We start from the raw sequence: 72089 nt of genomic DNA, 5'->3' as shown, positions 1-72089 counted from the left end.
TAGTTACTTTCGTAGAGAACTAAGGGAGCAAAATTCTTTTATGGCCTATATGAATAAAGAGGTTGATGATATGGCCAAAGAGTTCCGTGCATTAAATTCTCAATTTGCTCGTCTTGAAAATATGGTAGGCCAGATTTCTGATAAACAAGCTACCTTAGTCAATAAAATGGCTGCTAAACCTCAAATATGTGATGAGAATCACGAAGATCTCAAAGTGCTTGGTGTGACTCCTATCGAATCCTTGTTTTCTAATGTCAATCCTAATGATGATGGGGCTGGATGTGAATCCACTTTGGTTGAGAAACGCCCCAATGATTCGGAGTCTATTTATCGTGATCCTAAAAATACTATAAGTGGAGTAGAGGATATCAAAACTTTAAGTAGTGCTGAAATTACTACTTTGGATTTCAAGGAATTTAATTATGATAGTTGCTCTTTGATTGAATGTATTTCCTTGATGCAATCCACGCTAAACTCTCCACATGCTTATAGCCAAAATAACGCTTTTACCAATCATATCGTTGATGCTATGATGAAGTCTCTTGAAGAGAAACTTGAGTTGGAAATATCTATTCCTAGCAAACTTCATGATGAGTGGGAACCTACTATACAAATCAAGATCAAAAATTATGAATGCCATGCTTTGTGTGATTTTGGTTCTAGTGTTTCCACAATTCCAAAATCTTTATGTGATGTTCCAGGCTTCAATGAGATTGATGAGTGCTCTCTTAATTTGCATCTTGCGGATTCCACTATTAAGAAACCTATGGGAAGGATCAATGATGTTCTTATTATTGCAAATAGGAACTATGTGCCCGTAGATTTCATTGTGCTTGATATTGATTGCAATCCGACATGTACCGTTATTCTTGGTAGACCTTTGCTTAGGACTATTGGTGTTGTTATTGATATGAAGGAAGGGAATATTCAATTTCAATTTCCATTAAAGAAGGGCATGGAAAACTTTCCTAGAAAGAAAATAAGATTGCCTTATGAATCCATTATGAGAGCTACTTATGGTTTGAGCACTAAAGACGACGATACTTGATTCTATTGCCTTATGCCTAGCTATGGGCATTAAACGATAGCGCTTGTTGGGAGGCAACCCAATGAATAAATTTATTTTTTATTTTTACATTCTATTTTATTGAGTCCACACCATCATGATTCTGTTATTATTGTGTTTTTTATGTTTTAATTAGTATTTGTGCCAAGTAGAACCTTTATGATTAGTTTTGGTGATAGTTGTTTAATCATGCTGAAAAAAGACAGAAACTTTGTGCTCATGAAATTATTTTTAATTCCTATCCAGAAAGAGCTTTTGAGTTGATTCTTTTTGCTACTGATTTATATGCAAACTTCCCTAATTATTCAAAATTTTGGGATATTAGAGGTATACGTAATATACAAATTGCTATAGACTGGTCTGTTTTTGATAGATTCTGTTTTTGTTGTGTTGATTAATTATTTTGATCAAAGTATGGTTAGTATCGGGGGGTACGAGCCATGGAAAATTGAGAATATAGTAATATAACATCAATCTAAATGTAAATCAAGTTTACTACAGTACCTAAAAAGTTGGTGGTTTGTTTTCTTATGCTAATGATATCACGAGTTTCTGTTTAAGTTTTGTGTTGTGAAGTTTTCAAGTTTTGGATGATGTTCTTATGGACAATGGAATAAAGAGTGGAAAGAGCCTAAGCTTGGGGATGCCCAAGTCATCCCAAGCCAAATTCAAGGACACCAAAAAGCCTAAGCTTGGGGATTCCCCGGGAAGGCATCCCCTCTTTCGTCTTCAATCCATCGGTAACGTTACTTGGAGCTATATTTTTATTTACCACATGATATGTGTTTTGCTTGGAGCGTCGTGTATTATAGGATTCTTTGCTTTTTGTTTTATCACAATCATCCTTGATGCACACCTTTTTGAGAGTGACATGCACTCATCGTGAATTTTCTAGAATACTCAGTGAGCTTCACTTATATCTTTTGAGCTAGGCAATTTAGCTCCCATGAGCTTCACTTATATCTTTTGAGCTAGATAATTTTGCTCTAGTGCTTCATTTAAATATTTTTAGAGCACGGCGGTGTCATATTTTGTAGAAATAAAAACTCTCGTTCTTCACTTATATCATTTTGAGAGTGCTCTCTCTAAGTAACTTGGTAATTGCCGTGTGCTATGAAATTAGTCCTAAATATGATAGGAATCCAAAGAGGATATAATAAAAACTTTCATATTCAAGTGCATTGATTAGTAAGAAAAGTTTGATTCCTCACAATTAGTTTTGAGATATGGATATGGTAATATTAGAGTCATGTTAGTAGGTTGTTGTGAATCTAGAAATACTTGTGTTGAGGTTAATGATTCTCGTAGCATGCACGTATGGTGAACCGCTATGTTAGGAAGTCGGAGCATAATTGATTTATTGATTGTCATCCTTTGTGTGGCGGTCGGGATCGAGCGATGGTTAACACCTACCAACCCTTCCCCTAGGAGTATGTGTTTAGCACTCTGTTTAAATTACAAATAAAACTTTCGCAATAAGTATATGAGGTCTTCATGACTAATGTGAGCCCATGGTATAGATGCACTCTCACCTTCCACCATTGCTAGCCTCTCTAGTGCCGCGCAAATTTCGCAGGTGCACAAACCCACCGTATACCTTTGTCCCACCCAAGATGCGACCCTATCCTCAATTTGGCACGAGGGCCTCGTCAGGGATAGAAGCGCATCTCGTCGTGTCGCAAGAATGGATATAGTTACAAGTACATGTACTGAAAAGAAGAGATATACATATATATAGAATTGGCTTACACTCGCCACAAGCTTCATCAGAGTCACATCAGTACATTACATAATCATCAAGAGTAAGAGCAGGGTCCGACTACGGACGAAAACAAACAACAAAAGAAGAACGACGTCCATCCTTGCTATCCCAGGCTGTCGGCCTAGAACCCATCCTAGATCGATGAAGAAGAAGAAGAAGAAGAAGAAGAAGAAGAAGAAGAAGAAGAAGAAGAAGAAGAAGAAGAAGAAGAAGAAGAAGAAGTAACTCCAAATGAACAATCAACGCGCTCGCGTCAAGTAACCTTTACCAGTACCTGCAACTGGTGTTGTAGTAATCTATGAGACACAGGGGACTCAGCAATCTCATTTCCAAAGGTATCAAGACTAGCAAAGCTTATGAGGTGAGGCAAGGTTAAGTGGTGAGGGTGCAGCAGCGACTAAGCGTATATTTGGTGGCTAAACTTACGAGTACAAGAAATAAGAGGGGGGTGATCTACGCATAACGAACATAAACTACTGATGATCAAATGAATGATCCTGAACACCTACCTACGTCAGACATAACCCCACCGTGTCCTCGAACGGAGAAGAAACTCACGAAAGAGACAGTCACGGTTACGCACACAGTTGGCTTATTTTAATTAAGTTAACTTCAAGTTATCTAGAACCAGTGTTAAACAAAATTTCCACGTTGCCACATAACCGCGAGCACGGCTTTCCAAAAGATTTAACCCTACAGGGGTGCTCCAACTAGTCCATCACAAATTACCACAAGCCGCATAGAAATCCTCAATCACGACACTCGCGATCCCGTCGGATTCCTTAGTGGAAAACCTCAACTCTGAGATTACCCAAAGCATCACCGGAATCCCGATGCACAAGATATCTCGTCAAAGATAAAACTAATCCAGCAAGGCCGCCTGACATGTCCACGATCCCGATAGGAGCCGCGTATATCGTTCTCAGGACACGACAGATGAGCGATGGTTACCACGCCAAATGCCGAGTTGCCCCGGGTAGCGTTAGTAAGCTGCTCTATTTTGGACCAGCACAATCAGCACTGGCCCTCCCAGTATTATGTAGAATTACGCCTCGGGTAGCGCTAACTCCCTATGCTTTTCAGTTTATCAAATTATTACATTGGGCAAATAGTACCAATGTTGGGCCTTGCCAGACCAGCTTTAATCTAAAATGAATTATGAAGGGGGTCCCCATAACAACCCCGATCGTGTTAGGAGCGCTCAATTATGGAACATAACACCGGTAGCCGAAACTAAGGGGGCAAAGGTGGAACAAAACACCAGGCTAGAAAGGCCTAGCCTTCCACCTTTTACCAAGTATATAGGTGCATTAAATTAAATAGCATTAATATGGTGATATGACAAGGAACCCATGTTTTCACATGGAAGCAACTGCACCTGCAACTAGCAACGCTAACACAGGGTTAAGCAAGCGGTAACATAGCCAATCAGTGGTTTGCTAGGTTGAACAGGTTGAAGATTTCATGGCATTGTTGAGAGGCTGATATTTAACATGTGGTAGGCAACGAGACATAATCGGTAGAAACGGTAAACTAGCATGGCAATGATAGTAATGGTATCTGGGGAAATGGTCATCTTGCCTGAGCCCCGCTTGGAAGAAGAACAACTCCGAGAAGTTGACGAACCATCGTAGTCGAACGGGTCCTCACATTCCGACACGCTTGCGGAACTCTATCGAGATGGAGAAAACCGAAAACAAACATCAACACAGATATTCACCACACGATGCAAGACACATATGATGCATGAACGGTCTAATGCAAGGCATGGCAATCACAACAATAAAACACTACACATTAAGTGAAGCTCGATATGCAACGAGTTGCATACCGACGAAACTCCACGTTTAATTATTTCGTTCACTCCCGTTCAGCTACACGGCTATATTAACTGTTGTTAAACATGGCACGAGGGTGAATCACAAATTAATCTACCTAGCTAGGCATTTTTAATGAGACCGGAAACGACATAGATAATCTCCGAAATGACCCCACACGTTAAATTCTAATTCTGTCCAGATTTGTCCTAATCACATTTTATGTTTGTTAAACGGCGAAACAAAGTGGTTCACGTGATTCTACTCGTCATTCTGGACCATTTACATTTATGGCACATCTCCAACGGAGCTACGGACAAATAGTTACGACCTAAACCGTTTCAAAACGTCGACACGCAAACCGATGCAAACAACACACTAAACAGTTCTAATTATGCATCAGAGTTGGAAAATATTACTCTACGCAAAATTCTAGCCAAGTTACATATTTAAATCTCTCCGATCCGGTGCACGGTTAAGAAACTACGAGCGTTTGAAAAACAATGCATTTTCTGAAATTAAAGAAAAATTACACGTGCTAAAAAAACCACTACTCGGCCGAATCTATGCAAAAGGCTGCAGCCAGCGGAAGCTTTCGGCCCATGTGCTTGGGTGTGTGGCTCTGCAAAACAATATAGAACATAGCAAAAAAATTAGGGGCTTGGCTAGGATGAGAGGGAGAACGGGCACCCGGTAACATATTTTAGTACACCGATAAAACGTCCGACGATAGACCGGAGATGCTGCCGCTACGGACGACCGTTCGGGTACCAGACAGACTCCGATTGCGACGAAACTTGACAGGCGGCCTACCTATATTAAAATACGACCGCACGTCAAATCTCAACCCAATCAGAGAAGGTTTTACACACACTTTTAAAACAGGGTTTTAACGATGTCGCGGGCGCGTGCGTGTGCGATCAGGCTCATAACGGACAACGACGCGAACCGGCAACTAACAATGGGTCCAAGTTTTTCAAAACTGGCGGGAACGGAGTGCCGATGCAATGCAGATGATGTACATGATGCGATGATGATGCGACAAAAGAAAATAGACACACGACGAAAACGGAATAGAAGGGGAATCTTCTGGAACGTCGGCATCGGGCTATCACAACTCTCCTACACTACAAGTGGATCTCGCCCCGAGATCCAAGAATGAAAGGGGGGAGAGGACGAGAAAGAACAAGAGGTAAAAAATTTAGTCGCTTCTTTGAAAAACGAGTGAAACCAACGATCCTTGAAGGTTGCAAACCGATGACGAATGATATGAGAAACAAGCAAGAATGCACGGAAAATTTCGGCAGCACTTCGGTAGGAAAATGGGACAAAAACATCGATAAGATGGGAGAATTAGACAATATTCATAACAAATAACTAAATAGAACAAGGGAACACCATGATCTTGATAGAACAAGATGATAGACCCAAAAGAGAAACATCACAATGTCTCCGAAACAATAGAATAGGAACTAGCTCAAACGGAGTAAAAGAATGAAGAAACGAATGAAAACTACTATCTCAAATGAACTTGGCAAGCATCCTTGCACGAAGAATTGAACGGAGTTGTTGGAAAACAACAACGAAAAGAACAAGATAGTAGTGGGCTTATGGAAACCTTTTCAAACTAATGAAGTGACAACCAGCCACTAACAGAAACAAGGATTGATTGGGAGAAACAAGATATGAACAATTTGTTACACCAAGAGGAAACATTGAAAACTTGGATTAATGACAAGCACCATGATAGCAACAACCCATAGGAAAAGCTTTAGGTGAAATCCAAAGCACATAGCTCAATTAAGAAATCATGGGTTGAAAATATTTCATGACCATAGAATTGGTGGTTTTAATTGTCTCATTCTTGAAAGGAAAACTCTTCGAGGCTCCTACACTGACAAGAATGCTATAATACCACCTCAAAGGATGAAGAAAGAACAAAAGCACTGGAGAAGCAAGAGAAAGAATACTTGAGGTATTCCAACAGGAATCTTGAAGATCACTTTGAGAAAAGAAAATCACATACTTGAAGAACCACCAAGATGAGCCTCCGTATACAAATGAATGAAGCAAGGATATGAAGGTCGAAAAGAATAAGATTATGACCTTGACAAGATTTAGATGAAGCTTCACAAAGATATACTTGAGAAAACATGGAACTCCGGAAAAGAAAGATAAGCACTTGAGAAAAGAATTGATATTATGAGCCACTCCGGAAGAAGAATTCAGATCACTTGAACAAGAATAAGAATTATGTTATGCCTATCCTTCATCAAGTTTAATTGATGACCAACAACGGATCTAGCATACCACTTATTCCTCTTGAAAGAATCGAGATACAGAGATAAGCACACTTGAGGCAAAATTGAAGGAAGCACCGGTAAGAATTCACAATTGAATGGGAACACCACGAATTAATGGAGATACATGAGAATGAAGAGATCATGAGCCACCTGAGAGAAAACTAGAACAAGGCACCAGAATAATTGAGAGACGAACGAAGAGACAACCATTGAGAAGAATTGAGGATGAAAGCTGAAAGCTGAGAACGAAGAATCTTCTAAAATGATGGCCTTCGGAGGAGCGAGAAATAAAAACAACTCAGCACTGCACCGGATAGCAAGAAATGAATCACTCACGATCGACAACAATTAAGATGATGGCACAAAGCTGAAATGACGAATCTCCAAGAGAATGGACCAAGATTCGAGAGAAACACTCCTTCGGATTGCCAGCTGAGAATGAAGAGGAGAACACCACCAAGAATACTGAGACACTCCGGAATAAAGAAGAATAAAAGGTTGAGCCAAAAACGAGAAATAACTCCAATAGATCTTGAAGAAGTAATATGACTGATGGGAATCATACTTACGTCATAGTTGAAAAGATTTAGAGATCTCCGGAAAAGATTAAAAGAGCGAGGAAAGATCATGGGAAAGAACCTGTGGGTTATGGGCCCACTCAAAGAAACCACCGTTAGAAAAGATTGCTTAGAAGAGAGATATTGCAACGGTACAAAAAAACTAGATGAGGTTAGCACCACAAAATAATTAAAATAGTTGAAAACATGAAACTACTGAAATATCTTCAACACACCAGATAAAAAGGAGATGAATGAATAACAGGATAGGCTGATAAGAATCTCCAACATAGGAAGAATTACAAGGATGAATAGGATATGAAGACACGGATAATTAAATTAAATTCACCGGAATATAACAAGACTGAATAAGGATGACCATGATGCTCCTAAGAATCTTCACAACGAATCACCGGCTACGAAAGGAAGACGAGATAGCTGAAGCATCACTGGAATGAAATGCATTTGGATGAAATCCAATCACTGAAGAAAAAGGGCGGGAGGGCGGGGAAAAACAAAGACAACTTGGGACATATGAGATGACTCCAGAATAAAATGAGAGAATGATCTTGCAAAAATTGGAGAGGATTGAATCCACTTGGAGAGAAACACACCGGTTGGAAAAGAATTAACATGACGACTCCGGTTGACAAGAATGATAAGACAATTGATTTGAGCAAAGAGAATTAGCATTCTCACATAAAAAATATGAGAACAACTCTTGGAAAGATCTGAAATCACTACTTGACATCGAAGCAACTTGAATTACCAAATTCCAACAAAACAAAGGATGCGGCTTGCAATTAGCCAGAACAAACTCATGAGAAAGATTTCGTCCGATACTTTCGTGGACAGGATCGCACGGGCTCGAACCTTACAGTAGCCATCAAGTGCAAGGCAGTGCACCCGACATACGAAGCGTCCCCGAGTCGTAGCAAGCTACAAGGAGTCTTTAAGACCCAACGAGAACCGTTGTAAGTTGATCGTGAACAAACGAATCCACTAGATGTCAAACCCCAACCTAACATCATGCATCTGTTGGAAGATTGTCCTATAAGCAACTACTTGAATTCCCACCTAAGAATTTCCGAAATTATCTGGTCATGCAATCTCGTACATGGATACAAGGAGTAATAATCACACAATTCCTATACTAACCCGTCACCTGTATCACATCCGTCAACACACAACCAGAATCTCAGACCGTCATCTACAACAGACCCTCGTGATCACAGCGATACAAAGTATGATAGTACTCCCGAACAATCTGCACCAGTACTCGGGACATCGGGGTTATCTCGCCACTACTAGTATTGAAGCAATTACGAACATCCTTCGTCCTGAGATACTAAGAAATCTGAATGATAACGATGTGCTCGAGAATTCCCTGGAGCTCAACTCCCCGGAAGAAAATCAAGTCAGACAGGAGGCACCAAGACAGAACTCCACCACACCGGCATCATATAGATTCCAAAATATTCGCGTGATCCTAAAAAAAAATTGAGTGAGAAGAGGAGTACAATAAATTATTACGTCAAGATTCCTCACCAGAGCATAGAAGAGGAGAAAAAAGATTCCTACTCTCCGATATAGAACTAGACTCAAAGCAATTTTTCACTAGACTCGACTCGGCCAAGTTCGATCAATCAAGGGGGCTCCTAGGTCGGTACTCCTCTGATACCAACTTGTCACGCCCAAGATGCGACCCTATCCTCAATTTGGCACAAGGGCCTCGTCAGGGATAGAACCGCATCTCGTCGTGTCGCAAGAATGGATATCGTTACAAGTACATGTACTGAAAAGAAGACATATATATATATAATTGGCTTACACTCGCCACAAGCTACATCAGAGTCACATCAATCATTAGATAATCATCAAGAGTAAGAGCAGGGTCTGACTACGGACGAAAACAAACGACCAAAGAAGAACGACGTCCATCCTTGTTATCCCAGGCTACTGGCCTGGAACCCATCCTAGATCGATGAAGAAGAAGAAGAAGTAACTCCAAATGAACAATCAACGCGCTCGCGTCAAGTAACCTTTACTTGTACCTGCAACTGGTGTTGTAGTAATCTTTGAGCCACAGGGGACTCAGCAATCACATTTCCAAAGGTATCATGACTAGCAAAGCTTGTGAGGTGAGGCAAGGTTAAGCAGTGAGGCTGCAGCAGCGACTAAGCGTATATTTGATGGCTAAACTTACGAGTACAAGAAATAAGAGGGGGATGATCTACGCATAACGGACGTGAACTACTGATGATCAAATGAATGATCCTGAACACCTACCTACGTTAGACATAGCCCCACCGTCCTCGATCGGAGAAGGAACTCACGAAAGAGACAGTCAAGGTTACGCACACAGTTGGCATATTTTAATTAAGTTAACTTCAAGTTATCTAGAAACAATGTTAAACAAAGTTTCCATGTTGCCACATAACCGCGGGCACGGCTTTTCTAAAGATTTAACCCTGCAGGGGTACTCCAACTAGTCCATCACAAATTACCACAAGCCGCATAGAAATCCTCAATCACGACACTCGCCATCTTGTCGCATTCCTTAGTGGAAATCCTCAACTTTCAGATTACTCAAAGCATCACCGGAATCCCGACGCACAAGATATCTCGTCAAAGGTAAAACTAATCCAGCAAGGCCACCCGACGTGACGACGATCCCGATAGGAGCCGCGTATCTCGTTCTCAGGACACGACGGATGAGCGATGGTTACGACGCCAAACGCCGAGTTGCCCCGGGTAGCGTTAGTAAGCTGCTCTGTTTTGGACCAGCACCATCAGCACTGGCCCTCCCTGTATTATGTAGAATTACTCCTCGGGTAGCGCCAAGTCCCTATGCATTTCAGTTTATCAAATTATTATGTTGGGCAAATAGTACCAATGTTGGGCCTTGCCAGACGAGCTTTAATCTAAAAAGAATTATCAAGGGGGTCCCCATAACAACCCCGATCGTGTTAGGAGCGCTCAGTTATGGAACATAACACCGGTAGCCGAAACTAAGGGGGCAAAGGTGGAACAAAACACCAGGCTAGAAAGTCCGAGCCTTCCACCTTTTACCAAGTATATAGGTGCATTAAATTAAAGAACATTAATATGGTGATATGACAAGGAACCCATGTTTTCACATGGAAGCAGCTGCACCTGCAACTAGCAACGCTAACACAGGGTTAAGCAAGCGGTAACATAGCCAATCAGTGGTATGCTAGGTTGAACAGGTTGAAGGTTTCATGGCATTGTTGAGAGGCTGATATTTAACATGTGGTAGGCAACGAGACATAATTGGTAGAAACGGTAAACTAGCATGGCAATGATAGTAATGGTATCTGGGGAAATGGTCATCTTGCCTGTGACCCCGCTTGGAAGAAGAACAACTCCGAGAAGTTGACGAACCATCGTAGTCGAACGGGTCCTCACATTCCGACACGCTTGCGGAACTCTATCGAGACGGAGCAAACCGAAAAAAACATCAACACAAATATTCACCACATGATGCAAGACACATATGATGCATGAACGGTCTAATGCAAGGCATGGCAATCACAACAATCAAACACTACACATTAAGTGAAGCTCGATATGCAACGAGTTGCATATCGACGAAACTCCACGTTTAATTATTTAGTTCACTCCCGTACAGGTACACAGCTATATTAAATGTTGTTAAACATGGCACGAGGGTGAAGTAGAAATTAATCTACCTAGCTAGGCATTTTAAATGAGACCGGAAACGACATATAGCATCTCCGAAATGATCCCACGCATTAAATTCTAATTCTGTCCAGATTTGTCCTAATCACATTTTATGTTTGTTAAACAGCGAAAGAAAGTTGTTCACATGATTGTACTCGTCATTCTGGACCATTTACATATATGGCACATCTCCAACGGAGCTACGGACAAATAGTTACGACCTAAACTGTTTCAACACGTCGACACGCAAACCGATGCAAACAACACACTAAACAGTTCTAATTATGCATGACAGTTCGAAAATACTACTCTACGCAAAATTCTAGCCAAGTTACATATTTAAATCACTCCGATCTGGTGCACGGTTAAGAAACTACGAGCGTTTGAAAAACAATGCATTTTCTGAAATTAAAGAAAAATTACACGTGCTAAAAAACCACTAGTGGGCAGAATCTATGCAAAAGGCTGCAGCCAGCGGAAGCTTTCGGCCCATGTGCTTGGATGTGTGGCTGTGCAAAACAATACAGAACATAGCAAAAAAATTAGGGGCTTGGCTGGGATGAGAGTGAGAACGGGCACCCGGCAACATATTTTAGTACACCGATAAAACATCCGACGATAGACCGGAGACGGTGCCGCTACGGACGACCGTTCGGGTACCAGACGGACTCTGATTGCGATAAAACTTGACAGGCGGCCTACCTATATTAAAGTACAACCGCACGTCAAATCTCAACCCAATCAGAGAAGGTTTTACACACACTTTTAAAACAGGGTTTTGACGATGTCGTGGGTGCGTGCGTGTGCGGTCGGGCTCAGAACGGACAACGACGCGAACCGGCAACTAACAACGGATACAAGTTTTTGAAAACTGGTGGCAACGGAGTGCCGATGCAATGCAGATGATGCGCATGATGCGATGATGATGCGACAAAAGAAAATAGACACACGACGACAACGGAATAGAAGGGAAATCTTCTGGAACGTCGGCATCGGGCTGTCACAACCTTCCTCAAAACAGCCACCATACCTGCCTATTATGGCATTTTCATAGCCATTCCAAGATATATTGCCATGCAACTTCCACCGTTCCTTCTCATGACATGTGCTTTCATTTTCATTTTTCCATTGCATGATCGTAAGAAGCTAGCGAGATGTTTCAACATCATACGCTAAGCTAGATTGTTGCACATCCTGGTACACTGTCGGAGGCATTTCATATAGAATCATTATTGTTCTAAGTATTGAGTTGTAAGTAAATAAAAGTGTGATGATCATCATTATTAGAGCATTGTCCCGTGTGAGGAAATAAAAAAATAGAGGCCAAAGATTCCCACCAAAAAAATGAAATGAAAAAAAGAGAGGCCAAAGAACCCAAACAAAACAAATGATGAGAGAAAAAGAGAGAAGGGACAATGCTACTATCTTTTTCCACACTTGTGCTTCAAAATAGCACCATGTTCTTCATAATAGAGAGTCTCTTGTTTTGTTACTTTCATATACTAGTGGGAATTTTCATTATATAACTTGGCTTGTATATTCCAATGATGGGCTTCCTCAAAATTGCCCTAGGTCTTCGTGAGCAAGCAAGTTGGGTGCACACCCACTAGTTTTCTTTTGAGCTTTCATACACTTATAGCTCTAGTGCATCTGTTGCATGGAAATCCCTACTCATTCTCATTGATATCTACTGATGGGCATCTCCATAGCCCGTTGATACGCCGAGTTGATGTGACCATCTCCTCCTTTTTGCCTCACAACCTCCACCACACTCTATTCCACCTATAGTGTTATATCCATGGCTCACGCTCATGTATTGCGTGAGAGTTGAAAAAAGTTTGAGAAAGTAAGAGTGTGAAAACAATTACTTGGCCAATACCGGGGTTGTGCATGATTTAAATTTGTTGTGTGGGGATGTTGGAGCATAGCCAGACTAGATGATTTTGTAGGGATAACTTCTTTGGCCATGTTATTTCAAAAGTTCATGATTACTTTGCTAGTATGCTTGAAGTATTATTCTTTTCATGTCAACATTAAACTATTGTTTTGAATATTACGGATCTGAACATTCATGCACAAGAAAGAAGTTACAAAGAACAAATATGTTAGGTAGCATTCCACATCAAAAATTCGGTCTTTATCACTTCCCTACTCAAGGACGAGTAGGAATTAAGCTTGGGGGTGCTTGTTACGTCTCCAACATATCTATAATTTTTGATTGTTCCATGCTATTATATTATCAACTTGGGATGCCTTATATGCATTTATATGCCATTTTATATCATTTTTTGGACTAACCTATTAACTCAGTGCCTGGTGCCAGTTTCTGTTTTTCCGTGTTTTTGACCTTTTTCAAAAAAGAATATTAAACGGAGTCCAAACGGAATAACACCTGCGGGGTGATTTTTTCCATAACAGAAGATACGCAGAAGACTTGAGAACCAAGGTCGGAGGTCTTGTGGGAGATCACGAGCCCCCTAGGCGCGCCCTAGGGGGTGGCACGCCTAGTAGGCTCGTGGGGCCCCCTTGCCTCCTCTGCCCTACCTCTTTCGCCTATAAATTCCCAAAAACCCCAAAACCAACAGAGGGAGCCACGAAAATAATTTTCCGTCGCCGTAAGCTTCTGTCTCCGCAAGATCCCATCTGGGGACCGTTCTGGTGCCCTGCCGGAGGGGGATTCGGACACGGAGGGCTTCTTCATCAACACCATTGCCTCTCCAATGATGCGTGAGTAGTTCACCACAGACCTTCGAGTCCATAGCTAGTAGCTAGATGGCTTCTTCTCTCTCTTGGATCTTCAATACAAAGTTCTCCATGATCTTCATGGAGATCTATCCGATGTAACTTTCTTTTGCGGTGTGTTTGTCGAGATACGATGAATTGTGGATTTATGATCAGATTATCTATGAATATTATTTGAGTCTCCTCTGATTTCTTATATGCATGATTTCGTATCCTTGTAATTCTCTTCGAGTTATGGGTTTCGTTTGGCCAACTTGATCTATAATTATTGCAATAGGAGAAGTGCTTGGTTTTAGGTTCATACCGTGCGGTGTCCTCACCTAGTGACAGAAGGGGTAGCGAGGCACGCATCGTGTTGTTTCCATCAAGGGTAAAAAGATGTGGTTTATATCATATTGCATGAATTTATCCCTCTACATGATGTCATCTTGCTTAAGGCATTACTCTGTTTGTTATGAACTTAATACACTAGATGCATGCTGGATAGCGGTCGATGTGTGGAGTAATAGTAGTAGCTGCAGATCGTATAGGTCTACTTGTCTCGGACGTGATGCCTATATGTATGATCATTGCCTTAGATATCATCATGACTTTGTGTGATTCTATCAATTGCTCGACTGTAATTCGTTCACCCACCGTAATACTTGCTATCATGAGAGAAGCCTCTAGTGAACACTATGGCCCCCGGGTCTATTTTACACATCATATATTCAGGTCTACATACAAAAACACCAAAAATACCTTGTTGCCCTTTTATTTATATTTACCTTTTATCACTATCAGATCTCACCTTGCATGTAATCGTGAAGGGATGGACAACCCCTTTATCGCGTTGGGTGCAAGTTTGTTTGTTTTTGCGCAGTTTCATTGGTGCCTCATCTTGATACTCCTACTAGATTGATACCTTGGTTCTCAAACTAAGGGAAATACTTATCTCTACTTTGCTGCATCACCCTTTCCTGTTCAAGGAAAAAACCAACGCAAGCTCAAGAAGTAGCACAGAGGTGGCCGTTGGTAGGCATGGGAGTCTTGGCGCCTTTGCATTCATGCATGTCGAATTTCCTCAGAACATCCTTGAGGCATTTCTCGTGTGATATGAAGATGCCATTGTGTTGTTGATGAATTTGAAGCCTAAGAAGAATTTCATCTCCCCCATCATAGACATCTGATATTCTTCACTCATCATGTAAGCAAATTCATCACTATAACGTTTGTCAGTACAGCCAAATATGATATCATCGACATATATTTGGCACACAAATAGTTCATTGTTATAGGATTTTGCGAAAAGAGTTGGATCGAATGAACCAGGTTTGAAGCCTTTCTTCATGAGGAATTCCTTCAATGTATCATACCACTCCCGAGGGGCTTGCTTGAGGCCATATAGTGCCTTTTTGAGTGTGAAGACTTTGTCCGAATTCTTCGGATCCTCAAAACCTGGGGGCTGAGCAACATATACTTCTTCCTCAAGCTTACCATTGAGGAATGCACTTTTCACATCCATTTGATATAAGGTAATGTTATGATGATTAGCATAAGCAAGTAGTATTCGAATAGCTTCAAGTCTAGCAACAGGTGCAAAAGTTTCATCGAAATCAATTCCTTCAACCTGTGTGTAGCCTTGGGCTACAAGTCGTGCCTTATTCCTCACCACTTGACCATCCTCATCTTGCTTGTTTCGGAAAATCCACTTGGTGCCGATGATATTGTGCTTGTGAGGATCTGGTCGTTTGAGGAGCTCCCACACATCATTTAGCTTGAATTGAAGAAGTTCATCTTGCATGGCTTGAATCCACTCAGGTTCCATGAAAGCCTCATCAACTTTTGAAGGTTCTGTGATAGACACAAAAGAGGAATGCCCATAAAAGTTAACTAAGTTTGAAGCTTTCGAGCGAGTGAGAGGACCTGGCGCGTTGATGCCATCAAGGATTTTGTGAAGTTACTTCATTTGCAATCCTAGGATGAGCTGGTTGAGGATTTTGTTTGGGCTGACGAATTTGTTCTGGAGCAATTTCCTGAGGAGTATCTTCTTGATTTTCATTAGTGCTGGGAGTGATTTCTTCAGCAATTTCCTTAGTAGGAATAATGTCTTCAGTAGATTTGAGCTTGATTGCTTCCTCAAGAGACAATTTATCTGGATCAGGAGGCAATTTCTCTCTTTGTGAGCCATTAGTTTCAGTGAACCGCACATATACAGTTTCAACAACCTTGTTGTGATAGGTGTTGAAGACTCTGTAGGTCTTCAAGTCCTTTCCGTAACCAAGCATAAAACCCTCATGTGCTTTAGGTGCAAACTTTGAGCTATGGTGAGGATCTCTAATCCAGCATTTTGCACCAAATACTTTGAAATAACTTACATTGGGTTTCTTGTGAGTGACGACTTCATATGAGGTTTTCTTGAGGAATTTGTGAAGATATACCCTGTTGATGATATGGCAAGCAATGTTGATTGCTTCAGGCCAGAAATGACGAGGAGTCTAATATTCTTCAAGCATGGTCCGTGCAATTTCAACCAGAGTCCTACTCTTTCTTTCGGCGACGCCATTCTGTTGAGTATAAGGAGTAGACAATTCGTGAGTAATACCAAGTTCATCAAGATAAGCATCAAGACCAGTGTTTTTGAATTTTATCTCATTATCACTCCTAATGTGTTTGATCTTGACGCCGAAGTTCGTCGAGGCCCTTGAGGAAAATCGTTGAAGACTTACCTTCTTGAAGATTTACCAAACTGGCCACGTCTTGTAAACATCTAGAATTTCCTCACGAGCATTGCAAGCTCCTGTCCAAGTTCTTCAGGATCACCAATGCTGCAATCCGAGTCTTCTTCTTCAGATGAGGAAATTGCTTTGGCCTTCAGTGCACGAGGTCTATAATAGCTTGGTCCATATAGATCTCTCTTTTCTTCTTGTTGGAATTCATGAGTATTGAGTCTTTCGAGTATATCAGCAGGATCGAGCATCTTGTAGTCTGGTCTTTCTTGAATCATCAGAACCAAAGTATCAAATGATGAATCCAAAGATCTTAGCAATTTCTTCACATCAGCGGCAGAGACAGTAGCAGTGATGAGGGGAACACCATGTTCCACAATATACCAGAGATCATCGTCAATAGCTTGTTGATGCATCTGCATCTTGGTCTTCGAGAAGGGAAAGTCCTTTCCTTTGAAAGTAGGACATCCTACAGTAAGCTTGATCATGCCTGCAGTCGACATAACTAAAACTCCAGGTGGTTAAACCAAAATCACAAAGAACAAGGGAGTACCTTGCTATGATACCAATTGAAAGTGCGTTATATCGACTACAGGGGGGTGAATAGGAGATTTTTAGAATTTCATCACTCAGGAAATTCCTTACGAGGAAATTCCTCACTGATGAATAACTTGTAGCAGAAATAGCAAAGCATCAGGGGTGCAAAGTATCACTACAACAGTTTTCTAGATGAGGAACATGGGAAACAGATTGCACAGTATGCAGGCACGGATTAAACAGGTGAGGATTAACTAGCGTGAAGAATTTGAGGTTGAGGAAATTCAGAGAAAGTCTTCAGCAAATTCTTCAAACAGAGACAATGAAAATCTTCAACATACAATATTGAGGAATTGAATGAGTTGAAGAAATAGAACCCGTATCACAGTGAAGACAGTGGTTGATGACCCATTTCCAACTGTTGTGACAGTCGTATGTCTGGTTTGGAGCGGCTTGGTATTGAAACCAAAAGACACACAGTCCCGGGACACACAGTCCCTACAGTATTCTCCTTGAGCTAAGAACACACAGTCCTCGCCCAACACTCGTGGTAAGTCTTCAGAGCAGACTTCCAAACCCTCACAAACTTGGTCACCCGGCGATCCACAATTGACTGCTGGACTGCTCTAGACCATGATGCCTAACCGTCTAGAGGATGCACAGTCCTCAAAGGTAAAAGGCTTCAGTTCCACACAGGAACAAATTCTTCAGTGATGCTCAATCACTTGGTTTTTGGTTTGTGGTTTGGTGTTTGGGGTATTTCCTCACTGATGATTTACTCTCGATCTCTCTGAGGAATTTGGGTTGCTCTAAATAACAAGTGTCAGTTTCTCGCGGAGCAACCAACCAACTAATGGTTGTGGGGGCGGCTATTTATAGCCTGGGAGCATCCTGACATGATTTGACATTAATGCCCTTATATATTATGACCGTTGGTGTGGATAAGATCGGTTATGTGGCATGAATTGCGGCAACGATCGGGATCCTCAACTGTGAGAGTCCTCATGTCTCTCATATTCCTCACTAGAGGCTTTTGGTAGGATTAGGCTTAGGTTGAGCATCATGAGGAAATTCATTCCGAAGTGTTAGCTCGACCCCCTTTAATAGTACGGTATTCCTATAACTCAAGAGTGAAGAAAATGAAACAGAAAGAATAAATCTTCATGCTTCAAAGTCTTCGGATCATTTTTCTTCAGGACACACCGAATTCCTCATCTTCAATATCTTCATGAGTAATATCAATTTGATCGCAATTTCTCCGCGATCAAAGTCTTCAGCAAAAGACTAATTTCTTCAGCCGAAGATATACATTTTTGGGGGTCGATATTCCTCGTATATTTCAAACTCCTCATCGACTTGTAGATCCTGTGTACACTCATGAACACATTAGATACTTAACCTATAAGTCTTCAAACCACCAAAATCACTAAGGGGCAGTAGATGCACTTACACTAGACAAAGAGGTCCACTTGATTGGTACCCAGCCCACATGTTGTACGTCTTACGAGCATCGACTCTGGATAGTATCAACCATGCGGAGACCAACGGTGTGCCTGGAACATGTAAAAACAGCATAGTCGCCCTACCTAGCACGACCACATCACGAGAGTGACCACACATCACTCCCGCCACTAGTAATGTGACCCTTTGCTAGCACCGACCAGAGTAATCAACAAAGCCCCGTCCCATAAAGCGGTAACGTGGTCGTACATGTAAGGTTGGGACGGTCGACACATCGTAAATCTAATCCCATTTTCAAAACCATACACACTCAAAATACCCGGTGCACCACTTCTCCGAAAGTGGCCACCTAACTCATCATCACCCTCGGGCATTAGTGGCACCCGACGAGGTTTTCATAAACCTTTGATTTATACCAATATCATGCTCATGATACTACTATTCTAGCTTTACTTGTCAACATGATATTAGCGTGATCCTCATACGTGGTAGGATCAAATTCAATGCAAGTGCTCCGGAGGAGCCTTCGGTAACATCACTTCAATGATTTACCGACACTTATGATCACATGCAACGAGAATATTTTCTACTCTAGCATGCAATATAACATATGCTCAAACATGGTGAAAGGGCTAATTGCATTGGTCAGCTAGGTATCCGGGGTTTTGAGGTCTTCAAGTCCAACTCCTTCGTCACACGAGTTTTCTATCATCGTAATAAATAAAAAGCAATAAGTGGCTCACTCCAAAACAGATCACAAAGTCACTTTAAAAATGTTGTTTAATTCTGGTAAATCCATATTGTTATTTTAAAAATATTTGTCTCTGGTTTTAGCGAAAGAATGTTTCTAAAATCAATATAACACAAGCAAAACTATTCCAAATTAACCCTTTTTATTATTACAAAACAGAATAGTTGTTGCAAAAAATCATCCAAGGGTTTTGTTAGATACTAGAAATTTTTAGAAAAATAACAGTGGAAGAATCATAATTTTTCACTCGTTAAATCTTTTAACAAAAATCATTTAAAATCAAGTTTTGAATAAAAAGAAAAAGGGCTACAGCCCCGGCCTGGCTTGGACTCGGACTGGGCCGGCCCAGTGGCTAGCCAAGCAGCCTCCCCAGGTGCGTGCGCCGTCAGGTTTGAACCTGACGCGCGGGCCCGTGTGGTAAGTGGTTGTGGGAAGCGAGGGAGAGAGAGATGGGCCACCGACAGGTGGGGCACACCTGTCGGGGTCGTCTCCTACCTCTGGCCAGAGAGGAGGAGGAGCATGCCAGCGTAGCTACCAGCGTCCTCCGGCCCTAACGACGACAGGAATGGGTCCGGCTCATCGTCGCCTACCTGCTAGTGGTCGAGTCGAAGACGGAGGGGCTCTGGTTCACCGGCAACGAGGTTGCCGTGGTGGAGGGTTTTCGGGTGAAGGTGGAGGTGGCAGCTATGGGCACGGATTCGCTCGGGGAAGACAGGGGAAAGCTTCCTAGGGTCACAGGGAGTGTTTTGGTGGGCAGAGAGACGCGAGAGCCAACGTGTAGCCGGAGATCGGCCGGAGCTCCAAGGCGGAGGGGCCTCGGTCGATCTCAAGCACCGGGGCTCTACTTGCTCAATGGGGTGGCTAGGGAGGTGATTGATGTCTCGGTGAGGTGGAGTGAGGGGTTCTGGAGCAAGGGAAGGGGCTATTTATAGGCCCGTGATGGTAAGCCGACTCAGGAGCATCGGTGATCCACCATGGCATGCATGGGGCTGCAGAGAGAGGCTGGGGTCGAAACCACGGTCTCAGGACATGGTTTTGGACATCCATGACTCATTTCGAGAGAGAGGGAGAGAGGAGAGGCGAGCTATCGCGGCCGCGCACCTCTAGTGCTTCTGGTGCGTGCGGGCACGAGTCGCACCAGCTCTTAGCTTGGGAGAGGAGGGGCCCTGAGGGCTGCCTGATGCAGAGAAGCTGTCGGGGGAGAGGAGAGATACCGCGAGGAGGCTGGAACTGGCCTAGGGAGTCGCCCCACCTCGGTTGCTCTCTGTAGCACGCCCAGAGAGCAGCTTTGGCATGCCACGGCATGCTGGCGCGCTCTCGGGTGCCTTGGACGTGTCTAGCGCGTCCAGGGCACTCGCTTGGAGATGCCTAGCCGTTGGAGTCTCGTGGGACCCTCGGTTGGTCAAAGGAAGACAGGGAAACACGTGTTGTCAGCCTTGGGCTGAAGCTCGAATTGAGGATTTTGGTTTATCTACTTTGAACCAGAGAGGGGCCACTTGACTGGAGTTAGGCACTGATGTCAGCCACCTAATCTATGAGTTTGAGAGAAAGGGATTGGGTTTAGCTGGGGTTTGAAGGGGTTTTAGCCAACTGTAAGAAGGTGCTCGACAGTGGTTTGGGATGGTTGCACCCCACCACTGGCTATGCAACTTAAACAGGACTGGGTTTGGTGCTAAAACAAGGGGCTACACCAAGTTTGAGCTCCATTGGACAAATTTAGCTTTGTAAACTTGAAAACATCCCTAAATGACCAGATCTGCTCCTTCCAAAGGGAGTGTAGGCAAATCAAGTCCCACAAATCCCTTTTTTGGCATGGAGTCCTCATTTGAGGTCTTAGGCACTCCTGCAAAGTTTCATCTCCATTGGATAAAGTTTGCTACGTAGAGTTGCTCTAACTTCATATTGGACAAAAGGGGTTTTGGAATTATTTGGTGACCTTAACCACCTTGGATCAAGGTGAAACTTTATATGGGCACCAAATATGGCTTAGGGAATCTACTGGAATTTTCTAGGAATTTATTGAGAATATTTCCTTTGGAAATATTTCAAAAGGTCAAAACAGACAGAAAAGGTTTTCACGGTTTTACTCAAATATTTATAATATAAATAGGGGTTAAAAACCTTATGTATGGAAAATATATGTCCTTCTGAGTATCTCCAAATTTTCTCATATTTTTCTAAGGCAGAAAGTACTTCTCCATATAGGAATATCATTTCTGGCCTCAGAAATGGACATGCAAATAAAATAGGAAAATAATTCATAAAATAATTATTTTATGGTTTTGGTGAGCTATAATGATTTTAGAACCAAATCACCAACTTCGGGTAAGAGCACTTGTTTCCATCAAGGACTTGTAGTGCAACCCAAAGCAGGGTTTTGCATTAACCAGAAATAAGAAAAAGGTTTTGAAAATAAATAGGTTAGGAGAAATATGGTTTTTGATATCACACAATCAAGCATACAATCATACAATAACAATCATGGCACTCACAACATTAGTTTTGAAAAAGTGTTAATAAACTCAGATTTTTGAATTACATAAGAAGTGATAGTGAAAACAGGGTGTGACATCCTCGACTTTTGCTACAGTAGTGATTGTAATTAAGCTACAGTGATCAACCGCTAATGATGCCACGTCACCGAATTTCCATCTCAGACCCGCGTTGATTCAAGCCTATCCGGGTTCAAAATTTGAGGACAAAAGGAAAGTATATCATAAATTCATGTTAAATATCAAAAGATTATATATGTAAAAAAAGGGGAAAGTATTAAAAATAATAATAATGATAAAAGATAGAAAAGAAAATTGAAAGAAAGAAATAATAAAAAAGGGAAAAGGTAAAACAAAACAAAACAAATCAAAAAAAAAGAGAAAAGCAACCCCACCCCTTGGCCCAGCTGGGCCAAAAAGGGCCCAACCGGCCAAACCCTAGCTCCCTGGCGAGGGAGCCGCCACCCCCCCCCCCCAGCCAGCTCCCTCCCCCCCCCCCCCCCCCCGTGTGCGCCGCCGCCAGCCACCCCCCTCGTGGGGGGGCCCCACCCCCCACCGACACTCCCTCCTCTCATCCCGTGACTCTCCCTCCCCACGATCCCTCCACTCCCTCTCTCTCTCGGCCCCCCACCAACCGAGAGCCCCCCCATCCCCACGACGCCAGGCCCCTCCCTCCTCTCCCGTCGCCCCTCCACCTCGCCCCAGATCCCACCTCGGCCGGCGGCCTCCCCTGCCTCCCGCCGGCGAGCTCCCCCGCCGGCCCCCTCCCTCCATCCTCTCCACCGCCTCCTTCTACCCCGGCGCCCCCCCCCATCGGTCCCCTCATCCTCCTCCCCGGCGGCCCCTCATCCTCCCGGCCGGCGAGCCGCCCGCCCCTCGGCCTCCACCCCGCCGGCAGGGGGCCCCGGCTGCCTCGGCCTCCACCTCGGCGGGCCACCCCCCCGGCCCACCATCGGCCGGCCCCTCTTCACCAACTCCGGCAACCACCACCACCACGGTCACGGCGTCCCGGCCACCTCGGGCTCCTCCTTGCCGCAACCGCGTCGTCACCGTCACCGTCACCCGCCTCGTCCGCCTCCACGCCGTCTCCTCCGCCCCGTCCCGCGAACTCCGGCTTCACCGGGCCGTCTCGTCACCGTCGGTGAGCCCCTCCTCGGGCTCCTCCCACCTTGTCGTTCTCCTCGACGTCACGGTTCCGTTCCGGCAAACGGGGCCTCGATCCGTCGACGGTGGACTCCGGTAGGAGGATTTGAAGTTTGTGTTCTTCTAGGTGGAGTTAGAGAGAGTTCTGTGTCTGTGTTAACACAGAGATGAGTGTTGAGAGTTTTGAGAGAAAAAAAAAACAAATGTGGTATTAGATGCGTATGTATGTATGTATGTATGTATGAGATGTGATGTATGTATTTGCGTATATGGATATTTAGAGGAATACGGTATTTGCACGGTTAGGTATCTAATAAAAATAAATGGGAAAATAGCCTTAGGCCACTTATCGGTGGGGCCAATGCACCCGCTGTCTATGACAGGGAGGCCCCACGCGTTAGTTGAAATAAAAATAAAAATAACGTTTGATTAAATAAATAAATAAATAGATATATTAGTTAAAATAATTAATTAACATAATTAGAGTATGACACACGGGTCCCCCACTAAATTAATCTGATTAAATAATATTTAATCTTAATAAAAACTTGTGCCTATGACGTTCGGGACCCGCTGGTCAGTTGACCGGTCAAAGGTTGATGTTAGCCTGACATCGCGATGATGTCATAATAGGATTTTATTAAATCTTTTAAATCTGTTTTTAATTCCTAAATAATTAATAAAACTTTGAAAATTAATATTAAACAATCCGTAAGTCAGATCGAAATATTTTCAACATGAAAGTTGATCAGCAGAACGAGACGAACCCGGATACACGGCCCGTTCGTCTGTCACGCGTCTCTAGCATAGCAAACATGGAACTTTTCCATCGTTTCCAGTATAACCGGTAGTAGCCCGAGACCCGGAAAATATCGTCAGATATTCTTCCGACCCGTCTATGACGGATGTTGCTGCGTTAGCTCATGTCTAGCCTGCATCTTACCATGTCATGCTTCGTGTTGCATCGGTGCTATTATTTATTGTTTCTTCCCCCTCTTCTTACCGGTAGACCCCGAGACTGACGCTGCTGCCGGGTACATCTACGACCCTGCCGATCAGTCCTTTGCCGCAGAGCAGCAAGGCAAGCAAACTCCCCTTGATCATTCCTATATCGCCTATGTCTTTCTTCCTACTGCTTGCATTAGTATTTTGCTACTGTTGTAGTTAGCTCCTATATCTGATGCATGGCCTGTTTTTGATGAACTGCTACTTTCAGTCCTGTACTTTAAATATGCTTAGTATAGGTGGAGCAGTCATCCCCTCTGACCCCGTATATCAGTTGCCCCGCTTGTTTTCAAATCTCGATCTCTGATCGACGAGCCAGACCCGACACAGCACATTCACCCCCTTTGTTGTACGAGCTACAGAGATACTATCGGGTACCGAGGGTGACACCTCACTAAGTACTCCTGATGATATCTCTGTAGTATAGCTAGTCGGTCGTGGTTATCGAGGGTGATTCCTCTTTCACCATTCCCGATGACGTCTCTGTCGTGCCACCCCGCGAGTGTGGGACCACCTAGGGTGATTCCTCTAAGCCCACCTTGACGGGTACATCGTTCGGAATCCAACGAGGGTGATACCTCGGATTCCCCCGATGTTACAACCACACAGTTACTCGACCATGTTACTGGGATCATTGGTGATTAGTTGTAAGACGGGTGGATTCCCGTGAGACTGTGTTGCTGGCCTAATTAAAATGCTAATGGATTTGGGTATTTGATCTGGGTTGGTCGGAGACCTTTTCGCACTAACCGGCTACGCGGGAAGAATTATGGGTACTCGGTGTCGCGGTATCAGCCGAAGCTTTTCAGATGCCAGCAGTGTAGCGGCGCGCGCCCGAGTGGTCCCGAGATGCATCGCGCTTGTGATTAAGGGATGCTAGGACTGACGTCGGCCACCCACGCCACGTGCAAGAGCGTGAAGGGGAACTGGGCCCATGAACCCTTTGTGCTTAGGATTTAGACCGGCGGGCTGGCCTCTCTGATTAGTCTTAGGTGGGGCTGCGACGTGTCGATATTCCGAGGCCGGGCAGGACCCAGAAAAGTATGTCCGGCCAGAGTGTTATCGAGCGTGACGGGACATGTGGTGCACCCCTGCAGGGATGAAAATTAACTATTCGGATAGCCGTGTCCACGGTTACAGGACGACTTGGAGTTGTGCCCCGATCTTTTACAACTACAATTGTTACTTAACTGGAATTAGTTTGCCTCGGGATTGCTTCCTCGCAGGGAGTCGAGGGAGGATCTTTAGGCGTGACCTCACTTTAATATTGCTGCAACAATATGACTATTAATGTGTTACCCCCTGTTCTACTCTCGTCTATTGCTGCAAGACCCTGAAGATGCTAGTCTTCGATAGGACTAGGCCTTCTCTCTCTCTATTCTCGTATTGCTGCAGTCAGTCCACATTTACCCCCCCTTCTTTGATACTGATGCATAATTAGAATAGTTCTGATGTAAGACTTGCGAGTACTTTGGATGAGTACTCACCGCTGCTTTGCTCCCCCCCTTGTTCCCTTGATCCGTTTGCTGCGACCAGATGATGAAGCCCAGGAGATGGAGGTCCCCGCCACCGACGACTGCTACCCCGACGGTGCCTACTACTACGTGGAGGCCGCTGATGATCAGGAGTAGTTAGGAGGTTCCCAGGCAGGAGGCCTCGCCTCGTTCGATCGTTGTATCTTTTGTGCTAGCCTTCTCTAAGGCACCCCATGTTGTTTTATGTCTGTACTCAGATATTTGTTGCTTCCGCTGACTCGTGTGTTTATCGAGCTTTCGTATTCTAGCCCTCGAGGCCCCTGGCTTGTAATATGAAGCTGATGTTATTTTTATTTGTGTCTAGAGTTGTGTTGTGATATCTTCCCATGAGTCCTTGGGTTTGATCGTACGCATTTGCGTGTATGATTAGCGTACGATTAAGCCGAGGGCGTCACAAGTTGGTATCAGAGCCAACTGCCTGTAGGTAGCCCCCTTTCCAACTCCTTGGCCGAAGTTGAGTCTAGTGTTTTAAAAACTTTACTAACACTGATGTTGTGGCTTACGGGCCCACATCTCAATTGGGTGGTATTAGTATCTTTTACTCCTTTCCTATACTCTGGGCTCTACTTTCTCTTCCCTTTCGGGTCAAAGATTTTACTAACTCTAACATTAGGTTCTCGAATCACATCGATCCGGAGCGCTGGACTATCTACTCTTTTTCTCCTGAATATGTATTACACACACTGTCATTGACATCCGTCAATCTTATTTTCAGATGCGTCCCGCAAGACAGCACGTGCGCCTGACACAGGCCACTGAGACGACTGGGTTCTCGGCCATTTTGGTCGATCTCCTGACCAGGCTGGGATATCGCTGGTACCCCGAGTACACTGTGTTCGAGGATTTCCGCGAGTACAACCAGTACCAGTACCAGGCTGAGGTTCGCATCTTCGACCAGAGGGGCGGTGAGACCCTCGAGCGCCACGTGTTCTGTGGTATTGGAGTGTCGGTCGAGATGGCCGTCCATGATGCGGCCTACATCGCCATCACCCGTCTCCGTGGAGCGTACCCTCACCTGGAGGAGAGCCCTTTCAGATACATCCCGCATGCTCCTGCTGGGGATGAGACTGTGTCTGATCTCACTGCCTACGCTTCTGACGTTCGGGAGCGCAGCGACCGTTCCTACGTCGCTGTCTGCGCCCCCTACGTGACGCGTCGCTACGACGCGCGGATTCTGGTGCAGTACACTGAGGCAATGGATCGTGCTTTCCGAGCTCTGACTGTGGAGTTGTATGCTACGCGCGCTCGTCTTTACGACGCGTTGACAGAGCTGCAGCCATCACACTGTCCGAGGGTTCCACCTATGCGCATCCGCGAGCCGAGCAGGACAGAGCTACCATCAGCTCTCGAGTGGACTGATGTTGGGGGTAGAACCCCTGCACTTGGACCTCAGCTGCTCGACTGGATGCGGTACCCTCACCAGAGTCACAACGGGACACAGGGTCCTGTCCCTACCTTCTATCACCGCCAGCTACCAGGATTCGATCGTCCTCTCCGACGTTGATATAGCCTTATCGCTACATCTCGTTGTGGTACTCTTCCACCGCGTGCCTGCGCGCCGCCTAGTGAGTCCAGGGTATCGTCAAATGCGTCCGGGCTATCGCCAAATTTCGAGTTTTTAATCGTTAGTCTGTAATCGAACTTATGTATGGGTCTGTATGTCGAACTCAACTACTATGGAGTATCTATCGCATTTCCCTTTAATTATGCTTGATTACTTCATGAATGCGTGCGATGCCTTTCAATTACTTTAAGCTAAACTACCCCTGCTAAATATTTAACAGGATGGTTAGACCAGTTGGCCGCCCGCGTGGCCCTGCCAACGATGCACCACCCCCGCCTCCTGAGTATATGGCGGGGATGATCCAACAGTTTGAGCTGAACCGCCAGTTTATGCAAGGGCTCATGGATCAGTTCCAAAGGCCGAACATGAACCAACCACAAGGCGTGACACTGCAAGATTTCTGCCGTCTCAACCCTGCGATCTACCACAGCTCAACTCAGCATCTTGATGCTGAGGACTGGCTCCGTGACATTTCTTATGAGCTGGAGTCTGCCAATGTGCCCCTGGCGAGCTATGTCAACTTTGCCGCCTACTTTCTGAAGGGTCCCGCTGCTCAATGGTGGGACAGCCACAGGCGCTCTCAGCCCGATGGAACAATCATCACTTGGGCAGAGTTCAAGGCTGCTTTCCGTGCTCGATACATTCCCCAGGGAATCATGGACCGGAAGAAGCGTGAGTTCCGCAACTTGGTCCAGGGCAACAAGACTGTGGATGCTTATCTGCGGGAATTTCTGGAATTATCTCGCTATGCTGAAGAAGACATTGCGACTGATGCACGCAGGCAGGAGAAGTTCCGTGAAGGCCTCCACCCTGATATCAAGCTGACACTCCTCGTTCAGGACTATGCTGACTTCGCCACCCTGGTGAACAAGGCTATTCAGGTTGAGACTGGTCTGCAGGAATACAAAGATAGCAGCAAGCGCAACCGTGACATGGTCTCATGTTCGGGCTCATCTGCACAGAAGCGGAAGATCTGGATCCCCAACAACATGTACCATGCACCTGCTCCTGCTCCGAGGCCGTCTTATGCTGCACCTCGCCTGCCTCCTCCACCACCTAGGCAGCCGAGGCTTCCAGCTCCACCGCCTCAAGTTCCTCCTTCCCGTCCTGAGGACGGGCTGTGCTTCAAGTGTGGCTGTCCAGGTCACCGTGCTAGAGACTGCAGGCAGAATCAGAATCAGCTGGCACTTCCCGCAACTGGCCGTGGCAACAACCAAAACCGCAACTTCAACGCTAAGCCTGCTTATGTTCGTGGTCAGGCCAACAACATTGATATGGGTCAAGCTCAAGACCAGCCTGCTACCGTGATGGGTACACTTCTCGTTAACTCAGTACCTGCTTCTGTATTGTTTGATACAGGAGCATCGCATTCCTTTATGTCGGAAAATTTTGCATACATGCATGACATTAGGAGCGAAGAGATGAACATCCCGATAGTGGTAAACACCCCTGGGGGCGAATGCCGAACCTCTGTGGTTTGCCCCCATGTTCCAGTTGAAATTGAAGGATTAGAATTCCTTGCCAACCCCATCCTACTAAAGTCATCCAACATTGATCTCATATTGGGGATGGACTGGTTGAAAGCTCATACGGCATCGATCGTTTGTGCCACCAAGACCGTCCACCTCCTACACCCTTCAGATGAACTAGTAAGCTACCATGCTCATCTCGTCCGTAATGCTGAGGCACGGCTGTATGCTTTGAATGCATTAAATGCGTCGCCTCTTGAAGGGATTGAAAACATTCCAGTGGTCCGAGAGTTCCAAGATGTCTTTCCAGAAGAACTTCCGGGGATTCCCCCTGCTCGAGCTGTCGAGTTTGTCATTGACTTGGTACCCGGTACCACTCCTATTGCCAAGCGTCCTTATAAAATGCCACCACATGAACTCCTTGAACTTAAGCAAGAAATTGACAACTCGCTCCATCTGGGTTTCATCCATCCGAGTTCCTCTGCTTGGGGAGCACCTTCTCTCTTTGTTAAGAAGAAGGATGGGACAAATCGATTGGTTCAAGACTATCGTCCTATCAACCAGGCCACTATTCAAAACAAATATCCTCTCCCTCGGATAAATGATTTGTATGATCAACTTGCTGGTTCCACCGTTTTCTCTAAGCTCGACTTGAGATTGGGATACCACCAGATCCGTGTTCGCAAGGAGGATATTCCAAAGACTGCCTTTGTTACTCGATATGGATCATACGAGTACACCGTCATGTCCTTCGGCTTAACCAATGCACCGGCAACCTTCTCTCGATTGATGAATTATATATTCATGGACTACCTCGACAAATTTGTCGTGGTATATCTGGATGATATTCTGGTGTTTTCGAAGAACAAAGAAGAGCATGCTGAACATCTTCGTCTTGTACTGGATAAGCTTCGGGAGCATAAACTCTATGCGAAGTATTCCAAATGTGAGTTCTGGCTAGACGAAGTGACTTACCTTGGTCATGTGATTTCCAAGGATGGTATTGCGGTCAACCCCGAACGAATTCAAGCTATTCTTGACTAGACTCCCCCGAAGAATGTCAAGCAAGTCATAAGTTTTCTCGGACTCGCCAGCTATTGCCATCGATTCGTCGAGAACTTCTCCAAGATTGCGAAGCCTTTAACCAACCTGCTTCACAAAGGTGTTAAGTATGAATGGACTGATAAATGTCAGGAAAGTTTCCAGGCACTCAAGGACAAACTGACGTCCGCTCCAGTACTTGCTCCTCCAGATACGAAAAGGGATTTCGTCATATACTGTGATGCTTCTCGTCAAGGAATAGGTTGTGTCCTAATGCAGGATCGCAAGGTGATCGCTTATGCTTCACGTCAACTGCGTGCTCATGAAGAGAACTACCCAGTTCATGATCTCGAGCTTGCCGCAGTCATTCATGCATTGAAGGAATGGCGACAATACCTTGTCGGTAATCGCTGTGAAATCTACACCGACCATCAAAGTCTGAAGTACTTGTTCACTCAACCGGAGCTGAACCTGCGTCAACAAAGATGGATGGAGCGTATAGCAGATTTTGACTGTAGTATATCATATACCCCTGGCAAGGCTAACGTAATGGCTGATGCCTTAAGTCGCAAGTCATACTGCAACCACCTCCAGGTTCATCAGGTGCACGATCGTCTGCAAGAGGAATTCCGTAAGCTGAACCTCCACATTGTTCCTCAGGGTTACCTTGTTCCCCCTCCTGAAGAGTATCAAAAGATGAACCTTCGTGTTGTTAATCAGGGTTCCCTCAGTAACCTAGTGGTTGAACCAGATCTTGTGAGCTCCATAAAGAATATACAAAACTTTGACGATGATGTCGACAGGATTAAGAGCTATATTGCAAAGGGTAAACCCTCCTTTTTCACTGTTGATGAAGGTGGCGCCTTGTATTTCAAGGGTCGCCTATTCGTCCCAAATAAGAAGGAAAATCTCAGGATGACTGGGAAGGTGATGGAAGAAGCTCATGACACACCATTGTCTATTCACCCGGGTAGTACCAAGATGTACCAAGACATCCGGCAAAGATTCTGGTGGCCCAATATGAAACAAGACATTGCACGCTATGTGGCAGAATGTGATATATGCCGGCGTATCAAAGCAGAACACCAAAAGCCTGCGGGAACTCTGCAACCTATCTCTATTCCCGAGTGGAAATGGGACCATGTTGAAATGGACTTTGTCACTGGTTTTCCCAGATCTCAGAAAGGTAATGATGCTATCCTTGTCGTCATTGATCGACTGTCCAAAGTTGCACATTTCCTAGCCGTCAAAGAAACGATTAATGCTAGTCAACTGGCAGATCTTTATATGTCAAGAGTTGTTTCACTTCACGGTATTCCGTTGGTAATCAGTTCGGATCGTGGCAGCTTGTTTACTTCAAAATTTTGGGAAAGTTTTCAGAAGGCTATGGGGACTCATCTGTCCTTCAGCACTGCATTTCATCCTCAATCCCAGGGACAAGTTGAACGAGTCAACCAAATTCTCGAGCACATGCTTCGAGCTTGTGTGATTTCTTTCGGTAAGAAATGGGAGGAATCTCTCCCGTATGCCGAGTTCTCTTACAACAATAGCTATCAAGCTAGTCTGAAGATGGCCCCTTTCGAAGTATTGTATGGGCGAAGGTGTCGGACTCCTCTGAATTGGTCAGAAACTGGGGAACGATCACTCTTCGGTCCGGATATTATTCAACATGCCGAAGATCAAGTCCGCATTATTCATGAGAATCTGAAAGCTGCTCAGTCTCGTCAGAAGAGTCAGTATGACCGTCATCATCAAGATATGGTCTATCAACCTGGCGAAAAGGCTTATCTTCGTGTCACACCAATGAGAGATGCACACAATTTCGGAATCAAGGGCAAGTTAGCTCCTCGTTATATTGGTCCTTTCACTATTCTCGAAAGGCGTGGAAGAGTGGCTTATCAATTGGAACTGCCGGCGAACCTTTCTCAGGTTCACGATGTCTTCCATGCTTCTCAGCTCCGTCGCTGCTTCAAGGACCCTATTCGAGCAGTGGATCACGATATGCTTGAGCTACAACAAGACCTCTCTTATAAAGAGCATCCGGTCCGCATTCTCGACCAACATGAACGTAAGACTCGTCGCAAGGTCACCAAGTTCCTTAAGGTGCAGTGGTCAAATCACTCTGAAGATGAAGCCACTTGGGAACGCGAGGATCATCTTCGTGATGAATACCCCGGGCTCTTTCCCTCTACCTCTTAATTCTCGGGACGAGAATTCTTGTTAGTAGGGGAGAATTGTGACATCCACGACTTTTGCTACAGTAGTGATTGTAATTAAGCTACAGTGATCAACCGCTAATGATGCCACGTCACCAAATTTCCATCTCAGACCCGCGTTGATTCAAGCCTATCCGGGTTCAAAATTTGAGGACAAAAGGAAAGTATATCATAAATTCATGTTAAATATCAAAAGATTATATATGTAAAAAAAGGGGAAAGTATTAAAAATAATAATAATGATAAAAGATAGAAAATAAAATTGAAAGAAAGAAATAATAAAAAAGGGAAAAGGTAAAACAAAACAAAACAAATCAAAAAAAAGAGAAAAGCAACCCCACCCCTTGGCCCAGCTGGGCCAAAAAGGGCCCAACCGGCCAAACCCTAGCTCCCTGGCGAGGGAGCCGCCACCCCCCCCCCCCCCCCACGCCAGCTCCCTCCCGCCCCCCCTTGTGCGCCGCCGCCAGCCACCCCCCTCGTGGGGGGGCCCCACCCCCCACCGACACTCCCTCCTCTCATCCCGTGACTCTCCCTCCCCACGATCCCTCCACTCCCTCTCTCTCTCGGCCCCCCACCAACCGAGAGCCCCCCCATCCCCACGACGCCAGGCCCCTCCCTCCTCTCCCGTCGCCCCTCCACCTCGCCCCAGATCCCACCTTGGCCGGCGGCCTCCCCTGCCTCCCGCCGGCGAGCTCCCCCGCCGGCCCCATCCCTCCATCCTCTCCACCGCTTCCTTCTACCCCGACGCCCCCCCCATCGGTCGCCTCATCCTCCTCCCCGACGGCCCCTCATCCTCCCGGCCGGCGAGCCGCCCGCCCCTCGGCCTCCACCTCGCCGGCAGGGGGCCCCGGCTGCCTCGGCCTCCACCTCGGCCGGCCACCCCCCCCCCCCCCCGGCCCACCATCGGCCGGCCCCTCTTCACCAACTCCGGTAACCACCACCACCACGGTCACGATGTCCCGGCCACCTCGGGCTCCTCCTTGCCGGAACCGCGCCGTCACCGTCACCGTCACCGCCTCGTCCGCCTCCACGCTGTCTCCTCCGCCCCGTCCCGCGAACTCCGGCTTCACCGGGTCGTCTCGTCACCGTCGGTGAGCCCCTCCTCGGGCTCCTCCCACCTTGTCGTTCTCCTCGACGTCACGGTTCCGTTCCGGCAAACGGGGCCTCGATCCGTCGACGGTGGACTCCGGTAGGAGGATTTGAAGTTTGTGTTCTTCTAGGTGGAGTTAGAGAGAGTTCTTTGTCTCCGTTAACACAGAGATGAGTGTTGAGAGTTTTGAGAGAAAAAAAATAAAAACAAATGTGGTATTAGATGCGTATGTATGTATGTATGTATGAGATGTGATGTATGTATTTGCGTATATGGATATTTAGAGGAATACGGTATTTGCACGGCTAGGTATCTAATAAAAATAAATGGGAAAATAGCCTTAGGCCACTTACCGGTGGGGCCAATGCACCCGCTGTCTATGACAGGGAGGCCCCATGCGTTAGTTGAAATAAAAATAAAAATAACGTTTTATTAAATAAATAAATAAATAAATAGATATATTAGTTAAAATAATTAATTAACATAATTAGAGTATGACACGCGGGTCCCCCACTAAATTAATCTGATTAAATAATATTTAATCTTAATAAAAACTTGTGCCTATGACGTTCGGGACCCGCTGGTCAGTTGACCGGTCAAAGGTTGATGTCAGCCTGACATTGCGATGATGTCATAATAGGATTTTATTAAATCTTTTAAATCTGTTTTTAATTCCTAAATAATTAATAAAACTTTGAAAATTAATATTAAATAATCCGTAAGTCAGATCGAAATATTTTCAACATGAAAGTTGATCAGCAGAACGAGGCGAACCCGGATACACGGCCCGTTCGTCTGTCACGCGTCTCTAGCATAGCAAACATGGAACTTTTCCATCGTTTCCAGTATAACCGGTAGTAGCCCGAGACCCGGAAAATATCGTCAGATATTCTTCCGACCCGTCTATGACGGATGTTGCTGCGTTAGCTCATGTCTAGCCTGCATCTTACCATGTCATGCTTCGTGTTGCATCGGTGCTATTATTTATTGTTTCTTCCCCCTCTTCTTACCGGTAGACCTCGAGACTGACGCTGCTGCCGGGAACATCTACGACCCTGCCGATCAGTCCTTTGCCGCAGAGCAGCAAGGCAAGCAAACTCCCCTTGATCATTCCTATATCGCCTATGTCTTTCTTCCTACTGCTTGCATTAGTATTTTGCTATTGTTGTAGTTAGCTCCTATATCTGATGCATGGCCTGTTTTTGATGAACTGCTACTTTCAGTCTTGTACTTTAAATATGCTTAGTATAGGTGGAGCTGTCATCCCCTCTGACCCCGTATATCAGTTGCCCCGCTTGTTTTCAAATCTCGATCTCTGATCGACGAGCCAGACCCGACACAGCACATTCACCCCCTTTCTTGTACGACGCTACAGAGATACTATCGGGTACCGAGGGTGACACCTCACTAAGTACTCCTGATGATATCTCTGTAGTATAGCTAGTCGGTCGTGGTTATCGAGGGTGATTCCTCTTTCACCATTCCCGATGACGTCTCTGATGTGCCACCCCGCGAGTGTGGGAGCCCCGAGGGTGATTCCTCTAAGCCCACCTTGACGGGTACATCGTTCGGAATCCAACGAGGGTGATACCTCGGATTCCCCCGATGTTACAACCACACAGTTACTCGACCATGTTACTGGGATCATTGGTGATTAGTTGTAAGACGGGTGGATTCCCGTGAGACTGTGTTGCTGGCCTAATTAAAATGCTAATGGATTTGGGTATTTGATCTGGGTTGGTCGGAGACCTTTTCGCACTAACCGGCTACGCGGGAAGAATTATGGGTACTCGGCGTCGCGGTATCAGCCAAAGCTTTTCAGATGCCAGCAGTGTAGCGGCGCGCGCCCGAGTGGTCCCGAGATGCATCGCGCTTGTGATTAAGGGATGCTAGGACTTTAATATTGCTGCAACAATATGACTATTAATGTGTTACCCCCTGTTCTACTCTCGTCTATTGCTGCAAGACCCTGAAGATGCTAGTCTTCGATAGGACTAGGCCTTCTCTCTCTCTATTCTCGCATTGCTGCAGTCAGTCCACATTTACCCCCCCTTCTTTGATACTGATGCATAATTAGAATAGTTCTGATGTAAGACTTGCGAGTACTTTGGATGAGTACTCACCGCTGCTTTGCTCCCCCCTTGTTCCCTTGATCCGTTTGCTGCGACCAGATGATGAAGCCCAGGAGATGGAGGTCCCCGCCACCGACGACTGCTACCCCGACGGTGCCTACTACTACGTGGAGGCCGCTGATGATCAGGAGTAGTTAGGAGGTTCCCAGGCGGGAGGCCTCGCCTCGTTCGATCGTTGTATCTTTTGTGCTAGCCTTCTCTAAGGCACCCCATGTTGTTTTATGTCTGTACTCAGATATTTGTTGCTTCCGCTGACTCGTGTGTTTATCGAGCTTTCGTATTCTAGCCCTCGAGGCCCCTGGCTTGTAATATGAAGCTGATGTTATTTTTATTTGTGTCTAGAGTTGTGTTGTGATATCTTCCCGTGAGTCCTTGGGTTTGATCGTACGCATTTGCGTGTATGATTAGCGTACGATTAAGCCGAGGGCGTCACACAGGGTGTGACATAACGCTCCTATAATTCTCACCTTTTCTAAGGACTATCAAAGCTGATGTAAATGTGTTTAAGGGGAATGTTAGATTTGACTTACCAGCTAAACATCATTTTTTGAGACATTTCCCCAGAAAAAGGAGGATGAAGACCTACTTAGGAGATGGCGTCACTCTGAATGCCAGATGCTACGGTCTTGGTGTCCTAGCACCACCTTGATCACCACTACAGTCGAGCTATCCGATCGAAAACAAGCGCTTCGTGGGAGGCAACCCATGTAAAGAAAGTAAGTTTTTCGGTTTGTATAAAAGAATGATTTGAGTTCGAGATACAAAAGTTGAGTTTGGAAGAGTTGTTATAATGAAGGCTTTGCTTTGTGCAAATTAAATTTTGGGCTGAATTGAGATTTTAATTCTTGAAAATATGCCTATGTATTGTGTTGTAACTAACCTCATAGGAGGAGAAAGAAAAGTGAAGTTTCGAAAGAAACAGATCAAAAGATGGTCATTTGGACGAACATGACGGTCATCTGAGCGGTCGTATGACCTCCTAAAGGTTCCTGCACAAAATAGCTAGAGGAAACAGGTTGAAAGATGGCGTATCATGCGGGGTTCATGCTCATTTTGGCGGTCATTTTGTACTTGCACAGAAACGGAGAAGCAGACCAGAGCATTTGACGGCATTCCATACAGATATGCCCGCTTGTTTGAGTGGTTGTTTCAGGTAAGTGCAGGCATAGGTAAGACATCAACATGGACGATGGCATTTCATACGAGCTCTCGTGCTTGTATGGGCGGTCATTTGGCTCACTCTAGCCACAAAGAGCCCGAGGAAAGAGCTAATTTGACCCAATCTATTTATATTCTTCTTCTTCTCCCTGCAAGCCTCTCCAAACCCTAGCAAAACTACGCTCGATCTCCCTACTCGCTTGTTTTCAGTTCAAATCCTTCCATGTGATTGATCTATGGTACGTTTCTCCTCTGAAGCCCAACTTATTTTCTGTGAATCCATTTTCTACATGCCTAGCATTGTCATGACTAGGAAATGCGTATTTTTATCCAATTTTGAATTTTTCTTTCATTCGTTGATTTTTTCAGATTGTTTAATTATATTGAACTGGAAAATTATTTTGTAGATTTTTACAATGAGGTCCACGTGTGTACATTGTGCTTCAAGTTCGCCCACCGCACAACCCCAACAAATTCTTACTCAGGGGATCATCTTCACCGGGTGTGAACCAAAGAAGAAGTTCCGAATACTTAGTGGAAGGAAGATCAAAGCAACCAAGTGGGCTTGTGAGTCAACACTCGCCAAGCTAGGTACTACTAATTATTTAAATTTTCTTTGTGATAATGTTGGGTTGCATCATTTTCTTTATCAGGGATGTGAGACCTATGAACACATGACGCTTGAGTTTCTTAGCACTCTCTTTCATAATGTTGGGCTTACACCACATGCCTATGAGAAGGAGCGGATCACTTTCTGTCTCTTGGACCAAGACATCAACATCACTTTCGATGAGTGGTGTAACCACTTTGTTTTCCCCAAAAATAATGATGATGATCTTCGATATGTTTATGATTTCACTAAACCACACCCGAGGAAATACTTGTACTAGATGAGTATCCATGGCTCTAAGCAAAGGGCCAGTTGCATCAAAAGTCCGGCTATATGCTATTTTTGTTATGTTATCACTAACTCATTGTAGGCACGAGGATAAGTTTTTAAGGTGAACGATGACAATATGCTAATTATCGGGAAATAAACAAACCTTAACGTCATTTATTCTCCCAACTTAGGGGAAATACTTTAGCTATACCTCGTGCATCAAGCAAATCATGCACAAAGAGATATCATGTGTGCTGAAGTGATCACCATTGGTGCCAACTCCCTTGGTCTCAACTACAATCATCTTCGCCCCATTGTTGGTAATAACCTTGTTAACATTCACATTCTTACTAGGTGTTGGTATGGTAATAGTTAGCCATGGTCGTCATTGAATTAAAATCCCTGGAGTGGCACATTTGTTGCCCACTCCCATGCCTAATCGTTTCTCTAGAGAACATGGAAAATTGCTTTATATGGCATGGGATGGAGATGCAGCTTTTTATCAAAAAGGACCAGCACCTAAACAGATAGATGAAGAAGAACTTTGTCACGCCCAGATGCGACCCTATCCTCAATTTGGCACGGGGGCCTCGTCAGGGACAGAAGCGCATCTCGTCGTGTCGCAAGAATGGATATCGTTACAAGTACATGTACTGAAAAGGAGAGATATATAAAGAGTTGGCTTACACTCGCCACAAGCTACATCAGAGTCACATCAGTACATTACATAATCATCAAGAGCAAGAGCAGGGTCCGACTACGGACGAAAACAAACGACAAAAGAAGAACGACGTCCATCCTTGCTATCCCAGGCTGCCGGCCTGGAACCCATCCTAGATCGATGAAGAAGAAGAAGAAGAAGCAACTCCAAATGAACAATCAACGCGCTCGCGTCAGGAAATCTTAACTTGTACCTGCAACTGGTGTTGTAGTAATCTGTGAGCCACAGGGGACTCAACAATCTCATTCCCAAAGGTATCAAGACTAGCAAAGCTTTATGGGTGAGGTAAGGTTAAGTGGTGAGGTTGCAGCAGCGGCTAAGCACGTATATGGTGGCTAACTCACGAATACCAGAAATAAGAGGGGGAAAATCTACGCATAATGGGCGTGAACTACCGATGATCAAATGAATGATCCTGAACACCTACCTATGTCAGACATGACCCCACCGTGTCCTCGATCGGAGAAAGAACTCACGAAAGAGACAATCACGGTTACGCACACAGTTGGCATGTTTTAATTAAGTTAACTTCAAGTTATCTAGAACCAGTGTTAAACAAAGTTTCCATGTTGCCACATAACCGCGGGCACGGCTTTCCGAAAAGATTTAACCCTGCAGGGGTGCTCCAACTAGTCCATCACAAATTACCACAAGCCGCATAGAAATCCTCAATCACGAACCTCGCGATCTCGTCGGATTTCCTAGTGGAAAACCTCAACTCTGAGATTACCCAAAGCATCACCGGAATCCCGATGCACAAGATATCTCGTCAAAGGTAAAACTAATCCAGCAAGGCCGCCCGACGTGTCGACGTACCCGATAGGAGCCGCATATCTCATTCTCAGGACACGACGGATGGAACTAGCTACAGGTGCCAAACCTCGAGTTTCCTCGCGGTGGCCCCGCAGGCAGACCGTTTGGGACCAACACCATCAGCACTGGCCCCCCCTGTTTATGTAAAATTACTCCTCGGGTAGCGCTAACTCCCTATGCATTTCAATTAACAAGTTTTTATGTTGGGAAAATGTAGAACCAAAGTTGGGCCTTGCCAGACCAGCTTTAATCTAAAACGAATTATCAAGGGGGTCCCCATAACAACCCCGATCGTGTTAGGAGCGCTCGTATATGGAACATAACACCGGTAGCCGAAAACTAAGGGGGCAAAGGTGGAACAAAACACCAGGCTAGAAAGGCCGAGCCTTCCACCTTTTACCAAGTATATAGGAGCATTAAATTAAATATCATTTAATATGGTGATATAACAAGGAACCCATGTTTTCACATGGAAGCAACTGCACCTGCAACTAGCAACGCTACACAGGGTTAAGCACGCAGTAACATAGCCAATCAGTGGTTTGCTAGGTTGAACAGGTTAAAGGTTTCATGGCATTGGTGAGAGGCTGATATTTAACATGTGGTAGGCAACGAGACATATCCGATAGAAACGGTAAACTAGCATGGCAATGATAGTAATGGTATCTGGGGAAATGATCATCTTGCCTGAGATCCCGCTTGGAAGAAGAATGCCTCCGAGAAGCAGACGAACCGACGTAGTCGAACGGGTCCTCACAATCCGGCACGCTTGCGGAACTCTATCGAGACGGGGAAACCGGAAACAAGCATCAACACACGATATTCACCACACGATGCACAACACATATGATGCATGAGCTACGGAATACATGCAAGTCACGACATGACAAATCACACAATCAAACACTACACCTTAAGTGAAGTTCAATATGCACGAGTTGCATATTGACGAAACTCCACGGTAATTATTTAGTTCACTCCCGGTTATTTGCGCGGCAATATTAAATGTGGTTAAACATGCAAGAGGTGAAGCGGAAATTAAACTACCTATCTAGGCATTTTAAATGAGGTCGGAAATGACATATAGCATCTCCGAGACAACCTCACATGTTAATTGCAATTCTGTCCAGATCTGAACTAATACCTTTAATTGGTTGTTAAACGGCAAAACAAATAGGTTCACGTGATTCTACGCGTCAAGGCAAGCATCCTACACGTAAAGAACATCTCCAACGGAGCTACGGATCAAAAGATACAAGCACCGCAAGATATGATGCCATGAATGCAAAATGTGTGCAACGGCGGCTACGAGCACTTCAACACATTCAAACAGCAAGAGAAAATGAAACTACACGAGATTCTAAGCAAGTTTCATGTAGGACACGATCAAAACGGAGCTACGGTTCGAAAACTACGAGCAAAACAAGAAAACACTACAAACTACCAAAAACAGCCACATAGCAACTTCTACGCCTCACAACTTCGTCTACACAACTCCGATGAGCTCAAGCAAGGAATGGCACGGAAGAGGGAAAGAAGCACTACAACAAACAACTAACAACATCTAGCATGGCAGCACGGAGCACTAGGAAAAGAAGACGCTGAATGACATCTCACACACTATTTCAGACTTAGTGAAAATAACACCTCCTGAAAGTGCAGTTTTCAGCCTGAAGCTATATTGACAGCAGCAAAAACCTAATCTACAGGTCTCCAAAAGACATGAAACTTAACAGCATGCTAGAGGAACACAAGGGGAACAACTAACTCCATTGGACCAACCTCAAAATAGCTACAGATCACAAGATGCAAGCAAGACAAGACAGCAACAAAATATATCAGATTCCAGACTTAGAAATATTTCAGCTCCTCTAAAACAGCACTATTTCTAGCAACTTTATAGAAAGCAAACAACACCTATACATGCATTTCTATTGCAACTAAAAATACCAGAGGCTAAACAAAACATCCAAGATCAAATCACTAGTTGACAACTAATTCAAACGAGGCACGGAATAAAACCTACGGATTAAACAAAAGGGCTTCACGACAAAATATCTCGTGAACTAACTTCCTCAAAAGCTAAAACTAATTGCACAGAAAAATCCATGGGATTTTTCTACCCCGAGAACATATAAAATAAGTGGGGTTTGCAACTCAAAATAAAGCCACACATTAATACGAGATAAAACCTCTAAACGGGAAAATAAACTACCGGTAAAACCCTACACGGAAAAATACGAGTGACCGCTCTAAAATACGTAGAAATATGGTCCCTAAAACATGGACATTAAATCTATGGCATACGGGCAATCCGGATACACACGAAAATTAACTACGGAATGGACCCTAGTTAAACAGCACGTAAAACGAGGCATTAGGCACTCTAAACAGCGTTAAACAAATATGCATGTTGGATAATCGTGTTCTACTCGCGAAGCTACCCCAAAACGATATATAACACGCTGCGATCCGACTAACGGAACTAAAGATACGGGCGTTTAAAATACGTCTACTTCTGGAATTAATTAAATCCTAAAACCTAAATGGGCCAAAAGGGCAGCGACAAACAACAAAAAAAAACAAAAGGCGGGGAATAGATCACCGAGTGGGCTCGGCCCAGGCAGGCTGGGGCGGAGGCAGCCTGGGGACGAAGGCCGGTCGGGCCTCGGGGCGATGAGGCGGCAGCGAGGCCCAGGGGGCGCTGTGGGCCGCGGGAGAGGGGAGGCGGCTGCGCTGGTGGGCCGCCTGGCCAGGCCGGCCCACGGGGCGAGGGCAGGCGCTGCGCTCGGGAACTGCCCCGTCTCGATCCCGTCAGGGACCGACAGAACCGCGCCGGCGGCGACAGGTCTTTGGGCTCTGGCGAGCGAGCCCAAGGAAGCACGGCGGCGAGAGCTGGAACGGGTCCTCCGGTCCGGGCCTAGCCGGACCCGGCTGGACCTGGACGGCAGCGGCGAACGGCGACCGGAGATAAGGGGGGGCGGCGCGAATCGGGGTGGCAAGGCCGGAGCAGGGGCTGGCGGCGGAGCAAGCTCCGGCAGCAGAGGTGCTGCGGCTCCGGCGCGGCAGCGAGGGGCGGAGGCGAATCGGGACGAAGGTAACCGGCGGCGGCACAACTCGGCGGCGGGGCGAGGCCGCGGACTCCGCAGCGGTTTGCTGTCTCCGGGCGAGCTCGGGAGGAGCGGCGGCGCGATCCGGGCCGGGCGGGCCCCAGATGGGCTTCGCGGGCCCGGCGGCTGGAGAGGGAGAGAGAGTGGCTGGCTAGGGTTTGGTAGGTGGGGCGCGGAAAACGAGGCAGGGAAGAGGGGTTGTCTAATTAATGGCATGGGGGTATTTATAAAGAAAAAGGGGGCTCGGTTAACCGGAATCGCGATCCGGATCCAACCGCGGGGTCGGATTCGGGCGATTCCGAACGCGGGTAAGGGTACGTGGCCGTGTAGAGGGGTTTACCGGAGACGAGAGGGAGAGCGGGCAGCGCGGCACGAATTTATAAACACCGACAGACGTCCGACGGTAGACCGAATACGGTGCCGCTACGGGCGACCGTTCGGGTACCAGACGGTCTCTGATCGCGACGAAATTCGACAGGCGGCCTAGCTACATCTAATCGCGACCGCGTGCCAAGTTTCACCTAGATCAGAGAAAGTTTTAAACGCATTTTTAAAACAGGGTTTCGACGGTGCCGCGGGCGCGTGCGTGTGCGGTCAGGCTCGGAACGACCGACGACGATAACCGGCAACTAACAACGGGTGCAAGTTGAAAACGGGCGGCAACGAAGATGCCGATGCAATGCAGATGATGCACATGATGCGATGATGATGCGACAAATAAAATAAATGACATGACGAAAACGGAAAGAGAGGGGAATCTTCTGGAACGTCGGCACCGGGCTGTCACAAACTTGCCACCGGCAAAGAGGAGGAGAAGCCCCAAGAACAGCCCAAGCAGCAAGACTACACCACCTAAGCGGACCTCTACACTCTCCAGGTGTAATGCCCCAAGAGTGTAACTTTCCCTTTTTGGAACCTTCTCTATGTGGGTCCAACTTGTCATTGACATGAGGTTGTGGATGTGCTATTTCATGTGATGCTCCCCTTGTTTTATTCTCATTTGCATGCATGCATCCATGCCATCCCATTCATTCCATGTCTTGTGATTGTTGTCCTTGTGTTCCATGTTGTGATATGCCATGTGGTCATTTGATGTGTTAGCATTTGTGATGGTGTGGAGTAATGCAAGTGTTAGTAGTAAGCTCTATATGGTTTCACTAGGTTTATAAAACTCCCCCCTCTCTTCTATCCTAAGACAAATAATCTTTGCTTCTTCTCTGTTTTAAAAAAAGTCCAAGGTTTAGCATATTGTTTTGGTGGATTTGTAGAGGTGAAGTTGCTGCTTTATTCCATATTTGAAAGGTGCAAATATTTCCAAAACAGACAATATAAATGTTGTTTTGAAAATATTTAATTGCCCCAAATAATCCTTTTCTATTTTATTCAAATGGGTCATAATTCATTTATGACCAGGGGGTATTTTGTTTTATTTAAAACCCCATCAGTTTTGCCTTGGATTTAAATCCTTCTCTGGTTTATTTAAAATAGAAAACCCCTCATGGTGTCTTTCTCTCTTTCTGGTGCCACGGGTGGGCTCTCTCCCCCCTGCGTGGCCCATTCCCTTCCCTGTTGCGTGCGGTAGCCCAACTAGCGCGACGCCCCTTCTTCTTCACACGGCGATCACCTCCCCGCGCTGCTTTCCGTTAGGGTCCCGAGAGGAGAGCACGAGAGATGACGTCGTCCATCCCATCAGAGGCCCTCTTACATTCTTGGCGTCCATGCCCTCCTTTCCCTAGGGTTCCGCGTCCCCTCCTTGCGCCTCCTTGCGCCGCCGCCACCATCTCCCTCCATATTCTTCCTCCCCTGGTAAGCCTCTGTAGCTAGGTTGTAGAGAGGAGAGAAGAGCCCCGCCGTCGTCTACCCCGCTCCCATCGTCTCCGGCGCCGGCTGCCATGTCCAAGGGCTCGGGGCTGCACCCCGTGTTCCATTCCCGTCCTCGGTGAGGCCGGGGAGCGACCTCACCGACGGGCAGATCCCCGTCAACCGCGTGCACCTGGTATCTTCTTCCCCTGCTTTGGTCTGCAATAGGACTTCGTCAGATCGTTGTCGATCCTCTCCAAGCTTCTCCTCCAAGCGGATCAGTGCCTCTCCTTCCTTCCCTAGGTGACAGCAAGCCTCCTTCCTCCCTTCCCCGTGGTAGATGCGTAGCAGGGCTCGTCGTCGTGCCTCTGTACGGAGAGGAGATCGGCAGTTAGATGCATGTGTGATCTGTCCACGTGGTGTGTTTTTGCTTGTGCAGGTAGAGGTAGAGTAGTAGTAGCCGTAGATGCTCGCCTCTCTGGCGTGGCGCAGCAGCAGCAGCAGCAGAGCATGCTCCGGCGGCCTCTCTGCTGTCGGCGCCTCTCTGTGCAGGCAGAGCGATCTAGATGCTTGTGTAGGTTACCTTGAGGATTGCCTCCTCTCTCTCAAGTCCCCGATGCGTATCCAAGTGGTTTGCAGTGCGTGCGTGTTGTATGTGCTAGTTGCGGGTGCAGGGTTCGAGTCCCAGAGAGAGCACCCCCTTTTTTTGATTTTGTTTCAACAGTAGCTTAGCAGCAGCAGAGAAGTTATCCTGCTGTCTTCCTCTGTCCTGTCGAGAGACTGGTCTATAGCATAGTGGTGCTAGTTGTGTGGCTTCTGTGGTGGATCCAGGGGGTGCAAGGTTCGATCCCTCTCCCCCTCCTTTTATTTTTTTTGTTGTGTATTTATTTTTCTTTTGCTTTTACTTGTTGTATTTTTCTTTTGTTTGCTAGGTGTGTTGCTATGGTGTGATTTCCACCATGTAGTATTAATTCCGCTCACAACAACATGCTGTGTCTTTTATTTGTGCTAGCATGTGAAGTTATTTTAGGTGTAGGTATTTGTAATGTTTTGTAGTGTATGTGTGGGTCTTCTACCCTATATGCATGTTTGTGAGTGTGCTTAACTTGTGGGTTTTGTACTAGCCTAGTTTTGGTACTTGTGTTTGAGCTGATCATCCTCATGGTGATGATGATGCACTAGTGCATGCAAGTGTGGTGTGTGTGTGTGTGGTTTCCCCCACATACCTTGTGGATGTGATGTGTAGGTGCTCTTCTTTTGTGTGTCTTGTGTGTGTGTGTCCCACACATGCTCAAGGCATGTGGTGCCTTGATGAGCTCATGTGCATGTGAGTGTAGGTAGTGTGTGTGTTCTAACTAGCATGAGTAGGAATGCATGTTTTGTAGTGTATGTATGTGGGTAGTGGTGCTTGTTGGCTGTGAGTGGGTGGTGGTGTGCTAAGGCACAAGAGCATGAGGTCTACCCCTCATGTGCACCAATGTAGTGTTGATAGAGTGCATATGCTTGTGTAGGTGTTGTTCTAGTGAATAGCACATGTGATGATGCACTATTCACTACATATGATTCCATGTAGATTTTCTTTTCTAGTTTGTGCCCATTTGTTCCATGCAAGTGCATATGTTTTATATATGTTCTTGGAGTAGAATCATCCCAGGAATCCATTGGTGAAGTCAGTTTTTCCTTTGGAACAATTTCTGGAGATGACATATTTCAGATTTGTTCTATGTTTGGAGCTTGGTTCCATAAGATGTGGTGAGCCCAAGAGGTTGAATCCTTGTTGTGGCATTAGAGGGTGACCCCCTCTATGGCATGTTGGTTTTGTTTCATGCTTAGGAACTCATATGTGCAAGTGGTGCTTAGTCAAAGTAGGCATGTGGCTGAAATTCCAGATTAGTGAAAATCTGTGATTTTCACTGTGTGAGAATCTGCTTATATTTTCTTCTCGTGTTGTTGTGCTTGTAGAGATCCATGTGTTGTGAATCAGCCTTTGCTATCAACTGGAAAGTTGTAGCTTTTGTTTTTGTCTAGCTCTTTGCAAATTTTCATTCCATTTGGAGTCCTGTAGATATTGTTTTGGGTGCTGTAAAAATGCTTCAGAGCATAAACAACTAGTGAGAATCTGGAATTTTCACTAAGTCCCTGAAAACTGATATTTTTGGCCAAGTTAGGAGCTGTGTAACTTTCTGTGTGAAACTCCTTTGCATTATGTTTTTGCTTGTGCTTGTAGTAATCTTGGATAGCTTCTGCCACATATCTTATTTGGCATGTTTGGGTGGCTGTAGGTGCTTTGCATGTAGCTCCCAAAAGGCTATGATGCTGTTTATGGCAGATTGCATAGTTTTGATGTTTTGATGCTTGTGAGTGCATAGTTGATGGTGTGGTGATATTCTTTGCACCACCCCATCCATGTTGGTTTGTTTTATGTCTTGAAAACCTGGAAACACCAGAGTTATGCCAATGGAGTGACTTGTGATGTATTTGACACGTAGCACTTCATTTCTTGTTTCGTTGTTTCCCGTTGATCCGTAACTCCGTTTGTAATGTTCTTTATATGCTTTTGCATCGTTTTCACGTGACGCATCTGCTCATGTCATCCTCGTGCATGTGAAGATAGCTTAGAGTGCATTTCTGTCCAGGAACTTGTATTTTCTCCTCATGCTTGTGCTAGTGAGTAGAATAGAGATGCATGCTCATATTCATCTCATGCATCATTGGATGTTATTTTTGTATTGGGTAGCACCGGGTTCGGAGAACGAGTACATGGATCCGGGAGGGTTCGGGCAGGACGAACAATAGCAGCTCCAAGCTGAGGACATCACAGGCAAGATGATATGACCTTGATTCCATCTCTAGACTTGTTACGCTAGATAACATTTCTTCCGTCATATGCTCACTGCCTACCACTGAAATAATTTCTTCCTGATATATCCATGAAACCCAAACACCTAACCCTTCCTAGAAAATCTTGAATGGCTAAGTAGGCTTTGCTAAGCTTCTATGTTAGCGTTGCTAGTTGCAGGTGCCTTGTCTCATGTGATAACGTGAGTTGATATCATTATGTTAAATATGTTATTTAACTAATGCACCTATATACTTGGTAAATAACGGAAGGCCTAGCCTTTTGCCGGGTGTTTTGTTCCGCTATTGCCGCCATAGTTACCGGCTACCGTTGTTTGATTCCATAACTGATCGCTCCTAATACGTTCGGGGTTTTTATAGGGACCCCCTTGATAAATCGTGTATTGTTAAGACTTGTCCGGCAGGATCCAACATAGGTGTTAATTTGATAATCACTTAATAATAATCCGCATAGGGAAAGATCACCCCGAGGATCTTTAATCAACAACCCGGGCCAGTGCTCCTCATGAGTGTTGGTCCAACCTGGTCTGCTTGCGGGGCCACCACAAGGAAACTTGAGGTTTGGTTTTCGTAGCTAGTTCAATCCGTCGTGTCCTGAGACTGAGATACGCAGCTCTTATCGGGGTCGTCGACACGACTGGATTTCCTGCTAGTCTTGTCTTACCTTAGCGATATATCCTGCGTATAGGAATCCCGGTGAAGCTTTGGTTCTCCCCATAGTTGAGGTTTTCCTCTAAGGAATCCGACGAGATCACGAGATTTGTGATAGAGGATTACTTTGCGGCCCGTAATCGTTTGTGATGGACTAGTTGGAGCACCCCGGCAGGGTTTAATCTTTCGGAAATCCGTGTACGCGGTTATGTGGCAACTTGGAATATTTGTTAACATCCGGCTATAAATAACTTAAACATAACTCTAATAAAATTGCCAACTGTGTGCGTAACCGTGACTGTCGCCTTCGAAGATCTCTCTTCGATCGGGAACATGGTGGGGTTATGATTGACGTAAGTAGGTGCTCAGGATCACTTAGTGATCAGTTAATCATCGACCGCTAGTATAGACCACCTTCATACTTGTTCTATGTAAGTTAGCCACCATATAAAGCTTAGGATGCTGCAACCCAAAATACTCCACCTTCCTTACCTAATAACTTGACTAGTTCTGGCACTGAGGTCATAGATTGCTGAGTCCCCGTGGCTCTCCTTCACAACCCCAACAGGTTCAGGTACCCCCGATACAGGTGATCCCGACGGCACGCAGCTGGTGTGGCAGTACGATGAGGAGAACGACCGCATGTACGTGAACTATCCAGAGGACTGAGGCGTGGTTGTGATCATGGGCAAGCATGCAGGATAGCATAGTCATTTCTCATATTTTGTAGTCCATAGCGGAACTACCTTGTTTGGATGCGTGATGTAACTCTGATATATATTTATGAGATGGCAGTTGAATCCCTTATTGTCATTCTTCTATTATTATGTATGTGCTATATTACCGTGCTTGCAAAACGCTTAGATGCGCTTCTTTCCAATTCGGGTCCTCGTTTCCCAAATCTGAAAGGACCGCATCTTAGTTGTTACAAGTTGGTTATCAGAGTCTTATGACCATAGGAGCCTTTGTGTGATCGTACTTGGCCGTGTCGAGTCTAGTAAAATGTTTTGAGTCTTAGTTATATCGGAGAGTAGGATTCTTTTTTCTCCTCTTCCATGCTCTGGTGAGGTTACCGCCTTAGGAAATCTTAATTCTACTTCTCTTCTCGCTCAAAAAAATTAGGATCAAGCGGGTATTTTTGAAATCTATATGACTACAACAGGATAGAGCTTTGGTAACACGGTGTTATGTTACTACAGACCCAAAACAATGTTACTAAATCATGTAGTAACACATTTTGAAATGTGTTCCGTTAGGTCGTGTTACTACGTGGTGTCAACTGTCACATATAATAAGTGTTACCATATGTTAAAAGTTGTATTATAGTTACATTATAGTAACATGCATATTATGTGTTAGTGAATGCACTGGTAACACATTTTTATAAATATAGTAACACTCATAGTAACATACGTTAGTCTGACATAGAACACTGTGGTAACATGTTTTTATACCTATAGAAACACAACTTGTAACATAATATCCAAATATCCAAATACTATAATTTATAATTATCAACTACCTAGTATCACATTTTGTAACTACGGTAACAACATGAGTAACACTACTATATTAGTCTAGCAACATATTTTACATATTTTGTTTTAATTATTAACCACAAAATTAGGTACCAATTTTATGAAATATACATTTATTTAATAAAATTGCTACAATTTCTCAAATAGTCAATTATTTATTTTAATGCTTGGCACCAATAAAATGATAGAGAAACTGAAGCACGACACGTACACAAATTGAAAATATCAAGATAATTAGTATGAATATACAAGAGTGCAGGATACATATGCATTACAATAAACAAATAACAACCTTGTTTGTGCAATAATATATCATTTATATTAATTTGACTACATAGAACATATGTATGGAGAATATTACACCATAGCATTTGCATTAATTCAAACAAAGAAAATGATCTTGTGCATGATATTACATTTTTTTTAATCTATCAATGTAAACTACGGTTATTGCTAAGTAAAACTCTCTAATTTTATTTGCTTCTTGGTCCAATCGGAGAATTCAGCTGCAACTCAATTATCCTTCACCAAGCTGACGCAAATATGTTGAAGTCTTGGAAACTGTACTTCGGAAGCAACCTATATTGTGATCAATATTAGCATTCGATAAGAATGATAATAGAATTTGCATGACTAATATGTCGATGGATACACGTACATGGTCATAGTTCAGGAAGATTTTCATGACCATTCACCTTGTTAGTGATGCACATTCAGGATACAAGTGGGACTAATAGCAGGATGCCCACATCTGCACAATTTGTTATCCGGGTTGTTCATGGGCAGCTTGCCATCAAGCATGCTGCATCTGCCTCCCACATCATCCCATTTAATCCCACATAGTAGTAAATTGTTGCGCTATTGCATTAAAAGTTCTGACAATCACCACGTGGCAGATGTGTCATGTGTGGTAAGTAACCACCAAAAAAGAGTTCAGACAATTCTACTTAGCTCATGTACAAATCAAGACTAACCTATTGTATACGACTATTAATTAGGTCACTACATGTGCAAACACATGCAAAGCGCCCCCCGGAGCAAAAAAATCAGTGGTAGAGCAGATAAAAGCAAATCATTAGCATACTACTGACAAATCAGGATCAGAGCATCTATGTTGTGTTGTTCGTGCATGCTCGTTTCTGTGTCAGGCATGTGTGTGTGTGTGCGCGCACGCGTGCATGCTTGCTAGTACCTAACAAAAGTACTCAGAAGAAGTCTTCTAACAGTACATACTAGGACATAAAGGGGCGCCTTGCCATGCCCGTCGATGTTTTAGAAAATTATGGCGATGGTTTTCAGGAAAATTCGACTAGTTAACACATTTAACAAAATGAATGGTTCATATTACAGTGGCTTCATATAGTTGGTGGATCATATTTATTGAAAAATAGTATTGCTCCACCTACATAGTTATTTCTTGAATTATATTTCTCCATGCATGATTCATGAGAAGAGAAGATGCAAACATGGATATGACACCTTCACCTGGCTCCATAGCTTTGCAGACCCCATGGGCATGTCCATCTCTACTACTCTTTGGTGCATACTGCACCTTCCATAAGTTGAATCAACGCTCCAAACACAATAGCCTCACTGCACACGGAAAACAAAATTACTTCCCAAGAAAGAAATTCATTACACAACTTGTTTGGAGCATACTGTCCACTATATATTTCCAGGAGATTTATTTAACTGTGGTATGGAGATACTACAAAGTGTAGTCAACAGAATATGATATACAGTATATGATTACATATAATTCAAATGCATACATTTTCATGAGTACATCTTGAAGATTAATAAGGTAAGATGTCAAATGGAGAGCATATACTGCCGGTGTCTCCATGAGGAATATTTACAATAACTTGCCTATATAAAGTAAATAATAACTAAAGTCTATCAAAAACCAACAAAAATACTACAATACGTTGAGTGTTCTAAATACTGAAGTATGCTGAGTATGTACCTCTCCTAGTGTTTTGGCAGCTTGCACAAGACATGATAATGCTTTGTAAGTCGTGAGCACAACCCAGTAAAGAACACTAAAACATCGCATTGATCTAAAAGATATGTGTTAGGCTACGTTAAATATGTGATACTTACATTCCTAAAAGATATGTGCTAGGCTACGCTGAATCTGTGATACTTACTTTCCTAAAATATATGTCCTAGGCTAGACCGAACCTGTCCTAGATTATTATCACTAGACAAACTAGAAAGACACATACAATGATGATTTGCACTAAATCAATTGCATGCCCAATTAATTTAATCCTGAAATTACTAATTGACTGGGAACAGCCAGCAACCAAGCAGCAATTCTTCATGGGTATTGGGTAGAAAGTAGCAGCAACACAAACATTCATGGATATTGTGTAGAGAACTTGCATGATCTGTGTGTTGCTCAGCACACAAAGCTGGTGGCTCTTGGCTTGTTTTAAAAAAATTGCAAGAGATGGTGAACAAGCAGGAGGTGGAACTGGAGATGGGCGAATTTCGTTCATAGGCACTCCCTTTTTAGTTGCCAAAGTCTGCAAAAGAATTGGGGTACACCCATTGGTTAGTTCCAAAGGCTCGCAAGTACGTTGATAAGCTCAAACTACATAACAACACCTCAAGAACCTTTTTCGTGCAAGATCCTCAATTAGATGACAGTATCCATCAACCATCAGACCCTGACCACCGGTAAGAACATGTTACTGCAGATAAAGAAGGCAATTCGATGATAAATAAAGAGTGAAAAGCTAATGGTTTCCTTTTTGCACACAAACCAAAAACGTAATCATCATAGTATACAACTAGAGATCGATGTATGTCACATTGACATAATGGTAGATCCATAGATACTAGATGGACATGGAGCTCAGTTTCCCAACATATTCTTCAGTACAAAGTTTAATTTCCTACATTTTGTTGAAACTGAGGGACCGAGCGACAATGGTGCATACTTACATGGCAATAAGATCAAAGGGGAATGCCTAGTTTGTAGAGAAACCTCCTGATACGACAATGTTCTTAATATCACAACTCCGCTAACTGCATTAATGAGATGACACTATCTGATATATAGACTGAAAGTGGCACATTTATAACAAGATAAGGTTAATCTACTTGCAGTGTGTTAACAGATACATTCACAATCATGTGAAATTCAACAACTCTTACTCTTTTTTACCGATTAGAAAGTACTCAAACTAATAATAGCTACTTGATAGTTCAAAAGTAATGTCACGTGATTATCCCAAAGTAGTCTATTGATCTCGTGACTATGCAGATTTATAATGAAAGAAACATATCTCTCTACAGTGAGCAGGCATTGACAATAATGTAATATGGTAAATTATTGATGGAAGCATGAGTTCTGGCACACAAGTAAAAGCGTGAGAGAGACAAGGGGAGCCTGTTGGAGAGAAGGAGGGGGTACGATGTGTGTATATCCAATGGTCGTCCAACTACCAGCCGGAGCAAGGTCACCATGGGTCACGCGTCGTCGTCATCCTTGCTGGCATGGCCATGGTCAGCGCGGCCATCACGGTAGTGCGATGGTGATGCAGGGGACACGGCAGGACGGAGTGGAGACGTGCTACGGTGGGACAAGACAGTCCGACAAGGGACACGGCGAGGAGGCTTCGATGCGGACAACGGTGGGGAACGGCAGGACGATGGTGAGCGCATCTGGATCTTGGATAGGAGAAGCTGACAGAGAGAGGGGGGATTTAGGCTTCTGGAGGCGGAGGGATTTGACTATTTGAGTGAGGTATGGAGACCTAATAACTGACCAAAATATTACCACATAATCGCGCTTTCTCGCTGTTTACGTGTCATTTTTCACTGGGCAGTGGGCCTAACTATCCGAAAAGGAGAAAAAGGAAGACCCTAGCCATCAAAATAAGTAGCGCCAAGTCCACCAATATTTTTTGTCTAAAAAAAATCAACGAGAGTTTTCTTTTAAATGATTTAGATCTATTATTAAAGTTTACCGAAAGTATAAAGTATCTTAAATATAATAAAAAAATGCATCAAGATTTCGAGACCACCGATTCAACCATTACCATAGTAGAAACGAGTCACTAAAGTGTTGTTGTCACCACTCTTTTATCGAAGTCGGCTTGACGTTGTTGATGGATGCAAGGAAGTATTCATGCCCTTGCCCCTAAGAACCAACACCCTCGAGGTGTGTCGGTGTCGTTGAACTCTTAAACGGGTCTGAATCACCTGACACTAACATCTCACCACATGGCGAAAAACTCTAACATCATCATCCCAAGGAGACGACACAAATATATATTGGAACTCCGTCGACTACGTGCAGACAGACGAACTCGAGGAGCATCAAAGCATGGAAGACAATCTCAAAGAAGAAGCCCCGCCACCCGCGTGATCGTCGATCCTATGAGGACTTAAAAGCCCTAGCCTATACCGGAGTAGAGGCATCAAGAATCTCCTTCCCACCATTGGTACCACAGACACGGCGGCGAAGCTTAGAGGGGAGAGTTTACCCTAGCCGTTAAGGGGTAGGGAAAGAGAAACCCTAGATTGGTTCTCAACTTGATAGAATCATCTCTCTAGCTTTGATGAGTAGTAGCTAGTGATAATCATTTGAGAGGATACCAATGACAAGATGACGATGTTGTTTCTTTTTAGAACTTAATGGTGATGTTTGTTCTTTAGACATCATGGTGTCCGACCATAAACTTGCTTAGGAGTTGGAAGCAAACTCATGCCATGCACTTTTCCAATATTTTATTCCCCTAACACACTTCCTGCAGGGTCTTTCCATGCGACTCTTCCATTGAAATTTGTATGTCAACTCTGGTCGTTGAGTTATTAGACCCTCCAATCGAGCCCAAAGAATAATGCATATAGTGCTTGTAAGGGTGCACCAGTTGGACGCTTCCATAGTAATCATTGCATTCGTGTGATAACCATCCTATCACGTCCATGTAAGTAAAAAACATCAAGTTGTGAGGGTTGTAAAAAAATAAACATGTTTCAGTCTTTCAGAGAGAACATGAGGCACATGACGTCATGTCGGTAGAGAAAGACGTTGGTGACGTCGTGGCGCGGACAGGAGGGTGCGGGTGATGCCTTGGAAGGAAGGGGAGGCAGCGGGGATGGGCTTCATCATGGCGTGCAGGAGAGATGGCAGGGATATGAGGGTGTGGGCCACACCATGAATGGAAGGGAAGGCGACATGGTCATGTTTTATCATTCCATGAAAGGAGAGAGGGATCAGGTGATGCCATGGAGTAGTGGAGGAGATTCATCCAAAAATGTTGGATGGGCCGGTGGGGCCTAGCTAAAGAAAATTATTGCTAGGCTATTATTTCATAGCTCAACAGTAGGTGTACATTATAGAAATTTGCCCGACCATGGCGGGTCCCGGCACAGGGTTGCCCAGCCATAGCTCCGCCACTATCATGAAGGGGAAGGAAGGCGTCATGTATAGAAAATGTGATGTGCAGGGGCGGGGATGGTCTAGAGAAATTGACCAATTTAGCTGAAGAAAGATCGATCTTAAACGTAATCCGACACTAGGTTAACTGACGGACTACTAACATCGGTCTTGGTTAAATGTTCCAAACCATCAGCACTAATAAATCATGAAAAAACTTAGTTTTAAAAAGCGGACAGACCAGTGGGTAGATTGAAAAAAGCCAAACCAATGACCTTAGCGGTCGGTTAAGTTCTATGGACCGTTTATGCCATCAAACCATAAAAAATCAGTCGAACCGACAGATTTTAAAGAAAACGGGTGCGCGGGATGAGCGGTTCAATGTCGATTCCCAAAACACAGTAAACTATTTATTTTTGGTGGAAAAAATCCCTCTCGTTCACCCTAATTAGTCATGTTCATAACCTTATCCCTTATTCCGCCGCTGTCCTTCGCGGGTTCCCCGGTGGCGGCTGGCCGCACCACACCACCCCCGGCCGACCGTCCGTCAGCCTTGCTCTATTCTTGGTCGTCCAGGTAGACAGGAAGAAGCAAAGGAGGGACATATCCGACTGCGCCATCCAGTAGAGGTGGACCACGAGCGATGCATCTCGTCGGCGACCACGGGACTACAAGGTTGTGATTCAGAGAGGATGACGGGCTGCCGCCGGCGCCGCTTGAGTACAGATCCCACACCGCCTATACTCGGCGCTCAGTTTCACGCCCACCGGCAACCGTTGGGGAAACGGGCAGATGGCGGGAGTTTAGGACACCATTGCCGCCGCGGCCATAACCTTGGGCTTCTACGTGATCCAATTCCAATATCTACCCCCCAATACCTAGGCAAGTATGTCACTAACCATTGATTCCATTAATCCATTATGCTCTGTTCCAATTTTTTAACTCGGATTTAGATTAGGTGATGTGGTGTTGTGATCACGAGTCCTCTGATTACTGTGATTATGTGACAATTTCGGTTCAACATACGAGAACTGCTCTTGACACTCCATGAAATACAACAGCATTGAGAGCAAATCAATATACATTATACACTCCAATTCTGCAATGATGTTAAAATCAAGGGTAATGCATGATGATTTTCAGAATTTCACCCGTGGAGGTTGACTTTGTTGTTAGTTTGTCACAATAGGACACCAACAATACCCATGCATTTCTATTTGTAGTAATAATAGTACAATTTCCATTTTTAATCTGAACCTGGAGGAAGAATGATACCCCAACACCAGGTTCTGGTCAGAGCTCCAGTATTTGGTCAGGGTCTAATAACAAGGGTTATTTGTAAATGTAGCGTCGTTAACCTGTAGTACTTCATATTCAAACTATGAATTGTTGTATCTGACTGCTTACTATTTAGTGTTTTGGGAGAACAAAACACCATACCATTTTATCTACAATCAATGATCTGCTATAGCTTGCATTTCCATAGCCAGTGTATTGACCTCATTCCCTAGGAAAGAGTTGATGGCGTAAAATACCAAAAGATATTATGAAGTACAGATGGATAGATACAATATATTATTGAAATAGACAACTCGCACAAAATCCATTTCCCAAAAAGCAGTGTAACATGCATTTTCCGCAAGTGGCTAGGCACCATCCTAAAACTTGAGTAAGGAAGTTCTTAAATTTAACACGGGAGGTAACCCAAAATTTCAGTTGGAAATTAAGGAAGAATATCTAACATAAACTCATTAAAATAGTTCGTGAATTTACCAAAGGTGCAGTACAAAATTTCAGTGGAAACATAAGGTAAAGAATCTTGCAACTTGAATGCGACAGTTTTCTTTGTTCTATTATGCTATCCCTTGATAATAAACCTGACCTGTTTTTTGGATCAAATAAAAAAATGGTAAAAAATCTAACATGTCATGAGAAGTGACACATAGGAAAAACAACACCTATTCATAGGAGGTTTATGGGAGCTATTGGTTTGATTCTGTTATTAGCATATTAGTTAATCATCTCCTTATCTTACAACATGTCTCTTTCACAAGTTTCGGAACTTCTTTATCATCCCACTACAGAAGAGAACCTCATTGCTAAGTGCCAACTGGTTAGTAGTAAATTCTCCTCTAACACCCAATAGAATTGGTCGTTGGCTATATATTTTTTTGTTTCACCAATGAGCTGTTTTAAAAACAAGCAAATATCAGTGATAAAATGAATGCGAGATATGTCCTTAGACCAATGCGGCATGCATGTAACATAATTAACTGCTCGGCAAGAATTGGTCCAATAAATTTTCTTCAACGAACCAAGCTAAGGCCTTATGCCAATTGCCATGTAGCATGACCCACCAATTGCATGACATCGGCAACATAAGAGATGGCATGAAAGCAGGCCTGTGGAGTAGCGGCCCATCAAAAAATTTGGTGATCAAAGCGGCCCGGTTCACTTGAAAGCTCCCACGTCAGTCTTTGGAGTAGTAGCCCAAGAGAACTTGGCCGAATGGAACACGTAGACTCGCACGGTAAAAAATATTACAGCGACCCTCCATGGGATGATTAAATTAAGATCTCGGAGGTATAACACAACAATCGAACGTCTATAGACAGTAAAGCGGCATGGTCGCCCAGTCATACTATTTTTGCTGGTCCTTTTCTGTTTCTATATATAGTTTGTACAGTTAATCATATTTGTGTTGGATCATGCATGTTATCTCTACCAAAAAGCACTAAGTTTTCATTATAACCATAATCCATATATATATTGAGTTTAACTTGACTCTTCTAATTTGTAATGGACTTCACTGAATCTTAATTTTTAGGAAATTCTACAAGTGGATCTTAGAAGGTTTGTTCTAAAGTGGAGAACAAGCTATGCGCCTTTTAGCGAGCTTTTATATGTTTGCATACTTTTGCTCTTCGAACATGAGCCTTCGAAAATTTCAGAAAATTGTTACTAAGTTACGCTTCATGTATGACAGATTGTCGTTGGGAATAGATACACTTATCTCAAAGAAGTATTATGTTAGGTTTACCATTTTGTATGAATAGATATACCTATTTAAGGAAATGTTTACTAAGTTAAGCTTCATGTATGACAGATTTATGTGGGATGTATGTTTGGTGTAAAAACAAGGACGTCCGATTTAACGTTTTAACGTTTTTTTGTGAACTAGTTTATGCATGTGTGACTTGTGGCTTGCACTTGCAGCTAGGTGCTAGCTGTTGCGCGTGTTGGCATCTTACTGCCCAGTCAGCTAGGCGATGTACGTTGTGCGCCTGCTGCTTGGTGTCACTCTTGTTGTAATGTTGTTGTTCGACTGATGTCGGTTACTGCTGCCGTTATAGACGATTCTTATGATGTATCGGCGGGAGTGTGTGGTTCTTCAAAAAAATATTACTAGCACACGAGCAACTTTCTTTTCAAGGTTTCTTGCTAGTACATCACTAGTGTACTAGACTATTGATTAGTGCGTGATTGATGATATAGTTACTGCTGATTAGTGCATGATTGATGATATAATTACTGCTGATTAGTGCTTGACTGATGATATAGTTGTACGGCTGCACATTTCAAACGCCAAGCTCTCGTTTGTTGGTGCTTTCGCTCCTTCGCTAGTATTGAGTCAAATACTTAATTTATATGCTCATTTTAAAGTATGTGCATTTGGCACGTACGGCCGTCGAGTCATCCTAAAACTCCCGTAAAATATGGTTAACATGTATTCCTGCAACCATACTGAAACAGTTCGGTACTTACCAGTGCATTATTTTTGCATAACATATTGACCAAAGAATGAAAGTGTATTTACAAAAAAAAAATTATTTATACAAAATCATGTTGACATGTACGCCCTATGGGTTAAGGTATTGGCGATCTACGTATGTACTCCTTCTGTTCCATAATTCTTGTCATGGTTTTATTTTGAAATTTGAACTAAACCCATGACAAGAATTATGGAACCGAGGGAGTAGTTGATTTTGGATTTTCTATTTTCCCTATAATAGAGTTTGTAACACTAATTACCAACGTGTAGTTATGTGTTACCATTATTACAATTTGTAACACATTACCACTAACATATATTTATATGTTACTATCCCAATATCAATGTAACACATCTAATCCAACACATATAGTATGTGTTACTGCGGTCATTCCACCCAAATGATGTGTTACTGTAATTTTACTTGTAACACATATTTTTATCTGTTACATGATTGTGTTACTTAAAATATGTTTTGTTGTATGATTTCGATGTGACGGAGTTCTGTCTTGGTGCCTCCTGTCTGCCTTGATTTTTTCTGGGGAGTTGAGCTCCAAGGGATTCTTGCGCACATCGCCATCATTCAGATTTCTGAGTATCTAAGAATGAAGGATGTTCGTAATTGCTTCAATACTAGTAGTGGCAAGATAACCCTGATGTCCCCAGTACTGGTGCAGATTGTTCGGGAGTACTGCCATACTTTGTATCATTGTGATCACGAGGGTCTGTTGTAGATGAAGGTCTGAGATTCTGGTTGTGTGTTGACGGATGTGATACAGGTAACGGGTTAGTATAGGAGTTGTGTGATATTACTCCTTGTATCCGTGTACCAGATTGCATGACCAGATATTTCGGGAATTCATAGGTGGGATATCAAGTAGTATCTTATAGGACAATCTTCCTACAGATGCATGATGTGAGGTTGGGATTCGATGTTCAGTGGGTGTGTTTGTTTACGGTCGTCTTACAGCAGTTCTCGTTGTGTCTTAAAGAGTCCTTGTAGCTCGCTACGACTCGGGGATACTTCATAAGTCATGTGCACTACCTTGCACAGGATGGCTACTGCAAATTCGAGCCCGTGCGATCTTATCTACGAAGATATCGGATGAAATCTCGATCATATGTTTGTTCCGAGCAATTCTAGCTCATACTTGTTTGCAAGTGCTCTTAATCAGAATTTTGTCGACCGTCACTTTGAGGAAGCATTCTTACTATTTTGTTCGAGTGCAATTGCTTATATTCCTGTTCAGATATTCCTGCCATTTTGATTCAGCTATATCTTCAATTTATTCTGTGGGCTAATGTGTTGTCCGTCTTCAGGATGGCTCCACCAACTCGTCAGAATCCAGGGCGTGAGGATGTGCCGCCACCACCTCCCCCTTCGGAGAATCCTCCGCCTCTGCCGCCTCCTCCTGCAGAGGCTTGGCAAGCGGTGATGGCTTCTACAAATGCAAACACTCAGATGCTGATACAGTTGTTGCAAGAGAGGGCTAATCAGCAGGAAGGCAATTTCCGCAATGGTGGCAATCAGTTTGCTAATCTGAGTCAGTTCCTCTCGAATCAACCGAAGACTTTCACTTCCTGTGACCAGACGTTTGATGCTGAGGATTGTATCCGCGACATGAACAAGCATTTTGAGTGCAGCAATGTTCGTCCTTAGGATTTCGTCAAATTTGCAACATTCCAGCTGAAGGGGCAAGCATCTATCTGATGGCAATAGTTGAAGGATTCCAGAGGCGCTAGAGTGATCACTTGGGATGAGTTCTGCCGTGACTTCTGATCCCACTACATTCCGTCCAGCTTCGTGGAGGAAATGCGTGAGAAGTTCAGGTGCTTGAAGCAGGGTGGTAACTCCGTGTACAAGTACAACGTCGAGTTCCACGAGCTAGCCGATATGCCTTGCAGGATATCCCTGATCAGAAGAGCAAGATTTATCAGTTCAGAGGTGGCTTGAAAGAAGATTTGCAGTTAGCTCTTGCTTTGCACGATCCTGAGGAGTTCGACAAGTTCTACAACTTAGCTCTCAGAGCAGAGGCAGCCTTGCTCAGGGTGGAGAATTCTAAGAAGCGCTTCACAGATTCCAACTCCTCTTCTTCTACTCAGGTAGTTCAGAAGCAACAGAAGTTTTGGGTGTCTCCTCCTCCTCCTCGGCACTCGCAGCAGCTCAAGCATTCTGGTGGCCGTGGTTCTTCCCACCCACCCAACCCAGTCTTTTAGCAGAGATTCCAGCATCAGAAGCAAGGGCCTCCTCAAACTCAGTATCGTCAGCCAGCAGAGGTTACTTGCCACAAGTGTGGGCAGAAGGATCATTATGCCAACAAGTGCACTTCTCAGCTCCGTCTGCCGCCTCCTCCTCGAGGCAAAGCTCCTAGAAATGCTCTCGTGAAGTTCAACCTCAGAGTATCTCAGTCCCGTCAGAAGAGCTATTATGATAGCAAGCATCGTGACATGTCTTATGAGCTTGATGACTTCGTCTATCTCAAGGTGTCGCATATGAAGGGTACGCAGCGCTTTAGCATCAAAGGCAAGCTTGCGCCTCATTTCGTGGGTCCGTTCAGAGTTGTTGGCAAGAGAGGTGCCCTTGCGTACCAGCTTGAGCTCCCGTCAAACTTTGCAAATGTGCATGATGTGTTCCATGTTTCTCAGCTCCGGAGGTGCTTCAAGACCCCCGAGCGCACTGTTCATCTTCAAGAGATCGACCTTCATCCTGACCTATCTTATCATGAGCATCCAGTTGCGGTTCTCGAGGCGACTGATCGCAAGACCCGCAACAATACTGTCAAACTTCTCAAAGTGCAGTGGTCACACCATTCCGATAAAGAGGCTACTTGGGAACACGAGGATCACCTCCGTTCTGAATTTCCGGAGTTCTTTCAGGCATAGATCTCGGGGCGAGATCTTTTTGTAGTGTGGGAGAGTTTGTAATGCCCCAAGAGTGTAACTTTCCCTTTTTGGAACCTTCTCTATGTGGGTCCAACTTGTCATTGACATGAGGTTGTGGATGTGCTATTTCATGTGATGCTCCCCTTGTCTTATTCTCATTTGCATGCATGCATCCATGCCATCCCATTCATTCCATGTCTTGTGATTGTTGTCCTTGTGTTCCATGTTGTGATGTGCCATGTGGTCATTTGATGTGTTAGCATTTGTGATGGTGTGGAGTAATGCAAGTGTTAGTAGTAAGCTCTATGTGGTTGCTCTAGGTTTATAAAACTTCCCCCATCTCTTCTATCCTAAGCCAAATAATCTTTGCTTCTTCTCTGTTTTAAAAAAGTCCAAGGTTTAGCATATTGTTGTGGTGGATTTGTAGAGGTGAAGTTGCTGCTTTATTCCATATTTGAAAGGTGCAAATATTTCCGAAACAGACAATATAAATGCTGTTTTGAAAATATTTAATTGCCCCAAATAATCCTTTTCTATTTTATTCAAATGGGTCATAATTCCCTTATGACCAGGGGTATTTTGTTTTATTTAAAACCCCATCAGTTTTGCCTTGGATTTAAATCCTTCTCTGGTTTATTTAAAATAGAAAACCCCTCAGGGTGTCTTTCTCTCTTTCTGGCGCCACAGGTGGGCTCTCTCCCCCTGCGTGGCCCATTCCCTTCCCTATTGCGCGCGGCAGCCCAGCTAGCGCGACCCCCCTTCTTCTTGAGACGGTGTTCACCTCCCTGCGCTGCTTTCCGTCAGGGTCCCGAGAGGAGAGCACGAGAGATGACACCGCACATCCCATCAGAGGCCCTCTTATATTCTTGGCGTACGTGCCCTCCTTTCCCTAGGGTTCCGAGTCCCCTCCTTGCGCCGCCGCCACCATCTCCCTCCATCTTCTTCCTCCCCTGGTAAGCCTCTGTAGCTAGGTTGCAGAGAGGAGAGAAGAGCCCCGCCGTCGTCTACCCCGCTCCCATCATCTTCGGCGCCGGCTGCCATGTCCACGGGCTCGGGGCTGCACCCCGCGCTCTATTCCCGTCCTCGGTGAGGCCGGGGAGCGACCTCACCGACGGGCAGATCCCCGTCAACCGCATGCACCCGGTGTCTTCTTCCCCTGCTTCGGTCTGCAGCAGGACTTCGTCAGATCCCCGTCGATCCTCTCCAAGCTTCTCCTCCCAGCGGATCGGCGCCTCTCCTTCCTTCCATAGGTGAGAGCAAGCCTCCTTCCTCCCTTCCCCGGGGTAGATGCGTAGCAGGGCTCGTCGTCGTGCCTCTGTACCGAGAGGAGATCGGCAGTTAGATGCATGTGTGGTCTGTGTAGGTGGTGTGCTTTTGCTTGTGCAGGTAGAGGTAGAGTAGTAGTAGCCGTAGATGCTCGCCTCTCTGGTGCGGCGCAGCAGCAGCTGCTGAGCATGCTCCGGCGTATCCCAGTGGTCTGCAGTGCGTGCGTGTTGTATGTGCTAGTTGCAGATGCAGGGTTCGAGTCCCAGAGAGAGCACCCCCCTTTTTTTGATTTTGTTTCAACAGTAGCTTACGAGCAGCACAGAAGTTATCCTGATGTCTTCCTCTGTCCTGTCGAGAGACTGGTCCATAGCGCAGTGGTGCTAGGTGTGTGGCTTTTGTGGTGGATCCAGGGGGTGGAGGGTTCGATCCCTCTCCCCTCCGTTTATTTTATTTGTGCTGTGTATTTATTTTTCTTTTGCTTTTACTTGTTGTATTTTTCTTTTTTTGCAAGGTGTGTTGCTATGGTGTGATTTCCACCATGTAGTATTAATTCAGCTCACAACAGCATGTTGTGTCTTTTATTTTTGCTAGCATGTGAAGTTATTTTAGGTGTAGGTATTTGTAATGTTTTGTAGTGTATGTGTGGGTCTTCTACCCTATATGCATGTTTGTGAGTGTGCTTAACTTGTGGGTTTTGTACTAGCCTAGTTGTGGTGCTTGTGTTTGAGCTGATCATCCTCATGGTGATGATGATGCACTAGTGCATGCAAGTGTGGTGTATGTGTGTGTGTGGTTTTCCCCACATACCTTGTGGATGCGATGTGTAGGTGCTCTTGTTTTGTGTGTCTTGTGTGTGTGTGTCCCACACATGCTCAAGGCATGTGGTGCCTTGATGAGCTCATGTGCATGTGAGTGTAGGTAGTGTGTGTGTTCTAACTAGCATGAGTAGGAATGCATGTTTTGTAGTGTATGGATGTGGGTAGTGGTGCTTGTTGGATGTGAGTGTGTGGTGGTGTGCTAAGGCACAAGAGCATGAGGTCTACCCCTCATGTGCACCAATGTAGTGTTAATAGAGTGCATATGCTTGTGTAGGTGTTGTTCTAGTGAATAGCACATGTGATGATGCACTATTCACTACATATGATTCCATGTAGATTTTCTTTTCTAGTTTGTGCCCATTTGTTCCATGCAAGTGCATATGTTTTATATATGTTCTTGGAGTAGAATCATCCCAGGAATCCATTGGTGAAGCCAGTTTTGCCTTTGGAACACTTTCTGGAGATGACATATTTCAGATTTGTTCTATGTTTGGAGCTTGGTTCCATGAGATGTGGTGAGCCCAAGAGGTTGAATCCTTGTTGTGGCATTAGAGGGTGACCCCCTCTATGGCATGTTGGTTTTGTTTCATGCTTAGGAACTCATATGTGCAAGTGGTGCTTAGTCAAAGTAGGCATGTGGCTGAAATTCCAGATTAGTGAAAATCTGTGATTTTCACTAAGTCTAAGAATCTGCTTATATTTTCTTCTCATGTTGTTGTGCTTGTAGAGATCCATGTGTTGTGATTCAGCCTTTTCTATCAAGTGGAAAGTTGTAGCTTTTGTTTTTGTCTAGCTCTCTGTAAATTTTCATTCCATTTGGATTCCTGTAGATATTGTTTTGGGTGCTTTCAAAATGCTTCACAGCATAAACAGCTAGTGAGAATCTGGAATTTTCACGAAGTCCTTGAAAACTGATATTTTTGGCGAAGTTAGCAGCTGTGTAACTTTCTCTGTGAAACACCTTTGCATTATCCTTTTGCTTGTGCTTGTAGTACTCTTGGATAGCTTCGGCCACATATCTTATTTGGCATGGTTGGGTGGCTGTAGGTGCTTTGCATGTAGCTCCCAAAAGGCTATGATGCTGTTTATGGTAGATTGCATAGTTTTGATGTTTTGATGCTTGTTAGTGCATAGTTGATGGTGTGGTGATATTCTTTGCACCACCCCATCCATGTTGGTTTGTTTTATGTCTTGGCAACCTGGAAATACCAGAGTTATGCCATTGGAGTGAGTTCTGATGTATTTGACACGTAGCACTTCATTTCTTGTTTCGTTGTTTCCCGTTGATCCGTAGCTCCGTTTGTAATGTTCTTTATATGATTTTGCATCGTTTTCACGTGACGCATCTGATCATGTCATCCTGATGCATGTCAAGATAGCTTAGAGTGCATTTCTGTCCAGGAACTTGTATTTTCTCCTCATGCTTGTGCTAGTGAGTAGAATAGAGATGCATGCTCATATTCATCTCATGCATCCTGTGCGTGTTGCCTCTTGAGGTGTTGTTGTTCATTGGATGTTATTTTTATGTTGGGTAGCACCGGGTTTGGAGAACGAGTATGTGGATCCGGGAGGGTTCGGGCAGGACGAGCAAGAGCAGTTCAAAGCTGAGGACATCAGAGGCAAGATGATATGACCTTGATTCCATCTCTAGACTTTTTATGCTAGATTACGTTTCTTCCGTCATATGCTCGCTGCGTACCACTGAAATAATTGCCTCCTGATATAGCCATGAAACCCAAACACCTATCCCTTCCTAGCAAATCTTGAATGGCTAAGTAGGCTTCGCTAAGCTTCTATGTTAGCGTTGCTAGTTGCAGTGTCTCATGTGATAACATGAGTTGTTATCATTATGTTAAATCTGTTATTTAATTAATGTAGCTATATACTTGGTAAATAACGGAAGGCCTAGCCTTTTGCCGGGTGTTTTCTTCCACTATTGCCGCCATAGTTACCGGCTACTGGTGTTTGATTCCATAACTGATCGCTCCTAACACGTTCGGGGTCGTTATGGGGACCCCCTTGATAAATCGTGTAGTGCTAAGACTTGTCCGGTAGGACCCAACATTGGTGTTAATTTGCTAATCACTTAATAATAATATGCATAGGGAATGATCACCCCGAGGATCTTTAATCAACAACCCGGGCCAGTGCTCCTCATGAGTGTTGGTCCAACCTGGTGTGTCTGCGGGGCCACCACAAGGAAACTTGAGGTTTGGTTCTCGTAGCTAGTTCCATCCGTCATGTCCTTAGACTGAGATACGCGGCTCTTATCGGGGTCGTCGACACGACCGGAGGTCCTGCTAGTCTTGTCTTACCTTAGCGATATATCTTTCGTATAGGAATCCCGGTGAAGTTTTAGTTCTCCCTAGAGTTGAGGTTTTCCTCTAAGGAATCCGACAAGATCAAGAGATTCGTGATAGAGGATTACTTTGCGGCCCGTGATCATTTATGATGGACTAGTTGGAGCACCCGTGCAGGGTTTAATCTTTCGGGAAGCCGTGCCCGCGGTTATGTGGCAACTTGGAATACTTGTTAACATCCGGCTATAGATAACTAAAACATAACTCTAATAAAATTGCCAACTGTGTGCGTAACCGTGACTGTCCCCTTCGAAGATCTCTCTTCGATCGGGAACACGATGGGGTTATGATTGACGTAAGTAGGTGTTCAGGATCACTTAGTGATCAGTTAATCATCGACCGCTAGTATAGACAACCTTCATACTTGTTCTACGTAAGTTAGCCACCATATAAAGCTTAGCATGCTGCAACCCAAAATACTCCACCTTCCTTACCTAATAACTTGACTAGCTCTCGCACCGAGGTCATAGATTGCTGAGTCCCCGTGGCTCACAGATTCCTTCACAACCCCAACAGGTTCAGGTACCCCCGAGACAGGTGATCCCGACGGCACGCAGCTGGCGTGGCAGTACGATGAGGAAAACGACCGCATGTACGTGAACTATCCAGATGACTGAGGCGTGGTCGTGATCATGGGCAAGCATGCAGGGTAGGATAGTCATTTCTCATGTTTTGTAGTCCGTAGCGGAACTACCTTGTTTGGATGCGTGATGTAACTCTGATACATATTTATGAGATGGCAGGTGAATCCCTTATTGTCATTCTTCTATTATTATGTATGTGCTATGTTACCGTGCTTGCGAAACGCTTAGATGCGCTTCTTTCCAATTTGGGGCCTCGTTTCCCAAATCGGAAAGGACCGCATCTTAGTCGTTACACCAGGGCTCCATCAATGATATGAGAAACCTCGACGAGTCCCTGAGGGACATGTCCGACCACATGAGTTTGAGCTTCTCCAACTGAAGCCAAGGATAAGCTCTTGAGCAACCGCCACAATGATCCCGTCAGTTTGGGCTTGCAAAAGCCTCAGCTTGGGGGAGGTCACTACCACATCTCCGTCAAGATGTGGCAGTATTTTAAAATAATTGTAATGTGATTGTACTTAAGACCATGGAGCTTCAAACCACTCGTGTTGGTTTGTTGTAACACTTTGCTTTTTATTTTCTTTCGTTTTTCTTCTTGCCTTTGTGATTTTCGTTTGCATGTTAGTTCTCAAAACACAAAAACAAAAAGAATAGAATAATTCATGCCTTGTTCTTATTATTTTTGCCCCGTGGTGTTATTTTCTGTTTTCCTTTCAGAGTTAATCTATGCTGGACAACGAGGAATGCAAGAATAAGGAAGAAAAGTGTGTAAATTCACAACCGTGAAGGTATGCCCTACGGCTCATGTCTTTTGCACTTGAAATACTTAGAGTAGATGTAGTTGTAGTATGTGTGAATCATGCAAAGGGGAGTAAGACATGATAATTAAAACAAATGTTTTGTTCTAGTAGCTGAAATAATTTTGCAGCCTTTGTTCTATTTAATGTAGATAACCAAGACTTGTCGTGGGACTGTTTTTAAATGAAATGATCTTAACATAGAATAATCGTGCACAAGAGAAAGTCTTCAAAGACATGGGTGTTGAGATAATTGTAGAGAAGATGATGTTTGAAACGCACAATCCCATATTTTTAATTCTAATAGACTTAATAGAACTTGATGTTTAAATTGTCTGGAGGAACTTAGTTGAATGGTGAATGAGATTATGCCAAAATAATGTGTTGTATATCTTACATGGTGTTACAACTCATCACTGGTGCCATCTCCCTTGCTATTATATACACGTCTAAGTGTGTAAATGTGGCTTCGTCGCCATTCTTGATGTTATGTTGAGGACTCCGCTAGCCAATGACCGATCCACCAAGAGCGATTGCTCGGAATTCAGCTATGAGTTTGTTACCGTACGTAGTGGCAACACTACAAACGGATATTATTTTGGTTTCTCTTGAATAGGTGTGTATGTCGTAAATGTATGGAACTGATCATAAGAACTCGAAAGAGAGAATCATCAAAGATCAATAGTTCCTAGCATTAAGCCGCAGCGAAACATTATACTTCATCATTTATTTGGCATAATCCCCTTCTCGTGACAACCAAAGTTCCAGCAAGCAATGATTAAAATAAAGTGCTTGAGCTCCTTGAGGAGGAGATAAATGTGGGTATGTTTATGAGCACTAGAGCATCTTGTCTTTCTACAAGCTTTCACTCCTTAACATATGTTTTAATGGCTCCATCTAAGAAAACTCTTCTGTGCATTCCGGAGAAGCAAGTGTTGTCTAAAATAAATAGAATAGAGTGTTGCACAATAAGCCATGCCACCTCTACAACTATACTAAGTTTTCCGGTCAAGAAGTGAAGGGCTATCTAGGCGTACAGATCGTAATTGGACCAAAACCTTCTCGTGATTTTGGTTTAAACAACTGAGTTCCTTATGATTAGTATTTCTCTTTATGTTGCTCGGGAACGATCAAGTTTAAACTTGGGGGGGTTGATGAGTGATATTTCTACACCATCTCACCTTTGTTTAAACCAAGATATTTCTCTAAATCGTGATAATCACTTCGATATTGGTACTAATAACTAATGAATGCAAAGGACTCCACAAATCCTCTCTTTATCGTCTATCTTCAAAAAATGGACTAGAAATGGACTAAATCAAGTCAAAACATGGAAAGGAGTAAAGGATGAGATAGAGGGAATCAATAGGAGGTGCACCAGAGGCGCCAGAGCGAAAGACGTGTTCCATACGACTATGATCGCTCATATGAGCGGTTGTATGGCATGGAAACCGAGGCGGCTCGTCTACTTGGACAACTTTTATAAAGTGGACCCAGCTGAAACGTCAACAGAACATCGAGCATCGCACAAGTCTTCCACAACAGAGCCATATCAATGCCCTTCATCAACCTAGACGCTGCCATCTCATCTCCATAGCTACCATCACCACTATAGTTCACCTCCCTCTAGTTCATACTTGTAATCGTGCATCGCACAACGCAATCATTGTAAGACATATTTGCAATCAATCTATCTTCCAGATATGTTCTTCAATATTTTCTTCATACAATCTGATCTTCATGTGTGTGTGGTTCGGTAAGGTATGGGTTGAGGCAAAAGCCTTGCAACCCTCTATATTTGTTGTGGGGATCAATGTAAGAGCTTTGTATTAACGTCATGTATGTGTGACATAAAATTGTTTTGTATATGTCTCTTATCTTGTATGTGTTCTTCATCCCTGCAAGTATCCAGGTTCATGGATATCGACTCACGGTGAGGCTAGGAGCAAGGAGAACATGAGGTGTTATTCTGAACACCAATGACAGAAAGGTTTAGTACAGTAACACGGATCCAATCATTGGGGATTCATGAGTTGTACTCATTAAAACCCCAAAGCTCTTGTCTCATCATTATAATCTTAATTATAGAGGCAACCCTACATGCGGATGGGGCCTCCGGAAGGACAACTGTTCTCGATGCAGGACTCGTGCCGGTCAAGATGTTATTTGGGCACATCCACCACTTCGGTTCGTAACAAGAACATCTCGATGGGTGACTTTCAGTGCTCAAAGTAATACCCTATCTGGTCCCAAAACAAATACATGGTTGTAAGCATTAAGACCTCAATATTCGTACCTTCTTTTTATTATAAGTGTTACATCACTACTAGCTTGATTGGTCCGGTCAAAAGTTGGAATTAATCCTTTAACGATTGCTTACTAGAGACCATGCTTCAAGGGACCTTCCTCTCGCGGATTCGATAACCGAGGTCACCTCTTGGGGAAATAGGTGCGGGATACTTTCTGATTCGTTGCCGGATCACACAAAAATGAAGTATTGGAGGCATACCTCAAGCGCTCGGACATTGAGGAGGAGGAGAAAGAGGAGAGGTAGAAATTGTTGTTGGAGGCAACCGAGAATAAGCTAGCACTCAGAGAGAATAGGGCCTTGATCGAAGAGAAAAAGGGCATGCACGAAGGGAAATAGGAGATTCTGAGAGAAAAGAAGGTCAAAATCTCAGCCGATGCGGAGGACGCCAAGGTGTTGTCCTTCAAGGTGGAGCCTTTGGATGTCGACACATTGACGATCGTGGAAGCCGTCCGCTACAAGATGTTGCAGCGGCAGAAAAATGAGTTAGAGCTCGCGCAGGGAGGGGTTAGCTGAGGCAAAGGCGAAGGCTGCATACGTGGCGTCGATGACGCCTTGAGCGTGGAGGCTCGGATTGCCGGTCAGGCAGGGCAAAAAGACTGTCGTCTGCCGAACTGATATTCTTTTCTCATTGGGCATGTAAAAATTTAAGCATACCTACCTTATTTTGATAGTGATCGGACATGTAATCCGAAGTTGGTGTAATCTGGTGTGCGAGGGATCGGCGTTTATTTAAATTTAAAATTGTCCACTAACGATGCTAGAGGGAATGTACGGATCAACAACGTTGAATATGCCCTTACGGACCATTTACAATATTTATTAGGCTGGTCATAGTGGGGGTAACATAGCTAGTATCATAGTCTTGGGACTAACAAACATGCTGATGTGGCAAGTAATTAAAGAAGAGAGAGAGGGTTAGAGTAACATAAGTAGATACCGTATCATGTTAAATGATATGCTACTATGTGTCATGCATGTCAATAAATAAGATCAACTATAATACTAGTTTATGATACAATGCACTATGAAGATAGTATCATACAATAATAACATATGCATAATACTACTATATGTTACTCCTCACTATGAGCAGCCTTAAGAATAGACAGCGTCCGGAGAGTAAGTGTGCATGAGAAAGTGCTAGGGATTATAATGGCAAACACACGCAGATAATACAGAAAAGTTCAAGCAAACACCGGGAACTACTTCAGACAACACCATCAAGCAAAATTGCACGTACTACGTACTTAACATTACTGCTTCCATCCGCACAACACACGAACATGATGGAAGGACAAGGCCTCGACAACATAGTAGACAAAACACAAACGAGGAGCTGCGTGCCAGAATAGAGGTGACCTAAGTACATACTAACACAGCACAGTAGCAGCAGCAACTTTCAACACCTTCTCTGCTTGACATAACCATACACACGTAAACTGCATATATAGTAGAAAGAGAACACTACACATTCATCTATTTTATACTCCTCTTCCTCCTCTCCCTTGCTTGAAGTAGAGCCGGCCGAGGAGCAAAAACGAGCATGAGCACGCTGGGCAGTCACACTTCAAAAGGGGGAGGAGGGTGACTGGTCGACGCCCCGGGTGGTGTAGCCCTCTCGTATGCATCCGAGGATGATTTCCTTCTGAAGCGACCACCTGGTAAACAAAGTCCATTCGAGTTTAATTAAGAAGAACAATTCATCAACGAACAAAAAATGAGTCTATAGAATATAGATGTACAAATGAATGGACAATTGCATGCCGCATGCATGTCTGCTTCATCTAGTGAGGGGAATCGTCTGTGTACTACTAGCCAGGTATCCATGTTTTCCCACACACTACCATATGATTCTTACAAACTCATTGATAATCGGTCACTGATACAAGAGAGTAGACAAAGACGCATCAACAAGGGATAATAAGTAAATCTTTCAAAAGAAATCTGCCAAGTCAAACGACTTGGAAAGCGGAACGATGATTGATTGTACAAGTATCCCTATTTCTTGAAATCATCTACAACCCCATCACTGTCTAACTTAGTAGTATGTTACGCAAGATAGATCAACTAATTTAACCAAGCACAGAACTGCAAAATAATATACAAGAATCTAGTTCCACATCAAAGTCTCTGTTTCCATACGGAAATACATGCAATAGAAGGTAACTCGTAAGCAAAGGTATAACCAAAGCATGTGCATAAGCCAATTAACTGCACCCACAGCGCACAAATTCAAAATATGTATTCAGATTTCCATGACACTCCCTTTGTTCCAAAATACTTGGAGTTCTAAGTCTTAAGTCTAACTTCTTTAAGTTTGACCAACTGTGTAGAAAAGTTTCCTAATATTTACACTCTCAAATATATATAGTATAAAATTATATGTTATAATCTAATGAAGCTAATTTGGTATTGTAGAAGATTTTGGTATATTTTTCTACAAACTTGGTCAAACATATTGTCTTAGGACAAACCTAGAACTTCAAGTATTTTGGAATGGAGAAGTATGAACTCTTCTGTGCACTCTGAAGACTTGGTGACCAATTAGAAATAGTATTAGTAGATCTATGCTCTTGGCTTAACGAACGGTCCACTGCTGGCTTCGCTATCGAACGTCAAGTGGGGTCGGGAGAGCTGGCTTCAATTAGGCCAACAGTCCAACACCCCCATTGACAACTTCACGCACACAAGGAGTACTAGATAAAAGCAGCTCAAACGTATCCCATTTTTATTCTTCTATCTACAAACAGAAAGGCGTCCGCTATTTTGTCTTGGAAGGCAAACCTTACAGCCTGATGGTTACACTTATCCGGTTGCTGCTGCATTTCAAAGGCACCACATAAATGGTAACTTATCGAACACGATGATATACAGTCATGATCCGACGAAAGAGACATGAGAGCTAAAGCACTTGCCCGGGCAGAAATGTCCAAAATGTCCCTAGCCTCATCTAGACTCTTCCGAACTCGAGGACAAAAGCCACATAGACGAAAGCTACCCATCCCGAGCATTCCCCGTCGCACACATCGACGGGGCGTCCAGAAGTGACCGAACTGCCCCCTACGAAGAAAAAAGTTAATGCGAGAAGTTGGATGGGGGGCACGGGAACTCACCGCCGCCGGCGAACGGGGAGATGGGCGGCGTGGATCCTAGCGGGGAGGCTGGCGGCGTGCTGGCCGCGCTCCTCGGCGACGAGGGGTACCCCACCGGCCGCTTAATCATGATGCTGCGAGTAACTTTCATCGGCGCATCCCCGCCGCTGGCCGGCGTCGTAGGT

At 44.4% G+C, this 72089-nt stretch overlaps 1 protein-coding gene and 1 long non-coding RNA gene across 2 annotated transcripts in view; one reads left to right on the top strand and one right to left on the bottom strand.

The window, feature by feature from the left end:
• The first annotated feature begins 54824 nt into the window (after positions 1-54824).
• Positions 54825-57534, top strand: LOC123448636. Its single transcript, XR_006631875.1, has 2 exons — positions 54825-54907; positions 57238-57534. It is a non-coding gene; the product is annotated as an uncharacterized LOC123448636 (long non-coding RNA).
• Positions 57535-70032: 12498 nt separating this feature from the next.
• The window catches only part of LOC123448635 (dormancy-associated protein homolog 3), a 2416-nt gene continuing 359 nt past the window's right edge, over positions 70033-72089 (bottom strand). Inside the window, exons 2-3 of the mRNA XM_045125596.1 lie at positions 71926-72089; positions 70033-70470 (exon numbers count right to left, since the gene is read on the bottom strand). The exon at positions 71926-72089 is cut by the window's right edge and continues 31 nt beyond it. Of these exons, the coding sequence (XP_044981531.1) occupies positions 70373-70470; positions 71926-72089 (262 nt within the window). The 3' untranslated portion in view covers positions 70033-70372. The remainder of the gene's footprint in view (positions 70471-71925) is intronic.

Source organism: Hordeum vulgare, chromosome 4H (genome assembly GCF_904849725.1).
Source record: "Hordeum vulgare subsp. vulgare chromosome 4H, MorexV3_pseudomolecules_assembly, whole genome shotgun sequence".
Lineage (NCBI taxonomy): Eukaryota > Viridiplantae > Streptophyta > Magnoliopsida > Poales > Poaceae > Hordeum > Hordeum vulgare.
The sequence above is the reverse complement of the archived record's forward strand: the minus strand, read 5'-3'. Positions and strand labels throughout refer to the sequence as shown.